The following is a 72,089-nucleotide window of genomic DNA, read 5'->3' on the forward strand; positions in this document are numbered from 1 at the left end:
ATCCGAAGAGCTTGGAGTGCAAGTCAAGAAGCTACCGAGGAAGCCACGAGATAGGAGGCCGTGCCCCTCCCCCTTGTAGGGGGCGCCCCCTTGTCTCGTGGGCCCCTCGGGCGGCCACCGACGTACTTCTTCCTTCTATATATACCTACAGACCCCGAAAACATCCAGGAGCACCACAAAACACAATTTCCACCGCCGTAACCTTCTGTATCCGCGAGATCCCATCTTGGAGCCTTCGCCGGCACTCTGCCAGAGGGGGAATCGACCATGGAGGGCTTCTACATCAACATCCTTGACCCTCTGATGAGTTGTGAGTAGTTTACCACAGACCTACGGGTGCATAGTTATTAGCTAGATGACTTCTTCTCTCTTTTTGGATCTCAATACAATGTTCTCCCCCTCTCTTGTGGAGATCTATTCGATGTAATCTCTTTTTGCGGTGTGTTTGTCGAGATCCGATGAATTGTGGGTTTATGATCAAGTTTATCTATGAATAATATTTGAATCTTGTCTGAATTCTTTTATGTATGATTGAGTTATCTTTGCAAGTCTCTTCGAATTATCAGTTTGGTTTGGCCTACTAGATTGGTCTTTCTTGCCATGGGAGAAGTGCTTAGCTTTGGGTTCAATCTTGCGGTGTTCTTACCCAGTGACAGAAAGGGTTGCAAGACACATATTGTATTGTTGCCATCGAGGATAACAAGATGGGGTTTATATCATATTGCATGAGTTTATCCCTCTACATCATGTCATCTTGCTTAATGCGTTACTCTGTTCTTATGAACTTAATACTCTAGATGCAGGCAGGAGTCGGTCGATGTGTGGAGTAATAGTAGTAGATGCAGGCAGGAGTCAGTCTACTTGTTATGGACGTGATGCCTATATACATGATCATGCCTAGATAATCTCATAACTATGCGCTTTCTATCAATTGCTCGACAGTAATTTGTTCACCCACCGTAATACTTATGCTATCTCGAGAGAAGCCTCTAGTGAAACATATGGCCCCCGGGTCTATCTCTTATCATATTTGCTTTCAATCTACTTTTATTTGCATATTTACTTTTTGCATCTATATTACAAAATACCAAAAATATATTACTATCTCTATTAGATCTCACTTTCGTAAGTGGTCGTGAAGGGATTGACAACCCCTTTATTGCGTTGGTTGCGAGTTCTCAGTTTGTTTGTGTAGGTGCGTGGGACTTTTGAGGAGCCTCCTACTGGATTGATACCTTGGTTCTCAAAACTGAGGGAAATACTTACGCTACATTTGCTGCATCACCCTCTCCTCTTCGGGGAAAACCAACGCTAGCTCAAGACGTAGCAAGAAGGATTTCTGGGTCCGTTGCCGGGGAGGTCTTCGCTCAAGTCAAGACATACCAAGTTTCCATGATCTTGAAGATTGCTCGTTGAATTTGCACCTTGCGGATTCCACCATTAAAAAGCCTATGGGAAGGATCAATGATGTTCGTATTGTTGCAAATAGAAATTTGGTGCCCGTAGATTTTATCGTTCTTGATATAGACTGCAATCTTTCTTGCCCTATTATTCTTGGTAGACCTTTCCTTAGAACGATTGGTGCGATTATTGATATGAAGGAAGGGAACATTAGATTCCAATTTCCCTTAAAGAAATGCATGGAGCACTTTTCAAGAAAGAAAGTCAAATTACCTTATGAATCTATCATGCGTGCTACTTATGAATTTAGTGACAAAGATGGCACTCGTTAGATCTATCTTTGCTTTTATGCCTAGCTAGGGGCGTTAAACGATACCGCTAGTTGGGAGGCAACCCAATTTTTATTTATGTTTTTTATTTTTGCTCCTGTTTAGGAATAAATCTTGCATATACTCTCTGTTTAGATGTTTTTTTATCTTTTAGTTAGTGTTTGTGCCAAGTAGAACCTATAGGATAACCTATGATGATAGTTGATTTGATTCTGCTGAAAAACAGAAACTTTGCGCTCACGAGAAAAAATTCAATAAATCACAGAAACGTGCTTTTGCATTGATTCTTTTTTCTTCTCATCAATAAACAAATTTTCCAGTGCTTCCTATTTTGGTAGGATTTTTAGAGTTCCAGAAGTTTGCGTTAGTTACAGATTGCTACAGACTGTTCTGTTTTTGACAGATTCTGTTTTTCGTGTGTTGTTTGCTTATTTCAATGCATCTATGGCTAGTAAATTAGTTTATAAACCATAAGGAAGTTGGAATACAGTAGGTTTAACACCAAAATAAATAAAGAATGAGTTCATGGCAGTACCTTATGTGGTGATTTTGTTTTCTTTCACTAATGGAGCTTATAAGATTTCCTGTTGAGTTTTGTGTTGTGAAGTTTTCAAGTTTTGGGTAAAGCTTTTATGGACTATGGAATAAGGAGTGGCAAGAGCCTAATCTTGGGGATGCCCATGGCACCCCAATATATTCAAGGATAGCCAAAAGCCTAAGCTTGGGGATGCCCCGGGAAGGCATCCCCTCTTTCGTCTTCGTTCATTGGTAACTTTACTTGGAGCTATATTTTTATTCGCTACATGTTATGTGTTTTGCTTGGAGCGTCGTGTATTATATTAGTCTTTGATTTTTAGTTTACCACAATCATCCTTGCTGTACACACCTTTTGGGAGAAGTCTATTTGATTAGAATTTGCTAGAATACTCTATGTGCTTCACTTATATCTTTTGAGCTTGATAGTTTTTGCTCTAGTACTTCACTTATATCTTTTAGAGCAAGGCGGTGGAATAATTTTGAAGAAATTTCTAGTCTCTCATGCTTCACTTATATTATTTTGAGAGTCTTTTAGAACAGCATGGTATTTTCTATGGTTACAAAGTTGGTCTTAGAATGATGAGCATCCAAGTTGGGTATAATAAAAACTATCATAGAAAAAGAATTGGATGCTATGATCAACTTGATTCTTGATAATTGCTTTTGAGATATAAAGGTGGTAATGTTAGGGTCATGCTAGTGGGTAATTATGAAATTGAGACTTTGTTGAAGTTGGCAAGTCCTGTAGCATGCACATATGGTAAAAGTTGTGTGACAAATTTGTTGCATGAGGTGCTCTTTTGATTGTCTTCCTTATGAGTGGCAGTCGGGGACGAGCGATGGTCTTTTCCTACCAATCTATCCCTCTTGGGGCATGCGTAGTAGTACTTTGCTTCGAGGGCGAAGTAGACTTTTGCAATAAGTATATGAGTTCTTTTTGACTAATGTGAGTCCATGGACATATGCACACTCATCCTTTTACTTTGCTAGCCTTTATTATTACCGCGCAACTTTCGCCGGTATCATAAACCCTTTATTTACCTTCCTCAAAACAGCCACCATACCTACCTATTATGGCATTTCCATAGCCATTCCGAGATATATTGCCATGCAACTTTCCACCGTTCCATTTATTATGACACATTCCATCATTGTCATATTGCTCTTTGCATGATCATGTAGTTGACATCGTATTTGTGGCAAGGCCACCTTCATAATTTTCATACATGTCGCTCTTGATTCATTGCATATCCCAGTACACCGCCGGAGGCATTCATATAGAGTCATATTTTGTTCTAGCTTTGAGTTGTATTTCTTGAGTTGTAAATCCATAAAAGTGTGATGATATTCATTATTAGAGCATTGTCCTAGTGAGGAAAGGATGATGAAGGCTATGATTCACCCACAAGTCGGGATGAGACTTCGGACTTTACAAAAAGAAAAAAATTGACAAAAGAAAAAAATGAGAAAGGCCAAAAAGAAAAAAAGGGAGGCCAAAGAAAAAAAGAAAAAAAAGAAAAAAATGAGAGAAAAAGAGAGAAGGGACTAAGGATGGCAATGGGTCGGGTTTGGATCGGGTTAAACAATATCAAATCCATATCCATATCCATGAAGACAGTCTTTGCCCGCCCACGAAAATATCCTTGGGTGAAAAGTTGTGTCCATGTCCAAACCCGGTGGATATCCATACCCACTAGATATCCATTGGGTCCTCTCGAGACATATAAATAAGACATAGCACAATATTAACATAAGCTCTTTCATTCTTCACCTTGTGGCAGGGTAGGCTTCACTTATAGTAAACATGAACTTATGGTAAATCAACATCCACTAACAACCTAAGATCATTTAGTATTTTTCTAACTAATGGGAATAACGATTCATTTAACAAGGAGATAAAAGTAAGGGAAGAGGCATTGGAGTATGTTATGGAGGGGATTGAATGTCAACTAATAAAAGTTACGGCAGGTATTGTGTAATTTTCTTTGCATGTTTTAGGTTACAATGTGTAAAATTGGAGCGGGACAAGTGACTGTGGGGGTAGGGATAGCAGACTTTTTCCCATGAAGTCATACTATCGGGTCGGGTTTGGGTATACCCATGGATACAGGATTATATCCATGCCCTACCCACAAGCAATCGGGTCGGGTTTGGGCGTTGCGCATGGACACAAAAGCATATCCAAACCCTATACATTCGGATCGGATATCCATGTATATCCATGTCCATGGGTAAAATTGCCATCCTTAGAAGGGACAATGCTACTATCTCTTTTTCCACACTTGTGCTTCAAAATAGCACCATGATCTTCATGATAGAGAGTCTCCTATGTTGTCATTTTCATATACTAAGTGGGAACTTTTTATTATAGAAATTGGCTTGTATATTCCAATGATGGGCTTCCTCAAAATGCCCTAGGTATTCGTGAGCAAGCAAGTTGGATGCACACCCACTTAGTTTCTTTTGTTGAGATTTCATATATTTATAGCTCTAGTGCATCCGTTGCATGGCAATCCCTACTCACTCACATTGATATCTATTAATGGGCATCTCCTTATAGCTTGTTAGTACGCCTAGTTGATGTGAGACTATCTTCTCCCTCTTTTTGTCCTCACAACCACCATATACCACCATAGTGTTATGTCCATGGCTTACGCTCATGTATTGCGTAAGAGTTGAAAAAGCTGAAGCGCGTTAAAAAGTATGAAACAATTGCTCGGCTCGTCATCGGGGTTGTGCATGATGGGAGTATTTTGTGTAATGAAAATGAAGCATGGCCTAACTATATGATTTTGTAGGGATAAGCTTTCTTTGGCTATGCTATTTTGATAGGACGTGATTATTTGTTAGTATGCTTTGAAGCATTATTATTTTTATGTTTTATAAGCTTTTATTTTGAATCATTTGGATTTGAACATTCATGCCACAATAAAGAAAATCACATTACGAATTATGCTAGGTAGCATTCCACATCAAAAATTTCTTTTTTATCATTTACCTACTCGAGGACGAGCAGGAATTAAGCTTGGGGATGCTTGATATGTCTCCAAGGTATCTATAATTTTTGATTGTTCCATGCTATTATATTACCCCTTTTGGATGTTTATAGGCGACGCTTTCAGGACCCCGGCTCAATGTCACATCGATCTAGCCTGTAACACCTCATATCACTTTGCGGCCTCACGCACGGTATTCCCACGGGTGTCGCCTTACCTTTGCCCGGGACCGTTTGCGCCTTTTGGCTCACGTATATGATGATGTCGCTAGCATCCATATGATAAGGAGCCCGGGCTGACATGACTAGTCGTAAACCCAAAGTGGCACAGACTTACAGGGACACGCATCCATGACCCAGCATCGAACGTGTCGGTCATCAGCAAGTGGGTCCGGGCTGTAGCACTGGGCTAGCAGGACTCCGGTAAACCGGGCTGTAGCGGGCTAACAGGGCTCCGGTACTCAATGCGTGACATTTCCCCGAAGGGACAGACACAGGAACGAAGAAGGACACATGCCAGCCAGCCTAAGTGTTCCGGAGCAGTAGCAAGCTACCATGGCTCAATGGAAACACTAGGAGTCATTTCCCGGTAAGAGAGGCTACTAAAGATAAACAACTAGATAGTCAGATCCCACACATACCAAGCATTTCAATCATACACACAATATGCTCGATATGTGCAAATACAACAAGGCATCACAACATGACTCTACGACACAAGTACTTTATTTAAAGGCTCAGAGAGCCATACATAACATACATACAAGTACGGGTCACACGACCCACATTCAAGTCATACAGTCATACAAACCAGCAGCGGAAGTAACTTGTCTGAGTACAGACAACTAGTAAAATAAAAGAGGCTTGGAAAGCCTAGCTATACTACGTGGACCTTCACAAGCTCAGGATTACCACCTGGGCCTTAGTCTACTCGTCGATGTCAACGTCTACGAAGAACCCATCAGAAGGGGTTGCAGCGCCTTCTGTAAAATGTAAATTATAGCAACATGAGTACAAAGGTACCCAGCAAGACTTACGTCAGATCCTACATACATGCACATTATCAAGAAGGGTTGGTGGAGTTATTGCAGCAAGCCAGCTTTGACTCTTGGCTAAGCTATCCTACGAGACTCCAACTTGAAATGGTTTTGCGCACACGAGTCCACTACTCACCACTTCAATACACCACCGAGGATCCACCTCCGTCATCCTACGGAAGAGCCATCCTCGGCACTCACGCTTATCTTGAGATTTTTAGTAGTATCCATTCACTTGTCTATGAACTGTATAAGCAACCAAGTAGTCCTTTACCGCGGACGCGGCTATTCGAATAGATCATGTTAACCCTGCAGGGGTGTACTTCTTCATACATGTTTCCACCACTTAGCGTCTGCACACGACATGTGCTCGGCAGACTTCAAGCGAAAGCCGACGTGGGTGTAGACCACGACCTACCTAAACACCTAAGTCTCTAGTCCAGGTTTATCGCCTATCCAGGTTCCATCCGCAGGGAGTCCGGCCGAGGTTTCCCATACGGCCCCGAACGATGTGTACAGGGTTCCCGAGATACCTAACGGGTATTCGGTACACCGTGCCACGTACCTACCGCATCACAGCCCACCCCGCGGGTCAGCGCTGTCCACGGCCTCCAGTAAGCTACAAACACCAGAAACTACTTGCAACTCCTGGACAGAGGACTAGGGTGAATAAGAAGTCGAGCGGGGTCATATTTCAGGGCCCAATGCATGGTAGTAGCTGAATCTTAAATCACGCATACAGATCTCAGTTCTTAAGGTCGGCTTCAATGAAACAACCCACCATGTACTCCTACATGGCCTCTCATCGATACCTTTACCAAATCGTGTTCACCACATCACTCTCATTACCGACATGATCATTTCACTCTAGCCCATCACCCAGATGAACCAGACCTGACACGACTCTAAGCATAGCAGGCATAGCAAGGTAGGAACAACACATACATATGGCTCAATCAATTCCTACACATGCTAGTGGGTTTCATCTAATTACTGTGGCAATGACAGGTCATGCAGAGGAAATGGGTTCAACTACCGTAGCACACAGCAGTTTGAAACGCGTTGTCTTAATGCAGTAAAAGAGAGCAAGAGCGAGAACATGGGATTGTATCGATATGATCAAATGGTTGGTTGCTTGCCTGATGGATCGATGCACGGATACGGTTCTTCGCTAGGGTAATCACGGTACTCCTCGGAGGCAGAACCTGCCGCAAAGAACACCGATACACAACCATCACCAAACAATGTGCGACAATATGATGCATGCATGAAACATGGCAATATGAGTGTGTTGGGCTAATGCAACTAAAACCAGATGGGTTTGAATCAATTTGAACCAAAGATTCAAATTTCAAACTCATAAATGGCCCTTTAAAGTGTTTTATCTTGTTCTGCACTAAACCTCAAGTTAGTTTGTTTAAACATGCATGAAACTAGTACAGATGGATAGATTGGATTTTTCTGATCATTTTTCATATATAATTTGTTTGATTTGGAGCTACGGTTGAATTTATATGAATTTTTGAAGTTTGCAACAATTTCTGGAATTTATAAATCATTTTAGATTTATTTTAATTTCAGAAAAGGTTTACTGCGTCAGCATGAGGTCATGCTGACCTCAGCAAGTCAACAGACCCGGTCCAGGTCAAACCTGACGCGTGGGTCCAGGGTGTCAGTGGCTAATTAACTAATTTAATTTAGTTTAAACTAATCAGGATAATTAGCAGAAGGGGGCCCCACCTGTCATTGACTCAACAGAGTCAACCAGGGCCCACCCGTGGTCAAAGTCAAAACGGCTGCACCGGCGTTTAGCCGCCGGCGAGCCCGACGCGGCGGCGGAAGTGGTTTTGGCCGTTCCGGCCACCAAATGGGTCGCGGAGGGCATCGGGTGGAGCTGAGGACGAGCCGCGGCTCTTGGTGGAGTCAGTTGGGGTCGGGGTGGCCGGAGTTGGCGCCGGCGACGACCTAGGCGGTCACCGGAGTTCGGGTGAAGGCGAACTCGGGGCTAGGGTGTGCGGTGAGGTGCGGGAAGTGCACGGTTGGACTCAACGCAACGTGGTGAGTGCGTTGGACACCGTGAGTTGGCCGGAGGATGGCCGGGAGCACGTCGGCGACGAGATCCGCGGCGGTGCGTGCGGGTGATCTTCGTGCGGTGGCTACACGGCTCGGGGGCGAGAGAGGAAGGGTAGGAGGGGTAGCTAGGCTCACAGAGCACCCGTAGAGGCCACCGGCGGGGTCGGGGACGAGCTGATGCGGCGACAGCGTTGAAGGGGATCTCTGGCGACGGCGGACTCAGGCGAGGTCGGTGCGGTGGACTCGGGCCTTGCGAGCACACGGGGCTCGGTTAGCTCGACGAAGTGGACGGCGGCGGAGCTCCTGGACACCACGAGACGACGCACGGGCGGCGGGGAGCGCGGCTACGGCGATGGAGCGGCGGCGGTGGCGTCGGCCATGGCTGGGGAGCGCGAGGGGGAGGAGCTGGAGAGGAGAGGGGCGTCTGGGGGTTCGGGGGAGAGAGAGGGGTCGATCCACGTCGTTAGCCGGGTGAGTGGAGCGGCGAGGCGGCGAGCAGGTGCGTGGCACCCATGCGGTGCTCGCCGTCGAGCACCTTGCCTGCCTGCCTGGCCGGCAAGCAGCTCGCTGGCGCGGCGCTGGGCTGGGCCGGCAGGTGGGCCGGGTTGCAGGCGCCAGGTAAGTCCTTCCTTTCTGTTTTTTTTTCTTTTTCTATTTTTCTGCAACTTTGTTGAATTATTAAAAATACCTAGGCAACTCCTAAAATCACCAAACTGCTCCTGGTCCATAGTTGGATTATTTCCAACATGAAACATTTTAGTTTGGAGATATTTGAGCATTTGAAATATTTTATATAATTTTAAATGCCCAAATTCAAATACTTATCATTTAATTCAAAGACCCTAAGATGACCTAGAAAATTGTGCAACACTTTTGGCAGAGGTTCTGAACCAAGACAAAAATGATGGACATTTTAGAAGGGCATTTCAGGTTCATTGAAAAAGTTTTTAGTAAACCCTAGTTGGTTTCAGAGGGGGCTGGGGGTTCTGACATCCCCATTTCAAGTTTCTGATGAAAGATAGACATGATGCAACACTCTAATGCATGAACTAGCTAGGGTGTGACAACTCACCCCCACTCAAAAGAATCTCGTCCCGAGATTTGGGTTCCTCCGAGAAGAAGGCGGGGTACTCGAGTCGAAGACAATCCTCCCTTTCCCAAGTTGCTTCATTCTCAGAATGGTGCGACCATTGAACCTTGAGAAACTTGATATTATGACGTCGAGTGGTACGCTCAGCTTGATCGAGGATACGAACGGGGTACTCTCGATACGTGAGATTATCTTGGAGATCAAGCGTTTCGTGGTCTACTCCACGGATAGGATCCGAGAAGCAACGCCTGAGTTGAGAAACGTGGAAGACGTCGTGGACTCTGGAGAGATGCGGAGGTAGTTCCAATTGGTAGGCAACTTCTCCTCGTTTTGCGAGAATGCGAAAGGGTCCAATGTAACGAGGAGCCAATTTGCCCTTGATACCGAAGCGATGGGTTCCCTTCAGAGGAGTAACCCGAAGGTAAGCCTTCTCGTCAACCTCAAAAGTCATAGCCTTATGTTTTCGGTCATATTGACTCTTTTGACGAGATTGGGCTGTTTTCAACTTTTCACGAACGATGCGAACTTGCTCTTCTGCTTCCTGAATCATATCCGGGCCAAAGAATTGTCTTTCCCCGGTTTCTGACCAGTTAAGAGGCGTTCGACACCTTCGTCCATAGAGAACTTCAAAAGGGGCTTTGCCCAAGCTGGATTGATAGCTGTTGTTATAAGCAAATTCGGCAAATGGAAGGCATTTCTCCCACTCCATTCCGAATGAGATAACAGAAGCTCGAAGCATGTCTTCTAGAATCTGGTTGACGCGTTCCACTTGACCACTTGATTGAGGGTGGAAAGCGGTACTAAAAGAAAGGCGGGTTCCCATAGCATTTTGGAAACTTTCCCAAAATCGAGAGGTGAAAAGACTTCCTCGATCCGAGTTAATTTCCAAAGGAACACCATGGAGAGACACTATTCGGGAGATGTACAAGTCTGCTAACTGACTAGCAGTTATACTCTCACGAACAGGTAAGAAATGGGCCACTTTGGAAAGACGATCGATAACGACGAAGATAGCATTATTCCCTCTCTTGGTCCTGGGAAAACCGGTGATGAAGTCCATACCAATTTTATCCCATTTCCATTCAGGAATAGCTAGGGGTTGAAGGGTGCCAGCAGGCCGTTGATGCTCTGCTTTTACACGACGGCAGACGTCGCAATTAGCAATATACTGAGCAATTTCTCTCTTCATCCTAGTCCACCAGAACCTCTGGCGTAGGTCCTGATACATCTTGGTACTACCGGGATGAATGGTGAGAGGAGATTCATGAGCCTCCTTAAGGATCAACTGCCGTAGATGCTGGTTCTTGGGAACCACTAAACGGTTCTCAAAGTACACAACACCATGATCATTTGTGGAGAAACATCTAGCACCTCCGCTAGCAATGTTCTCCTTGATCTTAGATATTCCCTTATCTCGCTTTTGGGCAGCGATGATTTGATCCGTAAGAGTAGGTTTCGCCACCAAGGTGGAAAGAAATCCTTGAGGAACAATGTGAAGGTTAAGCTTCCGAAATTCCTCATGGAGAAGCGGTTGACTTTGTTGTAACATCAGGTTGTTACAATAAGATTTACGACTTAGCGCATCAGCCATGACGTTGGCTTTCCCTGGGGTGTAAGTTATTCCTAAGTCGAAATCTGTGATCAACTCGACCCAACGTCTTTGCCTGAGATTTAAATCCGGTTGGGTGAATATATACTTCAGACTTTGGTGATCAGTGTAGATTTCGCAACGATTACCGAGAAGGTAATGTCGCCATGTTTTGAGTGCATGGACTACAGCTGCAAGCTCTAGATCATGAGTGGGGTAGTTTTCCTCATGTGGGTGTAATTGCCGTGAAGCATAAGCAATTACGTGTCGATCTTGCATGAGAATACAGCCTAGTCCTTGTCGCGAGGCGTCGCAGTAGATAACAAAATCCTTGGAAAAATCCGGTGGTACCAGTACGGGAGCAGAGGTTAAACGTCTTTTCAGTTCCTGGAAACTGTGCTCACATTGTGGAGTCCACTCGAACTTTTTATCTTTCTTGAGGAGTTCAGTTAGAGGTTTGGCAACTTTGGAGAAATTCTCGACAAAGCGACGGCAATAGCTCGCTAGGCCAAGGAAACTCCGAACTTGCTTGACCGATTCAGGTGGAGTCCAATTAAGGACGGCTTGAACTCGCTCAGGGTTAACAGCAATGCCTTTACCAGAAATTACATGTCCAAGATAGGTCACTTCTGACAACCAGAATTCACATTTAGAAAATTTGGCATAAAGGCGATGCTCTCGAAGTTTCTTCAACACTAGCCTTAGGTGTTCGGCATGTTCTTCCTCGTTCTTGGAGTAGATGAGTATATCATCGAGGTAAACCACGACGAATTTATCCAAATACTCCATGAAGATTGAGTTCATCAACCGAGAGAAGGTGGCTGGAGCGTTGGTTAAACCGAAGGACATGACGGTGTACTCGTATTGGCCATAACGAGTAACAAAGGCCGTTTTCGGAATGTCCCCGTTTCTGATTTTGATTTGATGGTAGCCCAACCTCAAATCCATTTTAGAGAAGACTGAGGATCCAGCGAGCTGATCATACAGGTCGTTGATCCTGGGGAGCGGATACTTGTTCTTAATTGTGACCAAGTTGACAGGTCGATAATCTACAACCATCCGGTCCGTACCATCCTTCTTCTTGACGAAGAGGACGGGGCAAGCCCAAGGAGATGAACTAGGTCGGATGAAACCCTTTTTCAAGGACTCATCGAGTTGTTTCTTAAGCTCGGCTAGTTCAAAAGGTGCCATCTTGTAGGGTCTTCTGGAATCGGGACAGTTCCTGGAATGAGATCTATCACGAATTCGACATCTCTGTCAGGTGGAACACCTGGCAATTCCTCTGGGAAGACATCCGGAAAGTCACGGACTACCGGAACGTCCTCAAGGTCTGGCAAAGGGCTGGCGTTAAGAGAATATAACTGTCGCTTGGCTATTTGGGTCAAGACATTGACTATCTTCCCCGAAGGATGGGTGAGTTGAACAGTCCTAGAGAAGCAATCAATTTTGGCATGATGGGCTGACATCCAGTCCATACCCAAGATGATATTAATATCCGAAGATTTGAGGGCTATCAAAGATGTGAGAAAAACAAGTTTGTTGACTTGAATTTCATTTCCATGGCTTACTCTAGAAGTTTGCCATTTGGATCCCGGAGTTTGAATTACCATAGAGGTGGGCATCTCACAGAATGTGGTGTTATGCAGACGAGCATAGCTCTCGGATATAAATGAATGAGATGCTCCTGTATCGAAAAGAACAGATGCCGGGTGGCAATTAACAAGGAGCGTACCGAGAACGACGTTGGGATCTTCTTGAGCCTCTTCCGCAGAAACACAATTAACATGGCCACGAGCAGTGGTGGCCGGCTTGGCGTAGAACACTTTCCCTGTCGGCTTGCCACGGCCAACAGTTTTTGCTGTCTGGTTGGGGTTGGTTTGGGGACACTCGCGCATATAGTGGCCTGATTCCCCACACTTGAAACAAGTCACGGAACTGGTACGTGGAGGAGCATTGTTGGTTGGACCACCATAGGGCTTGGCTGGTGCATATGGCTGAGCTGGGCGAGGCGCCTGGAAGGATGGCCTCGGTGTGAACCTGGGTGGCAGGGCAGTGTTAGGCACCCACACGCGGCGCTTCTGAGGACCAGCACCGGATGAGGAACCCAAGTCACGGCCATGCTTGCGTGTTGCTTCATAATCAGTCTGACCAGTCTCAGCACTGATGGCCTTGTTAACAAGCTTCTGAAAAGATGTGCACTCATGCAGACGGAGGTCGCGGCGAAGCTCAGGACTAAGCCCCTTACGGAACCTTGCCTGCTTCTTCGCATCAGTAGAAACTTCCTCCGTTGCATAACGGGCAAGGTTACCAAACTCCCTACTGTAAGCGTCAACAGAGAGTCGACCTTGAGTGAAACTACAGAACTCCTCACGTTTACGGTCCATGAGACCCTCCGGAATGTGATGTTCACGGAAAGCCTCGCTGAATTCAGCCCAAGTAGTGACATGGTCCGCTGGGCGCATAGCTCCATAATTCTCCCACCATAGACTGGCGGGGCCTTCAAGGTGATATGCAGCAAAGGTGACCTTGTCAACCTCAGCTACTAGCGCAGAACGCAGTTTGTGAGAAATACTGCGAAGCCAGTCATCAGCGTCGAGAGGCTCGACGGAGTGGTGAAAGGTAGGTGGATGTAACTTGATGAAATCACTGAGTGACACCAAGTTAGTCCTCTGATGGTGTGCTGTGTTCTGTTCAATACGCTCCAACAAACGGTTGGTCTCCCGCTTGTTTCTCTCAGCCTCTAGCATAACTTCTGCCAGAGAGGGAGGGTGAGGCAGATTTGTATCCCCAACTCTGCTGCCTTCGGCCTGCTCTGGGGGAGCAGGGTTGTTGCGGGTGTTGACCATCCTAGGAAAAACAAGACAATGGTTTAGTCCAACATGACAATATTCCGACATAGAATGTAGAATGTAATGGACAACTCAGAATGCAAGATGATCATCCGTATGACATGGTAGATACAGAAACTACTTCTTTTATTCCATCGTCATACACACCATACGAGGTTTAGTACAAGACCAACAAGTACTACTATGGTGAGAGGAGGATTACATATCATCGGAGGCATCCCAAGCTCCTATACATTATTTTTCCTACACCCCCGGAATTACTACACGCTAAGTCATATTCCACAAGTCACGCAGGACGGTGGAAATACAACTATTACAATACCTAGTGGAACTACTACTATCTCAGTCATCTCCGTAGTAGTTCTCATAGAAGTCTCCTCCATAGCCTGGAAGTTCAACGTGAGCATCCGGAAACAAACGGTCCTGAGGAGCCTGTGGACCAAAAGGGCTAGGGTGAGGTCTTGGACCAACAAACGGTGGCCTGCGAGGACCACGAGGTGGGGTGATGCCTCCCACATCACGCCAATCCATCATGTCCGGCAGAGCAGACCTAACAGGATACAGATCTCTCATATCCATGCATCCAGCTTGCACAGCCGGTGCAAACCGAGTCAAGGTGGCCCAATGATCGGCGCGGGTGTTGAAAAGCTCCATTCTCAAGGCCCGATTCTCTCGGTCCTTATCCTCGAGCAACTCAGCAGTGGTGCGAGTTAGTGAGTCCTCCTGACTGGGGTCAGCATAGATAGCCCGGAGATAACCGTGCGCTCCAGGAAGTGAAGCCGGCATATACCGGAAGTCGGTGTTGCGAAGCAGGCCAGTCCTGACTCGCATGATGGTCATCATAGAATAAGCCGCATCTTGCACAGCCATCTCAATAGTAACACCGAGCCCATAGGAACAGTGAAGAGCCTCGGTAGAACCAGGATAAGAGGGAAATATCCAGACGGTGCAAAGATACTGGCTTTGGTTAAAATCTCGAAACTGCTCTTCGACCGTGTATTCGGGATACCAACGGTAACCCGTCTCGATCATCACTTGGACTAACATGGCCGTATGACCGGTCACACCAATGCATCGGGTCAGGCGAACCACTTGATTTTCGTCGCGAGTGGCCATCTGAAAGCACAACCATAATGCAAAGGCATTAGAATTTCTAGCAAAATTTCGACAGCATAACGGCTGTAAATGCTCAAGAAGGGTTTGAGACATTTATCAAAAAATTGCATAGACACTCAACAATATCATATCAAGGTTCTGGGTTCAACTTATCAGCATAACAAGGTAGTAGAACTGAACTAGGCTTGTAGTCATCAAACCTATAAGGTACTACTGATTCGTAACACGTGAACCTGATAGAGAGAGAAGATCCTAATCCTTAATCCCCGGTAGAAGAATGGACTGACTCAGATCAGAATGCCATGAGGTAAAGAAGTAAAAAGAGCCTTACGTACCATCCCACAATCAATTCCCCTACATATAACTAAAGCATTTCTAGACTCAACATCGACCAGTTTGGCTTGGAGAACCTACAGGCAGTCCGGCTCTAATACCAACGCTGTCAGGACCCCGGCTCAATGTCACATCGATCTAGCCTGTAACACCTCATATCACTTTGTGGCCTCACACACGGTATTCCCACGGGTGTCGCCTTACCTTTGCCAGGGACCGTTTGCGCCTTTTGGCTCACGTATATGATGATGTCGCTAGCATCCATATGATAAGGAGCTCGGGCTGACATGACTAGTCGTAAACCCAAAGTGGCACAGACTTACAGGGACAAGCATCCATGACCCAACATCGAACGTGTCGGTCATCAGCAAGTGGGTCCGGGCTGTAGCACTGGGCTAGTAGGACTCCGGTAAACTGGGCTGTAGCGGGCTAACAGGGCTCCGGTACTCAATGCGTGACATTTCCCCAAAGGGACAGACACAAGAACGAAGAAGGACACATGCCGGCCAGCCTAAGTGCTCCGGAGCAGTAGCAAGCTACCATGGCTCAATGGAAACACTAGGAGTCATTTCCCGGTAAGAGAGGCTACTAAAGATAAACAACTAGATAGTCAGATCCCACACATACCAAGCATTTCAACCATACACACAATATGCTCGATATGTGCAAATACAACAAGGCATCACAACATGACTCTACGACACAAGTACTTTATTTAAAGGCTCAGAGAGCCATACATAACATACATACAAGTACGGGTCACACGACCCACATTCAAGTCATACAGTCATACAAACTAGCAGCGGAAGTAACTTGTCTGAGTACAGACAACTAGTAAAATAAAAGAGGCTTGGAAAGCCTAGCTATACTACGTGGACCTTCACAAGCTCAGGGTCACCACCTGGGCCTTAGTCTACTCGTCGATGTCAACGTCTACGAAGAACCCATTAGAAGGGGTTGCAGCGCCTTATGTAAAATGTAAATTATAGCAACATGAGTACAAAGGTACCCAGCAAGACTTACGTCAGATCCTACATACATGCACATTATCAAGAAGGGTTGGTGGAGTTATTGCAGCAAGCCAGCTTTGACTCTTGGCTAAGCTATCCTACGAGACTCCAACTTGAAATGGTTTTGCACACACGATTCCACTTCTCACCACTTCAATACACCACCGAGGATCCACCTCCGTCATCCTACGGAAGAGCCATCCTCGGCACTCATGCTTATCTTGAGATTTTTAGTACTATCCATTCACTTGTCTATGAACTGTATAAGAAACCAAGTAGTCCTTTACCGCGGACGTGGCTATTCGAATAGATCATGTTAACCCTACAGGGGTGTACTTCTTCATACATGTTTCCACCACTTAGCGTCTGCACATGACATGTGCTCGGCAGACTTCAAGCGAAAGTCGACGTGGGTGTAGACCACGACCTACCTAAACACCTAAGTCTCTAGTCCAGGTTTATCGCCTATCCAGGTTCCATCCGCAGGGAGTCCGACCGAGGTTTCCCATACGGCCCCGAACGATGTGTACAGGGTTCTCGAGATACCTAACGGGTATTCGGTACACCGTGCCACGTACCTACCGCATCACAGCCCACCCCGCAGGTCAGCGCTGTCCACGGCCTCCAGTAAGCTACAAACACCAGAAACTACTTGCAACTCCTGGACAGAGGACTAGGGTGAATAAGAAGTCGAGCGGGGTCATATTTCAGGGCCCAATGCATGGTAGTAGCTGAATCTTAAATCACGCATACAGATCTCAGTTCTTAAGGTCGGCTTCAATGAAACAACCCACCATGTACTCCTACATGGCCTCTCATCGATACCTTTACCAAATCGTGTTCACCACATCACTCTCATTACCGACATGATCATTTCACTCTAGCCCATCACCCAGATGAACCAGACCTGACACGACTCTAAGCATAGCAGGCATAGCAAGGTAGGAACAACACATACATATGGCTCAATCAATTCCTACACATGCTAGTGGGTTTCATCTAATTACTGTGGCAATGACAGGTCATGCAGAGGAAATGGGTTCAACTACCATAGCACACAGCAGTTTGAAACGCGTTGTCTTAATGCAGTAAAAGAGAGCAAGAGCGAGAACATGGGATTGTATCGATATGATCAAATGGTTGGTTGCTTGCCTGATGGATCGATGCACGGATACGGTTCTTCGCTAGGGTAATCACGGTACTCCTCGGAGGCAGAACCTGCCGCAAAGAACACCGATACACAACCATCACCAAACAATGTGCGACAATATGATGCATGCATGAAACATGGCAATATGAGTGTGTTGGGCTAATGCAACTAAAACTAGATGGGTTTGAATCAATTTGAACCAAAGATTCAAATTTCAAACTCATAAATGGCCCTTTAAAGTGTTTTATCTTGTTCTGCACTAAACCTCAAGTTAGTTTGTTTAAACATGCATGAAACTAGTACAGATGGATAGATTGGATTTTTCTGATCATTTTTCATATATAATTTGTTTGATTTGGAGCTACGGTTGAATTTATATGAATTTTTGAAGTTTGCAACAATTTCTGGAATTTATAAATCATTTTAGATTTATTTTAATTTCAGAAAAGGTTTACTGCATCAGCATGAGGTCATGCTGACCTCAGCAAGTCAACAGACCCGGTCCAGGTCAAACCTGACGCGTGGGTCCAGGGTGTCAGTGGCTAATTAACTAATTTAATTTAGTTTAAACTAATCTGGATAATTAGCAGAAGGGGGCCCCACCTGTTATTGACTCAACAGAGTCAACTAGGGCCCACCCGTGGTCAAAGTCAAAACGGCTGCACCGGCGTTTAGCCGCCGGCGAGCCCGACGCGGCGGTGGAAGTGGTTTTGGCCGTTCCGGACACCAAATGGGTCGCGGAGGGCATCGGGGTGGAGCTGAGGACGAGCCGCGGCTCTTGGTGGAGTCAGTTGGGGTCGGGGTGGCCGGAGTTGGCGCCGGCGACGACCTAGGCGGTCACCGGAGTTCGGGTGAAGGCGAACTCGGGGCTAGGGTGTGCGGTGAGGTGCGGGAAGTGCACGGTTGGACTCAACGCAACGTGGTGAGTGCGTTGGACACCGTGAGTTGGCCGGAGGATGGCCAGGAGCACGTCGGCGACGAGATCCGCGGCGGTGCGTGCGGGTGATCTTCGTGCGGTGGCTACACGGCTCGGGGGCGAGAGAGGAAGGGTAGGAGGGGTAGCTAGGCTCACAGAGCACCCGTAGAGGCCACCGGCGGGGTCGGGGACGAGCTGATGCGGCGACGGCGTTGAAGGGGATCTCCGGCGACGGCGGACTCGGGCGAGGTCGGTGCGGTGGACTCGGGCCTTGCAAGCACACGGGGCTCGGTTAGCTCGACGAAGTGGACGGCGGCGGAGCTCCTGGACACCACGAGACGACGCACGGGCGGCGGGGAGCGCGGCTACGGCGATGGAGCGGCGGCGGTGGCGTCGGCCATGGCTGGGGAGCGCGAGGGGGAGGAGCTGGAGAGGAGAGGGGGCGTCTGGGGGGTTCGGGGGAGAGAGAGGGGTCGATCCACGTCGTTAGCCGGGTGAGTGGAGCGGCGAGGCGGCGAGCAGGTGCGTGGCACCCATGCGGTGCTCGCCGTCGAGCACCTTGCCTGCCTGCCTGGCCGGCAAGCAGCTTGCTGGCGCGGCGTTGGGCGGGGCCGGCAGGTGGGCCGGGTTGCAGGCGCCAGGTAAGTCCTTCCTTTCTGTTTTTTTGTTTCTCTTTTTCTATTTTTCTGCAACTTTGTTGAATTAATAAAAATACTTAGGCAACTCCTAAAATCACCAAACTGCTCCTCGTCCATAGTTGGATTATTTCCAACATGAAACATTTTAGTTTGGAGATATTTGAGCATTTGAAATATTTTATATAATTTTAAATGCCCAAATTCAAATACTTATCATTTAATTCAAAGACCCTAAGATGAGCTAGAAAATTGTGCAACACTTTTGGCAGAGGTTCTGAACCAAGACAAAAATGATGGACATTTTAGAAGGGCATTTCAGGTTCATTGAAAAAGTTTTTAGTAAACCCTAGTTGGATTCAGAGGGGGCTGGGGGTTCTGACATCCCCATTTCAAGTTTCTGTTGAAAGAATAAACATGATGCAACACTCTAATGCATGAACTAGCTAGGGTGTGACAATAGGCTTTAATTTACACATTTATATCATTTTTGGGACTAACCTACTAACCGGAGGCCCAACCCGTATTTGCTGTTTTTTTGCCTATTTGAGTATTTCGAAGAAAAGGAATATCAAACGGAGTGCAAACGGAATGAAACCTTCGGGAGCGTGATTTTTGGAACGAACGTGATCCGGAGAGCTTGGAGTGCAAGTCAAGAAGCTGCCGAGGAAGCCATGAGATAGGAGGCCGCCCCCCTGATCAATTGTAGGTACAGTGGGGTTTTTATGCCCAAACTGCGAGTGTCGTGTTCTCCTCAGGGATTAGGCAACGGCAACTATGCTCAGCTAAAGCTAGGTGATAGAATTTAGATGATGATTGCAAGGAAATATAGACCTAAACTAACCAAAGTTGATGACAAACAAAATGAAAATAACCAATGGAAGGTTCAAATTATCTTCACTGTATTTTTGGTATTTTTGTTTTACTAGAGACAATAAAACACCAACACATGCATACATAGACTACAAAAGGAAATATACAATAAAAGAACACATATATTACTAGAAAGTATGTAAAAGGGGCAAAAGTAAGATTACGGAACAAGGAAAGAAATTTCACATCACAATCACACTCACATATGTATACATCATAGGTACTTGATATCACCACACAAACATATATAACTAACATACAATGTAACAGAGGGAAGAAACAATAATGTGTCAGGGACAGAAATATATCACCATACAAATATATATTTATATCTCAGGTACAAAGCTACCACAGGTACTACAAGATGAACTCCTTTATTCAAGAAGTACAAAACACAAGTGATGGGTTTAACTAATTACCACACATAAGAACAGAGGGTCATACGCCACAATTCAGTTTTCAGATCAACAATTTAAAACCACACAAGCTTGAGTCTGAAACTAAACATATCATAGCACTAGACAAATCTGAATATTACATTCGATCTCAAATCTATAGAAATTTAGAGAGAGGGAGATGGCAGTAGCAGGAGGTTGAGGGAGAAGAAGTAGCAGCAGGTTGGTGGGTGAGGAGCAGCAGAGAGGGAGAGAGCAACAGCAGGGGACGCAAGAAGCAGTAGCAAGAGGCGTTTGAGAGAAGAAGAAGAAGCAGTAGGTTGAGATAGCAGCAGCAGGAACAAGGGAAGGAGCGGAAGGAGTTGGAGAAGAAGATTAGGAGCAGCAGCAGTTTAGCAGGGGAGAGAATATGCAGCAATCGGCGGAGGCGCGCGGGAAATCAGACACCCGCGACCCCAATGTATGGCGGGTCACGCGAGTGGCAGCGCTGGTGGTGAGGAGCAGCGGTTGGTGGTGGTGATGGATGAAGCTGGTGGTGAATGGTGGATGTTTATGGTGAGTCTGCTGATAGTGCGGAGGCGCACCACCACACTGGCCTGGCCGTGGCGGCGGCCAGAGATGGAGAAGGAGGGGTGAGGGAGAGAGATGAGATGCCAGGCCTGAAGGGATCAAGTGTTGAAGCTAGGGATTTTGTTCCCCACTCTGATCTTCCACATTTGCACATTGGCCCTCCTCTTCTCTTCATTTCTGCCCAAGAAGATCCTCCTCTTCTTTTAGTTTGCTCCCCTAGATTACTTCTTTCCTTCACGCTCAGGTCCTTGACGTATTTCTTTCATGCCCTTCTCTCTTCTCGTTAGCCACATAGTAGAGATCTTGACGATTATAGTGCCTTAGCGCACTTTTCTGCAAAAGAAGCAAGCCACAAGTAAATGATCCCTTTATGATTTTCATTCAAATATGCAGTAATTTATAGCACGAAATGAATGAATATATCTCAATGAACCATATATTTGAGGGACAAAAGATGTATACGAAATGTGCTTATCAAGTTCCCCCACACTTAAATCTTTGCTTGTCCTCAAGCAAAGGCATATGACAAGAGCAAGAACATGAATAGTGAACTGAGTAAAGAATGTCCTGGTAAAATAGATCTCCAAACAAGGCATGCTTCAGACTTAGCTAGTGAAAATCAATCGTTAAGAGTGCTACAGAGCAATAGGACACTAGTAAGCATGACCATTTTAAACCTTTACAATGATAAAAGAGGATCAACAAGTTTAAATGATGACTGTGCCAAAAGGTTCCTAAAGAGAGCATGATCCCGAGAACAAAGCTTGTGATCAGATCACTTATTACGAGGAACACAACATTGTGGTTGAACCACAAATTGAATTTGAAGGAAGCAAAGATATTATTTTATCAGTCTCACCAAAGGAACATACCACCGATCCCGAGAACATGGTATACACCTGGCTCGACCAAATATTAGTTTTTTTAGTTTGTCTCCCCAAAGGAACATACCACCGATCCAGAGAACATGGTATACACCTGGTTCAACAATTACATTTTTTATGATATAATTAACTCCTATCTGATCCAACCAGATTTCACAAGCCACCGATCCAGGGAACATGGCATGCTACTGTGAGGTAAGATCAGATAATTATTCATTATAAGATATATTTTTAAATGAACAACGCATAAGCACAAAAAACAGGAATCCTCACTTCTCCATGTCTGGTTCACATGCTACCGATCCAGGGAACATATCATGCTAATCCATAGTGGTTAGGTGATTGCTCTGAATGGGAACACACTTGGCACAAATTCAACATCTAAACATGGTGATCTAGGTGTATCATAGTAAATGCAGAAAATGACGAAGTTTTCTAGTGTACTAGGGATTTGAGCACTCAAAACTAATAGCTTTCACTACTTTCAGCAAAGCAAGCCTTGTGTAGATCACTAGTTTACAAGGCATTCAACACTCAGTTCACATATTCACATCAATCACCCTATGTCGAAGGTAAAATTCAGTGGGACGATATTTAAGAAATTGCTCAAGCAACCCAAATGTCAAATGATTTCAGCATGTATCAATGGATGATATATTAAGATTCGGGTCATGAAACAGCTCACCGGGTTTATATAGGAAGTAGCACTCGCTCAACGCTCTCTAAACTACAGCTCTTCTCTTTTTGCTTCTCTATCCCCATGCCTACTCCAGCTTCACTCCTCTTCGCGTGTGCCCATTGCTTCTCCTCATCACCATGCTGTGAATCCACCAGGATCCCATGGGATGTCATCTCGAACTTGGTCAGCCCGTAATGAATCGTGCACAAGCATAAACCTGAAAGAACACTCAACAAACAAGCCAATACAAATGATAGGGACAATGCCCTCTAAGTCATCAATAGAGTATCCTATCACATAAGCATATCTATTGAGCATATGATAAATAGATATCATCAATAAATCGCATGGTGCATAGGCAGTATCCATGATATGGCATATCTTGTCGAGAAAGCTGAGATCATACCTGAGATAGTTAGGAAGAAGCTTCAGGACTACCTCCATTGAAGATACCAAGTGAGGTGTGGTAGTATTAATTTCCACCGGACTCATGTCAACAAGTGAAATAGAGCTTGACTCCTTGACATCTGAATCCACCTCACCATAATCAACCATGAAGCTCTCCATCTCAGGCTCAAGTGTTGAAGAATCAATGCGGCTAACATCATCAAAGGCGAACTTCTCCATATCTGGCTCTAGCAGCACATGATCAATATCAACTAAAGGTGACTCCTCAATATCAAAAGCAATCAACTACAGCTCTGGCTCATCCATGGGAGAATCATCACAATGCAAAACTGAATCTCCAACACTAGTATCCAGATGATCTATAGCGTGTGTGTCAACTAGAATGGTGTCATCATCGTCAAATATAATCCATGCAAGCTCAACCTTGTCACACTGAGATAGAGGCTCGGGCTTTTGTGTAAGAATTGGTGGTGGAGGTGTAGTGATTTGTTGCAAGCAAACCAATGAATCAGATGTGGGCTTCTTATTGTACCACTGAAGTTGGTGGAAAGCTATGCCCTCAATCAGCAGAAAAGCTTCATCAAGTGTCTTGTTTGTAATAGCTCCACCCGCTTCCATATCGACGTAAGCTCGAGTGTCCGAAGTCAATCCTCTATAGAATATCTGCAGCTCTAACCATCTCTCGAGCCCATGATTAGGACATCTCCTGAATAAGTCTTTGTATCTCTCCCAAGCATCATACAAGCTCTCGCCTTCACGCTGAACGAAATTGAAGATCTCATCTCGAATTGTGGACTGCTTGTGTGGTGGGAAATATTTATCCAAGAAAGCTCGCGATATCTCATTCCAACTGTATGACCTTGATGGCAAGGATCGATACCAAGCACGAGCATCATCGCGGAGGGAGAATGTAAACAACCTGCACATGATTGCATCTTGAGGAACTCCATGGTACTTGACTGTATCTGAATACTCCATGACTCAGTGTAAGTGCTCGTAAGGATCTTCATTAGGCAACCCTCCAAACTGATGTTGTTGAACCAAAGCAATAAGACCAGGCTTTAGCTCAAAAAATTTCGCCTCAAAAGACGGCCAAAGTGGCCCTGTGAAATAGCATTGGCTGCTTGGCATCCAAACATCACGAAGCATCGCCATATCTCCGCCAAGTGTAACTATCAATCAACCTGTAAATAGTTTAGATTTCCTATGCACACTCATAAACAATAAATACTAGTCAGAATGTTAGTATCCTAATAAGCCGAAGCAACAACGACGAAAAAATATAAAAGAAACGCAGAAAATGAAATACACGACGAATTAAACACGAAACTAAAATAAACCTAGTCTATAGCGTAACACGGTCACTCGACGCTAGTCCCCGGCAACGGCGCCAAAATGATCTATTGTAGGTACAGTGGGGTTTTTATGCCCAAACTGCGAGTGTCGTATTCTCCTCAGGGACTAGGCAACGGCAACTATGCTTAGCTAAAGCTAGGTGATAGAATTTAGATGATGATTGCAAGGAAATATAGACCTAAACTAACCAAAGTTTATGACAAACAAAATGAAAATAAGCAATGGAAGGTTCATATTATCTTCACTGTATTTTTGTTTTACTAGAGACAATAAAACATCAACACATGCATACATAGACTACAAAAGGAATTCTACAATAAAAGAACACATATATTACTAGGAAGTATGTAAAAGGGGCAAAAGTAAGATTACGGAATAAGGAAAGAAATTTCACATCACAATCACACTCAAATATGTATACATCACAGGTACTTGATATCACCACACAAACATATATAACTAACATACAATGTAACAGAGGGAAGAAACAATAATGTGTCAGGGACAAAAATATATCACCATACAAATATATATTTATATCACAGGTACAAAGCTACCACATGTACTACAAGATGAACTCCTTTATTCAAGAAGTACAAAACACAAGTGATGAGTTTTAACTAATTACCACACATAAGAACAGAGGGTCATATGCCACAATTCAGTTTTCAGATCAACAATTTAAAACCACACAAGCTTGAGTCTGAAACTAAACATATCATAGCACTAGACAAATCTGAATATTACATTCGATCTCAAATCTACAGAAATTTAGAGAGAGGGAGATGGCAGCAGCAGGAGGTTGAGGGAGAAGAAGTAGCAGCAGGTTGGTGGGTGAGGAGCAGCAGAGAGGGAGAGAGCAATAGCAGGGGACGCAAGAAGCAGTAGAAAGGGGCGTTTGAGACGAAGAAGCAGTAGTAGTAGGTTGAGATAGCAGCAGTAGGAACAAGGGAAGGAGCGGAAGGAGTTGGAGAAGAAGATTAGGAGCAGCAGCAGTTTAGCAGGGGAGAGAATATGTAGCAATCGATGAAGGTGCGCAGGAAATCAGACACCCGCGACCCCAAAGTCTGGCGGGTCACGCGAGTGGCGGCGCTGGTGGTGAGGAGCAGCGGTTGGTGGTGGTGATGGATGAAGTTGTTGGTGAATGGTGGATGTTTATGGTGAGTGTGATGATAGTGCGGAGGCACACCACCACGCTGGCCTGGCCGTGGCGGCGGCCGGAGATGGAGAAGGATGGGTGAGGGAGAGAGATGAGATGCCAGGCCCGAAGGGATCAAGTGTTGCAGCTAGGGATTTTGTTCCCCACTCTGATCTTCCACAATTGCACATTGGCCCTCCTCTTCTCTTCATTTCTGCCCAAGAAGATCCTCCTCTTCTTTTAGTTTGCTCCCCTAGATTACTTCTTTCCTTCACGCTCAGGTCCTTGACGTATTTATTTCATGCCCTTCTCTCTTCTCGTTAGCCACATAGTAGAGATCTTGACGATTATAGTGCCTTAGCGCACTTTTCTGCAAAAAAAAGCAAGCCACAAGTAAATGATCCCTTTATATGATTTTCATTCAAATATGCAGTAATTTATAGCACGAAATGAATGAATATATCTCAATGAACCGTATATTTGAGGGACAAAAGATGTATACGAAATGTGCTTATCACCCCCCCTATAGGGCGCGCCCCCTGTCTCGTGGGCCCCTCGGGCGGCCACCGACGTACTTCTTCCTCCTATATATACCTACGGACCCCGAAAACATCGAGGAGCACCACGAAACACAATTTCCACTGCCGTAACCTTCTGTATCCATGAGATCCCATCTTGGAGCCTTCGCCGGCACTCTGCCGGAGGGGGAACCGACCATGGAGGGCTTCTACATCAACATCCTTGCCCCTCCGATGAGTTGTGAGTATTTTACCACAGACCTACGGGTCCATAGTTATTAGCTAGATGGCTTCTTCTCTCTTTTTGGATCTCAATACAATGTTCTCCCCCTCTCTTGTGGAGATCTATTCGATATAATCTCTTTTTGCGGTGTGTTTGTCGAGATCCGATGAATTGTGGGTTTATGATCAAGTTTATCTATGAATAATATTTGAATCTTCTCTGAATTCTTTTATGTATGATTGAGTTATCTTTGCAAGTCTCTTCGAATTATCAGTTTGGTTTGGCCTACTAGATTGGTCTTTCTTGCCATGGGAGAAGTGCTTAGCTTTGGGTTCAATCTTGCAGTGTTCTTACCCAGTGACAGAAAGGGTTGCAAGACACGTATTGTATTGTTGCCATCGAGGATAACAAGATGGGGTTTATATCATATTGCATGAGTTTATCCCTCTACATCATGTCATCTTGCTTAATGTGTTACTCTGTTCTTATGAACTTAATACTCTAGATGCAGGCAGGAGTCGGTCGATGTGTGGAGTAATAGTAGTAGATGCAGGCAGGAGTCGTCTACTTGTTATGGACGTGATGCCTATATACATGATCATGCCTAGATAATCTCATAACTATGCGCTTTTCTATCAATTGCTCAACAGTAATTTGTTCACCCACCGTAATACTTACGCTATCTCGAGAGAAGCCTCTAGTGAAACCTATGGCCCCTGGGCCTATCTCTTATCATATTTTCTTTCAATCTACTTTTATTTGCATATTTACTTTTTGCATCTATATTACAAAATACCAAAAATATATTACTATCTCTATTAGATCTCACTTTCGTAAGTGGCCGTGAAGGGATTGACAACCCCTTTATTGCGTTGGTTGCGAGTTCTCAGTTTGTTTGTGTAGGTGCGTGGGACTTTTGAGGAGCCTCCTACTGGATTGATACCTTGGTTCTCAAAACTAAGGGAAATACTTACCCTACACTTGCTGCATCACCCTCTCCTCTTCGGGGAAAACCAACGCTAGCTCAATATGTAGCATCCAGCAAGACGGGTGAGGTAGTAGATGAGTTCCGCCAACACGAGAGAGTGGTGACGGTGGTGATGCAACTATCTCTGTAGGGCTTCGCCAAGCACTACGAAAATATGACCGAGGATGAACTAGAGGGAGAGGGGCGTCGTACACGGCTAGGGAATCATGGTGTATGTTGCCCCTCTCCTCCCTCTCATATATATATAGGTGGAGGGGGAGGCAGCCCCTAGGGCACCCCAAGTGGCCGGTGGCTGCCCTAGGGCACTTGCCCTGACCGAAACTCCCCCTTCCATATTTGTGCATGGGGGGAGGAAAGGGGGGTTGGCTGCCTTTGGGGCGCCTCCCCTTTCCTTCCCTCCATCTTTGGTGCGTGGGCAAGGGGTGGAGGGGTGCACCAGCCCACTTGTGGGCTGATACGTCTCTGTTGTGTCTATAATTTTTGATTGTTCCATGCCAATATTCTTCAACTTTCATATACTTTTGGCAACTTTTTATACTATTTTTGGGACTAACATATTGATCGAGTGCCCAGTGCTAGTTCCTGTTTGTTGCATGTTTTATGTTTCACAAAAACCCAATATCAAACGGAATCCAAACGGGATAAAAACGGATGGAGAATTATTTTGGAATATTTGGGATTTTCCGAAGGAAGAATCAACGTGAAACGGTGTCCGAGGTGGCCACGAGACAGGGGGCGCGCCCTCCCCCCTAGGCGCACCTGGCACCCTCGTGGGCCACCCGTAAGGCGGTTGACACTCTTCTTTTGCCGCAAGAAAGCTAATTTTACGAGAAAAATCTGGGCAAAAGATTCACCCCAATCAGAGTTACTGATCTCCGGATATAAAAGAACTCGGTGAAGGGGCAGAATCTGAGAACGCAAAAACAGAGAGAAACAAAGAGATAGATCCAATCTAGGAGGGGCTCTCGCCCCTCCCAATCCATGGGAGCCAAGGACCAGAGGGGAAACCCTTCTCCCATCTAGGGAGGAGGTCAAGGAAGAAGAAGAAGAAGGGGGGCTATCTCCCCCTTGCTTCCGGTGGCACCGGAGCGCTGCCGGGGGCCATCATCATCACTGCGATCTTCACCAACACCGCCGTCATCTTCACCAACATCTCCATCACCTTCCCCCATCTATATTCAGCTGTCCACTCTCCCGCAACCCGCTGTACCCTCTACTTGAACATGGTGCTTTATGCTTCATATTATTATCCTATGATGTGTTGCCATCCTATGATGTCTGAGTAGATTTTCGTTGTCCTATCGGTGATTGATGAATTGCTATGATTGGTTTGAGTTGCATGTTTTATTATTGCTGTTGTCCTATTGTGCCCTCCGTGTCACGCAAGCATGAGGGATTCCCACTGTAGGGTGTTGCAATAAGTTCATGATTCTTTTATGGCGGGTTGCTTGAGTGACAGAAGCATAAACCCGAGTAAGGGGATTGTTGCGTATGGGATAAAGGGGACTTGATACTTTAATGCTATGGTTGGGTTTTACCTTAATGAATCTTTAGTAGTTGCGGATGCTTGCTAGAGTTCCAATCATAAGTGCATATGATCCAAGTAGAGAAAGTATGTTAGCTTATGTCTCTCCCTCAAATAAAATTTCAATAGTGATTACCGGTCTAGTAACATAGTCAATTGCTTAGGGACAATTCCACAACTCCTACCACCACTTTTCCACACTCGTTATATTTACTTTATTGCATCTTTATCTAAACATCCCCTAGTTTATATCTACATGTTCTTTATTATCTTGCAAACCTATCCTGTCACACCTACAAAGTACTTCTAGTTTCATACTTGTTCTAGGTAAAGCGAACGTCAATCGTGCGTAGAGTTGTATCGGTGGTCGATAGAACTTGAGCGGATATTTATTCTACCTTTAGCTCCTCGTTGGGTTCGACACTCTTACTTATCGAAAACTGTTGCGATCCCCTACACTTGTGGGTTATCATGGGCTGGTGTGCTTCCCCCTTTTGGCCGATAAGGCCCACCGCTTGCCGATGGCCTCCGGGAACCCCTTCTGGCACTCCGATAAAATACCCGGTACTTCCAGAACCTTTCCGGTGACCAAATACTATCGTCCTATATATCAATCTTTACCTCCGGACCATTCTAGAGCTCCTTGCCATGTCCGTGATCACATCCGGGACTACGAACAACATTCGGTCATCAACTCACATAACTCATACAATACTATATCATCAGCGAACGTTAAGCGTGTGGACCATACGGGTTCGAGAATGATGTAGACATGACCGAGACACCTCTCCGGTCAATAACCAATAGTGGAACCTGGATGCCCTTATCGGTTACTACATATCCTACGAAGATCTTTATCGGTCGAACCTTATGACAACATACGTAATTCCCTTTGTCTGTCGGTATGTTACTTGCCCGAGATTCGATCATCGGTATCTTCATACCCAGTTAATCTCGTTACCGGCAAGTCTCCTTACTCGTTCCGTAATACATCATCTTGCAACTAACTCCTTAGTCACTTTGCTTGCAAGCTTATTATGATGTGTATTACCGAGAGGGCCCAAAGATACCTCTCTGATACACGGAGTGACACATCCTAATATCGATCCATGCCAACTCAACAGACACCTTTGAAGATACTCGTAGAGCATCTTTATGATCACCCAGTTACGTTGTGATGTTTGATAGCACACAAGGTATTCCTACGGTATCCGAGAGTTGCATAATCTCGTAGTCGAAGGAACATGTATTTGACATTCAAGAAAGCAGTAGCAATAAACTGAACGATCATATGGTAAGCTAACGGATGGGTCTTGTCCATCACATCATCCTCCTAATGATGTGATCCCGTTATCAAATGACAACTCATGTCTATGGTTAGGAAACCTTAACCATCTTTGATCAACGAGCTAGTCTAGTAGAGGCTCATTAGGGACACATATTTGTTTATGTATCCACACATGTATTTAAGTTTCCGGTCAATACAATTCTAGCATGAATAATAAACATTTATCATGACTAAGGAAATATAATAATGACCATTTTATTATTGCCTCTACGGCATATTTCCATCAGTCTCCCACTTGCACTAGGTCAATAATCTAGTTCACATCGCCATGTGATTAACACATATAGTTCATATCGCCATGTGACTAACACCCAAAGAGTTTACTAGAGTCAATAATCTAGTTCACATCGCCATGTGATTAACACCCAAAGAGTCTACTAGAGTCAATAATCTAGTTCACATCACCATGTGATTAACATCCAAAGAGTACTAAGGTGTGATAATGTTTTGCTTGTGAGAGAGGTTTAGTCAATGGGTCTACCACATTCAGATCCGTATGTATTTTGCAAATTTCTATGTCTACAATGCTCTGCATGGAGCTACTTGATACGTCCATTTTGCGTCATGCTTTTATATCAATATTTATTGCATTATGGGCTGTTATTACACATTATGTCTCAATACTTATGGCTATTCTCTCTTATTTTACAAGGTTTACCATGAAGAGGGGGAATGCCGGCAGCTGGAATTCTGGCTGGAAAAGGAGCAAATATTGCAAACCTATTATGCACAGCTCCAAAAATCCTAAAACTCCACAGAAGTCATTTTTGGAATTAATAAGAATTACTGAGCGAAGAAAACACCAGAGGGGGCCCACACCCTGGCCAGGAGGGTGGGGGGCGCGCCCACCCCTACTAGGCGCGCCCCCTGTCTCCTGGGCCCCCTGGTGGCCCTCTGGTGCCCATCTTTTGCTATATGAAGGCTTTTACCCTGAAAAAATCATAAGCAAGCTTACGGGATGAAACTCTGCTGCCACAAGGCAGAACCTTGGCGGAACCAATCTAGGGCTCCGGCGGAGCTGTTCTGCCGGGGAAATTTCCTCCGAGAGGGGGAAATCATCACCATCGTCATCACCAACGATCCTCTCATCGGGAGGGGGTCAATATCCATCAACATCTTCACCAGCACCATCTCCTCTCAAAACCCTAGTTCATCTCTTGTATCCAATCTTGTATCAAAACCACAAATTGGTACCTGTGGGTTGCTAGTAGTGTTGACTACTCCTTGTAGTTGATGCTAATTGGTTTACTCGGTGGAAGATCATATGTTCATATCCTTAATGCATATTAATACTCCTATGATCATGAACATGAATATGCTTTGTGAGTAGTTACGTTTGTTCTTGAGGACATGGGTGAAGTCTTGCTATTAGTAGTCATGTGAATTTGTTATTCGTTTGATATTTTGATGAGATGTATGTTGTCTCTCCTCTAGTGGTGTTATGTGAACGTCGACTACATGACACTTCACCATTATTTGGACCTAGAGGAAGGCATTGGGAAGTAATAAGTAGATGATGGGTTACTAGAGTGACAGAAGCTTAAACCCTAGTTTATGCGTTGCTTCGTAAGGGGCTGATTCGGATCCATATGTCTAATGGTGTGGTTAGGTTTACCTTAATACTTCTTTTGTAGTTGCGGATGCTTGCAATAGGGGTTAATCATAAGTGGGATGCTTGTCCAAGTAAGGGCAGTACCCAAGCACCGGTCCACCCACATATCAAATTATCAAAGTACCAAACGCGAATCATATGAGCGTGATGAAAACTAGCTTGGCGATAATTCCCATGTGTCCTCGGGAGCGCTTTTCTCATTATAAGAAATTGTCCAGGCTTGTCCTTTGCTACAAAAAGGATTGGGCCACCTTGCTGCACTTTATTTACTTTCATTGCTTGTTACCCGTTACAATTTATCTTATCACAAAACTATCTGTTACCTACAATTTCAGTTCTTGCAGAGAAAACCTTACTGAAAACCGCTTGTCATTTCCTTCTGCTCCTTGTTGGGTTCGACACTCTTACTTATCGAAAGGACTACGATAGATCCCCTATACTTGTGGGTCATCAAGTCTCTTTTCTAGCACCGTTGCCGGGGAGTGAAGCGCCTTTGGTGAGTGGAACTTTGTAAGGAAACATTTATATAGTGTGCTGAAATTTTTTGTCACTTGTTACTATGGAAACTAATCCTTTGAGGGGCTTCTTCGGGGTATCTTCACCCCGACCAGTAGAGCAAAGAGTTGCTCCTCAACCTACTGAACCTACTGAAAATATTTACTTTGAGATTCCTTCGGGTATGATAGAGAAACTACTAGCTAATCCCTTTGCAGGAGATGGAACATTGCATCCCGATTTACACCTTATCTTTGTGGATGAAGTTTGTGGATTATTTAAGCTTGCAGGTATTCCTGATGATGTTGTCAAAAGGAAGTTTTTCACTTTATCTTTGAAGGGAGATTCATTGAAATGGTATAGGCTATGTGATGATACGGGGTCTTGGAATTATAAACGATTGAAGTTGGAATTTCACGAGAAGTTCTATCCTATGCATCTTGTTCATCGTGATCGTAATTACATATATAATTTATGGACTCACGAAGGAGAAAGCATCGCTCAAGCTTGGGGGAGGCTTAAGTCAATGTTATATTCATGCCCCAATCATGAGCTCTCAAGAGAAATGATTATTCAAAACTTTTATGCTCGGCTTTCTCTCAATGATCGCACCATGCTTGATACATCCTGTGCTGGTTCTTATATGCTGAAGACTACTGATTTCAAGTGGGACTTATTGGAAAGAATTAAACACACCTCTGAAGATTGGGGTTCCGACGATGGTAAGGAGTCAGCTATAACACCTAAGTTTGATTGTATTAAATCATTTATGGATACCGATGCCTTTCGTGGATTTAGCGCTAAGTATGGACTTGACTCTGAGATAGTAGCTGCTTTTTGTGAATCTTTTGCTACTCACATTGATCTCCCTAAGGAGAAGTGGTTTAAATATAATCCTCCCATTTAAGTAAAAGTAGTTGCACCTATTATAGTTGAAGAAAATACTATCACTTATGATGATCCTATTGTTCCTACTACTTATGTTGAGAAACCTCCTTTTCCTATTAGGATAAAGGATCATGCTAAAACTTCAATTGTCGTTCGGAAGAGTAATACTAGAACTTATACACCCCCTGAGAAAATCAAAGTTGAACCTAGTATTGCTATGGTTAAAGATCGCTTGGATGATAATTTAGATGGGCATGTTACTTACTTTTGTGAACAGGCTGCTAATATTGCTAAACCCGATGCTAAGATACATAGACCTGTTGTAGGCATGCCTGTTATTTCTGTTAAAATAGGAGATCATTGTTATCATGGCTTATGTGATATGGGTTCTAGTGCTAGTGCAATACCTCATTCCTTATATGAAGAAATTATGCATGATATCACACCCGCTGAATTAGAAGGTATTGATGTTACAATTAAGCTTGCCAGTAGATATACTATTTCACAAGTTGGGATTGTTAGAGATGTTGAAGTGTTGTGTGGGAAGGTTAAATATCCTGCTGATTTTCTTGTTCTTGGTTCCCCACAAGATGACTTTTGTCCCATTATTTTTGGTAGACCCTTCTTGAATATTGTTAATGCTAGGATTGATTGCGAAAAGGATACTGTTACAATTGGCTTAGGGATATGTCTCATGAGTTTAATTTTGCTAAGTTTCATAGACAACCCCATGATAAAGAATCACCTAGGAAGGATGAGATTATTGGTCTTGCTTCTATTGCCGTGCCTCCTACTGATCCGTTAGAACAATATTTTCTAGACCACGAAAATGATATGTTTATGAATGAAAGAAGGGAAATAGATGAAGTGTTCCTTCAACGGGGTCCTATTCTGAAACACAACTTACCTGTTGAAATCCTAGGGGATCCCCCTCCACCAAAGGGTGATCCCGTGTTTGAGCTCAAACCATTACCTAATAATCTTAAGTATGCTTATCTTGATGAAAAGAAAATATATCATGTTATTATTAGTGCTAACCATTTAGAGCAAGAAGAAGAAAGACTATTGAAAACTCTGAAGAAGCACCGTGCTGCTATTGGATATACTCTAGATGATCTTAAGGGCATTAGTCCCACTCTATGCCAACACAAAATTAAAGTGGAGGAAGATGCCAAACCAGTTAGAGATCCTCAACGACGACTAAATCCTAAGATGAAAGAAGTGCTAAGGAAGGAGATACTAAAGCTCCTTGAGGCAGGTATAATTTATCCCGTTCCTGATAGTGAATGGGTAAGTCATGTCCATTGTGTTCCTAAAAAGGGAGGTATTACTGTCGTTCCTAATGATAAAGATGAATTGATCCTACAAAGAATTATTACAGGTTATAGGATGGTAATCAATTTCCGTAAATTAAATAAATCTACTAAGAAAGATCGTTACCCTTTACCTTTTATTGATCAAATGCTAGAAAGACTATCCAAACACACACATTTCTGCTTTCTAGATGGTTATTCTGGTTTCTCTCAAATATCTGTGTCAGCGAAGGATCAATCAAAAACTACTTTTACTTTCCCTTTTGGTACTTTTGCTTATAGACGTATGCCTTTTGGTTTATGTAATGCACCTGCTACCTTTCAAAGATGCATGATGGCTATATTTTGTGACTTTTGTGAAAAGATTTGTGAGGTATTCATGGATGATTTCTCAGTTTATGGATCATCTTTTGATGATTGCTTGAGCAACCTTGATCGGGTTTTGCAGAGATGCGAAGACACTAGTCTCGTCTTGAATTGGAAAAGTGCCACTTTATGGTTAATGAAGGCATTGTCTTGGGGCATAAGATTTCCGAGAGAGGTATTGAAGTTGATAAAGCTAAAGTTGATACTATTGAAAAGATGCCATGTCCCAAGGACATAAAAGGTATAAGAAGTTTCCTTGGTCATGCCGGTTTTTATAGGAGGTTCATTAGGGACTTTTCTAAAATCTCTAGGCCTCTGACTAATTTATTGCAAAAAGATATTCCTTTTGTCTTTGATGATGATTGTGCAGAAGCATTTGAAATACTTAAGAAAGCTTTGATCACTGCACCTATTGTTTAGCCACCTGATTGGAATTTACCCTTTGAGATTATGTGTGATGCTAGTGATTATGCTGTAGGTGTTGTTCTACGACAAAGAGTTGATAAGAAATTGAATGTTATCCAGTATGCTAGTAAAACTCTTGATACTGCCCAGAGAAATTATGCTACTATTGAAAAAGAGTTTTTAGCAGTCGTATTTGCATGTGATAAGTTTAGACCTTATATTGTTGATTCCAAAGTTACTATTCACATGGATCATGCTGCTATTAAATATCTTATGGAAAAGAAAGATGCTAAGCCTAGACTTATTAGATGGGTTCTCTTGCTCCAAGAATTTGATTTGCATATTATTGATAGAAAGGGAGCTGAGAACCCCGTTGTAGACAACTTGTCTAGGTTAGAGAATGTCCTTGATGACCCACTACCTATTGATGATAGCTTTCCTGATGAACAATCAGTGGTCATTAATGCTTCTTGTACTGCTCCTTGGTATGCTGATTATGCTAATTACATTGTTGCTAAATTTATACCACCTAGTTTCACATACCAACAAAAGAAAAGGTTATTTTATGATTTAAGACATTACTTCTGGGATGACCCACACCTTTATAAAGGAGTAGATGGTGTTATTAGACGTAGTGTACTTGAGCATGAACAGGAACAGATCCTATGCAAGTGTCATTCTGAATCATATGGAGGACACCATGCTGGAGATAGAACTGCACATAAGGTATTGCAATCCGGTTTTTATTGGCCTACTCTCTTCAAAGATGCTCGTAAGTTTGTCTTGTCTTGTGATGAATGCCAAACAATAGGTAATATTAGTAGACATCAAGAAATGCCTATGAATTATTCTCTTGTTATTGAACCATTTGATGTTTGGGGCTTTGATTATATGGGACCTTTTCCTGCCACTAATGGTTACACACATATTTTAGTTGTTGTTGATTACGTTACTAAGTGGGTAGAAGCTATTCCAACTAGTAGTGCTAATCATAACACCTCTATTAAGATGCTTAAAGAAGTTATTTTTCCGAGGTTTGGAGTCCCTAGATATCTTATGACTGATGGTGGTTCACATTTTATTCATGGTGCTTTCCGTAAGATGCTTGCTAAGTATGATGTTAATCATAGAATTGCATCTCCTTATCACCCGCAGTCTAGTGATCAAGTAGAGTTGAGCAATAGAGAGCTCAAATTAATTTTGCAAAAGACTGTGAATAGATCTAGAAAGAATTTGTCCAAGAAACTTGATGATACATTATGGGCCTACAGAACTGCGTATAAAAATCCTATGGGTATGTCTCCGTATAAGATGGTTTATGGAAAAGCATGTCACTTACCTCTTGAACTTGAACATAAAGCATATTGGGCTATTAAAGAGCTCAATTATGACTTCAAACTTGCCGGTGAGAAGTGGTTGTCTGATATTAGCTCACTTGATGAATGGAGAACCCAAGCCTATGAGAATGCCAAGCTGTTCAAAGAAAAAGTTAAAATATGGCATGACAAAAGGATACAAAAGTGTGAGTTTAACGTAGGTGATTATGTGTTATTATTCAACTCTCGTTTAAGGTTTTTTGCAGGAAAACTTCTCTCTAAATGGGAAGGTCCTTACGTTATCGAGGAGGTCTATCGTTCCGGTGCCATAAAAATCAACAACTTCGAAGGCACAAGTCCAAGGGTGGTGAATGGTCAAAGAATCAAACATTATATCTCAGGTAATCCTATCAATGTTGAAACTAATATTATTGAGACTGTAACCCCGGAGGAATACATAAGGGACACCTTCCAGAATGTTTCAGACTCCGAAAAGGAATATGTATATGGTACGGTAAGTAAACCGACTCCAAAACAGTTCTAATGGCAATTTTTCTTTGTTTTGGAATATTTAAGAATTTTGGAAAGCAAGAAGTAATCCGGGAAGGACACAAGGCCTCCACGAGGGTGGAGGGAGCGCCCACCCTTCCTGGGCGCGCCCCCCTGTCTCGTGGCCACCTCGTGTGCCTCCCGGACTCTGTTTTCTTCCACGTTACGTATTTTGGTCGGTAAAAATTCATTATACAATCTCTTGAAGGTTTTGACCACCATATCACACAATATCCTATGTTTTTGTTTCGAGTTGTTCCTGTTACAGATTAAGAACAAGATGTCTTCTCAAGAGTCAGTCGGGCAGAGTCGGATGTCTCACCCGACACCAGGTCCAGGAGCAAATAGCGATGCTTATCACTTTGGACCATCAACGGAGGATGAGATGGAGGCTGACTTGAAGAGGATAGATGCCATGAAGGAAGATCAGGAAGTTACCTCTCGCCACCAAGCAGGATTCATGATGGGGGAACCACATACCTCGGCTATTCCAAATTCGGTCATCCCTCCCAACGTTAAATTTCTTTCTTATGAAAACATGAAAAAGAGCGTCACTTATTCTCCAGAAGCTATGCAGCATCCTTGGGTAAAGGGAGCTTTAACCATCACGGGCAAGCTCCGCAAAGAAATTATGGACCTCAAACAATAAGTCAATAAACTCGAGGAGGAGAATCGTATCCTGAGGGGCATCATCGCCAAGAAGATCACAACACCAACTATGAAGAAGGAGACATAATCACACGGGTATGGGCACTCCCCTTGGCAACTGCCAAGCTTGGGGGAGGTGCCCCGGTATCGTATCACCATCACACTCCTATCTTTACCGTTTTAGTTAGTTCGATCCTTTCAGTAATATCTTGATGTAGTAGATAGAAGTTTTGGTATCAAGTAGTTTTGAGTTTTGCTTTGTGATCTCTTTATGTAATCGAGTCTGTGAGCTATCTATAATAAAGATTAGTGTTGAGTCAAGGGCTTTGCTATATTGCTATGATCTTGAGAAAGTAGAAAGAATAAAAAGAATAAAAGATTTCATATTGATCTTATGGATAGTAATGACTTCACACATAAAAAGTATGAGGCATAAAAGTTGTTGAGAGTTGACAAACATAGTTTTGGTCATCATTGCAATTAATAGGAAGTAATAAGGAAAGAGAGGTTTTCACATATAAATATGCTATCTTGGACATCTTTTATGATTGTGAGCACTCATTAAGTATGACATGCTAAAAGAGTTGATGTTGGACAAGGAAGACAACGTAATGGTTTATGTTTTCTCACATCTCAGTTAAAGTATATTGTCATTGATCTTCCCAACATGTTGAGCTTCCCTTGCCCCCTCATGCTAGCCAAAATTCCTTGCACCAAGTAGAGATACTACTTGTTGGGGATATAACTATTTGAGTAAGCCACCCAGGAGGGGCCGGGTTACAAAAAGAAGACTTACCAGAGAGAAGGCCAAGACCAACGCATGAAGATGGCGGTTCATGAAGGGCTTAAGGCCCACAGGAGGCGTAAGGCCCATTATAGTAAACCGCCATAATGGCATGACTTGTATCATAAGGTAGTTTTAACTAGTCACCGAGCCGGACACTGTTATAAGCCGGCCGGGACTCTGTAGGCCACAGGGCGTCAACCCGTGTATATAAGGGGACGACCTGCTGGCGGCTTAGGGCAAGAAACAACTCATCGAGAACCGGGCATAGCGTGTCTCGCTCCCTGGTTATCGAAACATCAATACCAACCCAACTAGACGTAGGCCTTACCTTCACCGAAAGGGGCCGAACTAGTATAAACCCTCTCATGTCCTTTGTCCCGATTAACCCCTTCAAGCTTCCTAGTTGCGATGGCTCCACAACTAAGTCCTTTCACGAGGACATCTGACGTGACAATTCCATGACAGTTGGCGCCCACCGTGGGGCCAGCGCATGGTGGATTTGAGTTCTTGAAGGGCAACTTCGAAGGGCTCAAGGGATACGTAGTGGGCCGGATGACCAAGAGTCATCGCGGCAAGATCTACATCGACGGCGAAGGCTGGGGCCCTGATGCCGGCTCAATTGAGTATGGGTATCGGGTCCCCTTCGGAGGGATCCACGTCTTCATCAGCCGGATTGGCGAGCCGGGGCCTGAGCCGAACAACTGCACCGACCTCGTCGAGACGGCTCAGCGTGCGAAACCCTCCCGAGCTCAACCCAGCATGAAGCGTGTCTTTGTGGGCTGCATCCATGGAGAAGAGCTTTCTGAAAGTCTTGAAGATGGTGGTGAGACGGTCGTCCACTCTGACGGTGATTCGTCTGCCGGTTCAACAGATTCTCTGTATCAAGTTCAAGATGGTGTGCTCGGGGGCTGTTTCGATGGCATAAGTATTCTGGACCCCTGTGAGTCGCTGAATTGGGCAGGAGTCTTCATGGTTGGGACTCAACCTGGTCAAAACTCTACGGCCGCTACTGCAGTCACGTCTGGGATAGGAGCGGCCGGGGCAGGAGGCCCTATGCGCCCGCCGGCTCAAGTGCTAATAGACCTCATGGACAAGCTTACGACCCTGTTAACCGCCACGGTTATCCCTGCGAACAAATATGAGCATGACGTGAGGAGATAGCTCAGGCCAAGGAGGCCTTGGCAGCTGAGGATACTAGACTAGCTACGGAGCGGGCGACTCTCGACGCCCGGGCACAGCGTTTGCAGTCAGAGGCTTACCAGCTCACGATGAGCTTAAACGCGTCCAATGAGGTAATGAGGAGGAGACACCAGAAGACCCAATCCCGGTTACCTTCGAATTACGACCCTCGGGTTCTTTTCGCTACACCCGGAGCCAGCCCAAGTAACCCGCCAGATGCCAATCAGCTTATGACAACCAGAGTAGGAGGACCGGCTCAGCATCGAGAGATGCCGCCTCCTCATGTGAGCATGGCGCCGCCACGTTATGTGCCGATACCGTCGGGTCACTTTTCCAACCCCATGGAGAACTTAATCGCAGCATCAGCGCGTCTGGCGGCTCTCCCAGTGGATGGTGATGATCCAACAGCAGTGGAGACCCGGAGAATCAGGGAACTTGTCCAGACGGCCCTGTCTCAGCAAGAGACCTATTCTTACAGCCGGGATAGGATTCATTCAACTCCTCCGCCTTGGTTAGCACCGCCTCGTCAGAACCGGAGTCCGAGTTACAGCAGGCACATGGAGTCTGATGCTTTGTCAAGCAACGCCCAGCGCCGCGACCAACATGGTGGCTATAACCCGGTGCAGGACTGAGTACGTCAGGAGAATGAGCGGGCGGCTCAACTGGCGGCTCAACAGGCGGCACGTTCGAATGTTACAGAATATCCAATGACTTCCACTGAGATGGGAGTAGCCACCAGAACCGGTGGTGTTCCTTGTTTGATACCGGCTTTGCGTAATGTGCGCCTGCCCAAGGACTTCAAGGGACCTCGAAAGGTACCGAATTACACGGCTGATTTACAACCTGGAGCCTGGATTGAGAGCTATGAGATGGCCATGGAGCTCTTGGAAGTCAGTGACGCGGCAATGGCTAAATACTTCACCATGATGTTAGATGGAACGGCCCGGTCTTGGTTAAAGAGTTTACCACCCAATTCCATTGGCTCGTGGGAGGAGTTGAAAGCCCATTTCATCCAGAACTTCAAGGACACCTGTAAGCAGTCTATGTCAATCGTGGACTTGACGAATTGTAAGCAGGGGGAGGGCGAATCCACCACCCATTGGGTACGCCGGGTCAAGGAGATAATTCATTCATCTGATAAGATGGATGCCGGCTCTGCAGTCCTCATGTTGGAGAAAAATTGCAGCTTTGAGCCGCTGAGGCAGAAACTGGGGCGCCTTAAGCGTGACTGCAGGGATATGGGCACGCTGATGGTGGCTTTAGTTAAATATGCCGATTCTGATAGTACCAAGGATCCCGCGTCTGATGATGAGAAGACAGGGAAGGGAAAAAGGAACGGCAATGGAAAGGGTCAACAACACAACCTGGGGAATCAAAGCGGCAATAAGCGTAAGGCGGATGGCAACCCGGAGCTTGTAGCCAACGCTAATACATAGGGTAACAATCAGAGACGTAAGGGTAAGTGGCCTCGATCCGGCGGGTCAGGACCATCTCTTGAGCAACTACTCAATGAGCCCTGCCCGAAACACGGCACCCGGGAGCACCCCGCTACACACCTGTGGAAGGATTGCGTGATCATGAAGGCATTTAAAAATTCCAATACCTTTGATGGTGGTCATGGATCGGGCGGCGGTTCAGGGGCTGGCGGCTTTCATGGCCCGGGTGGTGGTTCAAATTCCGGTTTCCAGGGACAGCTGGGTGGAAATAATCAGCAGCAATCTGGTCAGGGAGGACAACAGCAGCAGTAGTCAGGTTATCAGAGCCATCCGAAACAGTTGAGTGGTGGGCAGTACCATGTGTTTACCACTAGCTTATGCAAACGTGACCAGAAGGTTCTTAAGAGGGCCATAAATTCGGTTGAGCCGGCAATTCCTCGTTATTTGAGGTGGTCAGAGCAACCCATCATATGGAGCAGAGAGGATCACCCTCCACGAGTCGATAATCCGGGTTAGTTAGCCTTGGTAGTAGCACCCCAGGTTGGTGGATATAAATTCACTAAGGTACTCATGGATGGAGGTAGCAGCATCAATATCCTCTATTATGATACATTCCAACGCATGGGGTTGACTGAGAAGAATCTAAGAACATCCAACACTGTTTTTCACGAGGTGGTTCCAGGCAAGTCGGCTTACCCAGTTGGCAAGATTGAGTTGGAGGTGGCCTTTGGAGACGAGTATGATTCCAGGGCTGAGAAATTGACGTTTGAAGTGGTCAAAATCAGGAGTCCATATCACGCTTTGTTTCGGCGATCGGCTTACGCTAAGTTCATGGCACGGCCATGTTACGTTTACTTACAACTCAAGATGCTGGGTTACAAGGGCACCATCACTGTGCATGGGAGTCGAAAGATAGCTTTGGAACGTGAAGAAGGCGATGCGACATACACTGAGACTGCATGTGCCGCGGAAGAGCTTAAGTTTTACCAAGACAATGTTGACCCGGCGGATATGACCTCCCTCAAGAAACCAACTACTGAGCATGACCCGGCATTGAAGTTTCAATCAGCCGCTGAGACAAAGCTTGTTGACTTTACCCCAGGAGACACCTCTAAGCAGTTCAGTATCAGTGCCAACTTGGATCCTAAATAGGAAAGCGCGCTCATCGAGTTCATCCATGAGAATCGGGACATCTTTGCATGGAAACCTTCTGACATGCCGGGTGTACCGAGGGAACTCGCTGAGCACACTCTTAATATTGATCCAAAGTATAAGCCGGTTAGGCAGTTTCTCCGGCGGTTCAACAAAGAGAGACGAAAAGCTATTGGAGAAGAGGTTGCCCGGCTCTTAGCGGCCGGGTTTATTGTTGAAGTTTTTCATCCAGAGTGGTTGGCTAACCCGGTGTGGGTACTCAAGAAGAACGGCACTTGGCAGATGTGCGTGGATTACAAGGACTTAAACAAGGCTTGTCCGGCTGATCCCTTCGCTCTCCCCCATATTGATCAAATCATTGATGCTACGGCGGGTTGTGAATGTTTGAGCTTCTTGGATGCTTACTCTGGTTATCATTAGATCAAGATGGCAGTTAAGGACCAGGAGAAGACAACTTTCATCACTCCGTTTGGGGCCTTCTGTTATGTATCTATGTCGTTTGGACTCAAGAGTGCCCAGGCGACTTATCAGCGATGCATGCAGAACTGTTTGCACGATCAAATTGGGCGTAATGTTCATGCTTATGTGGATGACATCATGGTGAAATCCAGAGAAAAGGAAACCTTAATATCCGATTTGAGAGAGACCTTTGACAATATCCGGGTTTACAAGATGATGCTTAACCCGGCCAAGTGTGTGTTTGGTGTACCGGCAGGCACGCTCCTGGGTTTTCTGGTGTCAAACAGAGGCATTGAAGCTAATCCGGAGAAGATCACGGCGATTACCTCTCTGGCTAAGCTGGCGTGTATCAATGATGTTCAGCGCCTGGCGGGTCGTGTTGCTGCTTTAAGCCAGTTCATTAGCCGGTTAGGGGAGAAGGCCTTACCGCTATATCAGATGATGAAGAAAACGGACACTTTCTTCTGGAGCGATGCCGCCAACACTGCCTTTGAAGATTTAAAGAGACAGTTGTCTGAGCCACCGGTTCTTGTGGCTCCCATTGATAGAGAGCCGCTATTGTTATATGTGGCTGCTAACTCGCGGGCCGTCAGTGTTGCCATCGTGGTACAGCGTAAAGAGGCAGGCAAGGAGCACCCGGTTCAAAGGCCGGTTTACTACGTCAGTGAGGTGCTCATTGAGTCTAAACAAAGGTATCCGCATTGGCAAAAACTTGTTTATGGTGTGTTCATGGCAAACCGGAAGCTGAAGCAGTACTTCCAAAGTCACCCTATAACGGTGGTTAGTTCAGCTCCTTTGGGAGACATCATTCAGAACAGGGAGGCCACAGGACGAATCGCCAAGTGGGCTATTGAGCTTGGGCCTTATGGTTTGAAGTATATGCCCCGTACTGCCATCAAATCTCAGGCCTTGGTGGACTTTATCAATGATTGGACAGAGTTGCAGGCACCTGAGGAGAAGCCGGACAATACGTATTGGATTATTCACTTTGATGGGTCCAGGCAGTTAGAAGGATCAGGGGCTGGAGTTGTTTTAACTTCCCCTCGAGGTGACAAATTTCGTTATGTGCTACGGCTCATGTTTCCTTGTACTAACAATGCAGCTGAATACGAGGCCTTGCTCCATGGTCTCCGGATGGCCAAGGAGATGAATTTAAGCCGGGTAAGGTGCTTGGGCGACTTAGACCTCGTGGCTCAACAGGTCTCAGGCACGTGGGATTCTAAGGATCCCCTTATGGCAGCTTATCATCGTGAAGTAGATGCTGTAGCTGGGTACTTTAAAGGATATCAGGTGGAGCACATTGATAGAAGGAAGAATGAGGAGGCTGATGCGTTAAGCCGGTTAGGCTCTCAGCATAAGCCGGTACCGCCTAACACCTTTCTTGATGTTCTACATAATCCTTCTATCAAGGTACCTACAGAGGAAGAGCTTGCAGTGCCAGACCCGGAGGCACAGTTGGTGGCCGCACTTCACGTCATCCCAGATTGGACATTGCCATATTTGGCTTATATGACCCGGGGAGAGCTGCCTGAGGATGAGACCTTGGCAAGAAAAATTGTCAGGCGGTCCAAATCCATGACAATTGTTAATGGCGAGTTACATCACCTCAGTGTCACAGGGGCGTTCCAGCGTTGTGTGTCGCCTGCGGAGGGTCAAGAGATACTTCGAGAGATCCATGAAGGAGATTGTGGTCACCATGCCGGCTCAAAGTCTCTGGTGGCCAAGGCCTTCCGTCATGGTTTTTATTAGCTGACGGCTCATGCTGATGCGGAGGACCTTGTTAGCAAATGTGACGGATGTCAAAAATTCTCACGACGAGCTCATGTGTCGGCTCAAGAATTGAGGATGATTCCAATTACTTGGCCCTTCGCAGTCTGGGGGCTTGACATGGTGGGACCCTTCAAGAGGTCTAAGGACAAAAAGACACACCTCCTGGTGGCAGTGGATAAATTTACAAAGTGGATTGAGGTAGAGCCGGTCAGTCAGTGTGATGCGGCCACAGTGGTTCAGTTCATCAAAAAGGTGATCTTTCGTTTTGGTTTTCCACATAGCATCATAACTAATAATGGCACTAATCTCTCCAAGGGTGCAATGGAAGAGTTCTGTCAACGAGAGCATATCTGGCTTGACATTTCGGCTGTTACTCATCCTCAATCCAATGGTCAAGCAGAAAGAGCTAATCAGGAAATTTTAAGGGTATCAAACCACGGCTCTTGGTCCCCTTACAGCGGACTCCGGGTTGTTGGGTGGAAGAATTACCCTCTGTGCTGTGGAGCATCAACACTACGCCTAACAGATCCACTGATTATACACCTTTTTCATGGTTTATGGAGCAGAGGCAGTTCTGCCAAGTGATATCCGGCACGATTCGCCCCGGGTGGCGGCTTACATTGAGGCTGGTAATGAAAAAGCTCGACAGGAGGCACTTGACTTGTTGGATGAGGAGCGAGACTTGGCCATAGCCCGCTCAGCGATTTACCAGCAAGACCTTCATCGCTATCACAGCCGCCGGGTCAGAAGCAGAACATTTCAGGAAGGCGACTTAGTGCTCCGGCTCATCCAGGATCAGTCTAATATGCACAAGCTATCCCCTCCTTGGGAAGGACCCTTTCTGGTCAGCAAGAATCTAAACAATGGGTCATACTACCTCATTGATATTCGAGAATACAAAGACTCACGTAAGTCGGAGGAGGAGACCCGCCGGCCGTGGAATATCGCCCATCTTTGGCCTTACTATACTTGAGCCACCGGCTCTTAGGATGTATATATTTTTGACGATGTACATATTATATAAAGCAATAAAGCAGGACCTCTGTCCTTTTTCCCATAAAGAATGTTTTTATGTCTTCTTTATCAGGTGATGGACACTACCAACAGGGAGCAGATCATATCTGAATCCGTCTTTCCCTTTGGACCAGCTTATGATCATATCTGAATCTAGCCATGATCACTTGGGGGCTTCCTGTTCAAACATAGGTCATATCCGAACCAAAGAGAACATAGCTGTCGATACCCGCTTGATCGGCATACTGCCAAACCCACTTGGGGGCTTCTTGATCATATTTGAATCATAGCTTAACCCCTTTGGGTCTGACGTGGATCGTATACGAATCAGCATCATAAAACAAATCTCATGGTCACTTGGGGGCTTCCTGTTCAAACATAGGTCGTATTCGAACCAAAGAGAACATAGCTGTCGATACCCACTTGATCGGCATTGCCAAGCCACTGGGGGCTATATGATCGTATCTGAATCTTAGCTTAACCCCTTTGGAACGGTTTACTGATCATATCTGAATCAGAAACCTATAAAGTATTTTGACTATCCTGAGACCTTGTGAAAACATTATACGATGTTTTTGTCTTTCCAGTTTAGTATTGGCCACACCAGGTTGTTAAGTACCAGGTGAGCATCAAGTCAGCAGGAAAGATTATCCAAGGATTGCAGGTATGCTGTTATGCTTATGCTTAGCAAAGTATAGTCATAAACCGGTCTATTCATGATGTTTTTGTTCTGGGTTATCATTACTTTTTGTGACCCCGGACGCGATAAACTACCAAGGGAATTTTGCTTATGTGCAGAATAAGGCAAGCAGAGATAACAGGCCAAGGAAATCACAGTAAGAAATATATAGCAGTGGCGGCTTACGTAAGTGTTAAAGCGCCAGGAACATGCGTGAAGGCATGACAAAACATTGGAAAAGTTTATTCTACCCTATTACAAGACTCCCCGAGTCTGAATAAATGAAGCATTGTTTTGCAAAACACCTGGCGATTCACTCCTTCGGCGGACTTGAAGTCTCCGGTTTATCCCTCTCCGCTTCTCCGTCGGCTATTTTGTCCTGGAAAGTTGACGAGGCCCAGTCAATGCCGCTCAAGGCTTCAAACTTAGCTTTATCATCTATTAAACTGGTTGGATCCACTTTAGGGGCAAAAGTATGCTTACGAATCGGAGGGATCAGGCTGATTTGATCATATGGAGTGTTTGGAATTCTCTGGTTCTCACTGTCGTAAGCCGGCGCATACTTGCTAAGGTCAGTATCATTTCCAATAAGGGTTGCCACGGGACGTATGGCTTTGACACAGGAGGTGAAATCTTCGTCGTCAAATGCAGTGTCGTCCTCCTTGAGACTTGGGTATCCAAGGGCAAGGTCGGCCGGGTCTAGTTCTGGGAGCCATGCTTTAGCCCGGCTTAAGGCGGCTACGGCCCCGGCCCTTGAGGACGCCCGCCTTAAGTCTTGGATCCGCTGAGGGAGAAAAGCGAGGCTCTTCAACACGTCTTGCAGAAGGCGAGGATGTGGAGTTGATAAGGCTACAACAGCCAAGGCGCGTTGTGACCCGGAGTATAGCTGTTCCACTAAAGTGTAAACTGCTTTAAGCTTGATCAGCATGTTTTGTTTCAGGTTGGTACTCCTGGGGCCTGTATGTGCACAAGCATAACAGTCAGTTGGACGTAATTATTACAATAATCATTGTAAGGTTACAAGGTTTGAAGTTTTGCATGATAACTTACCAAAGATGGCTGAGACCATTTGAGATATCTGCTATTTTAAGTTGGATAGCTCGGTTGTTGCTTCTGCAAGAGATGCTTCTACTGTCTCGGCCCGAGTCACGAGGGAAGCCTTCTCATCAGCCCACGTTTTCTTCTCCGATTCAAAATTCTTCTTCAACTTCTCATTTTCAAAGACACTGAATTCAAATTTGGAATTGGCCTTCTGAGTTTCAAGTTCTTGAGTCTCCAAACGACTCTTCAGGACAGCAAGCTCCGATTCAAATTGACTTATAGTGGCCTGCATTGACACCAGGTTATGGTAAGGATTATAGAAAGGTAACATTCAAGTCCCAAGCATTTTACAAGTAAAGATACTTGGCACTTGGGGGCTAATGTATGCTGAAGAATTTTAAAACTTATTATACCGGGTCAAACATATTAAGTTTCAAGCACTTTACAAGTAAAGATACTTGACACTTGGGGACTAATGTATATTGCAAAATCTACAACTATCATGTTATAACCGGGTTAAATATATTCTCTTTGAACCAGCTCAATTAATAAGTAAAGCAGATTTCTAAGTCTACAGCATATTTATTCATAAGCGATAGACTTGGAGGCTGGTACAGTATGTAAGACTCAGGTAAAAAGTATAAGTTGTACCTCAGATTTGTGCTCTATTTGTTTTACCATATCAATTTCCAGGTCACGGCTATTATGCACTTGATTCAGATAGCCCGAGACTATATCACCAATGCTTAAGTGAGTATAATCAGTAATGTCCTGCTTGGCTTTCCGGCGTTCGGCAAGTTATTCTTTGGCGGAACACTTGGCAAGGACGGTAGGCTGCCCTGGTTCAACAAACTGAGACCTCACAATCTCAATTTCTGGTTCGTTTGTCTTGACCGGGCTATGAGTCTTCGGGTCATTTGTGTTGAAAGTATCTTCAGCACGCGGATCAGAAGTTGGCACTGGAATATCGGAAGACGGATCAGGCGGCGGCTGATGGGTAGAGCTGTCTGGAGCAGATGCATTAATCACTCGTTCAGTAATAATCGGGTCTTGAGACGGCTTATTCTTCTTTGCCCTCTTGCTGGGTTTTACTTGCATGCTGTTAACAAAGGTAGAAAGATGAATACGCAAGCATGGGTAAAGTAAAATTTAAGGTACATCAGGTTACATTACCCGGGAGCAGTTTTGAAAGCCGGCATGTTTGACTGCATGGATTCACCAGAAGAAGGAGAGGTATCCTGGTAATTAGGTTCAGACGAATTGAGAGGATGACGAATTAAGCCCATTAAAGGTAAAACAGAACGTAAATCGGGGATAACCTCACTCTGACGCTTCCTAGTTACGTCAGGTAAGCCGGAGGAAAGTTCCGCATCCTTGTTGTTCTGGGTCTGCCTCCGGTTCTCAAGCTGTTGTTGCTTCAAAAGAAATTGAGGATCTTGATAAGCAAGAGCATGTGAAAATCTTACTTTCCGGGTCACCCTTCGGATCTTTTGCTTTGGCAAAGGCTCTGAGTCGGAGGAGATTATAGTTACCTCTTCATTGGCTGCTTGACTGTTCCCCGTATCCTCCTGAAGGGATAGAATGTCAGACAGGTAATAACAAGGGAATTAAGAAAAATTAAGGATTACCTCTTCATCATTCGAAGAACTATCCTCCAATCTGAATAAGTCGGAGGCGTTGGGTCTCTTTTTCTTTGAGGTTCCCGTCTTGGCGGCTTTCCTTTCGGCTTTCTTGGTTGCCCTGGCTTGTTTTGCAGCTTCATGGTCATATTTGGCCTTCCAGAAGTTATCATCAGCCTATGAGAAAGAATAAGGAATTATGAGTACCAAAGAAAGTAAAACATAGCAAAGAGTAGTTGTTAAGATTGATAACTTACTGCAGGGGCCGGGTTCTTCTTACAAAAGGGAAGTAAGCCAAAGGTGTTACTCGTCACAGTGCCCTCCTTCAGCAGTGACTAGGTCGTAGCCTCCACTACATCCTCTGGTAAGTCGTCAGGACTATGGCGTAACGGGTCATCTTTTTCGCCTGTATATGTACACATTAAGCCGGAACGGCAGCTTAATGGAAGTACTCGCCAGGTGACCCAGACTCGGACCAGATCGACGCCGTTTAAGCCATTTTCCAAGAGAGCTTTGATTTTCTTGATGGTAGGGTTGATAGGTAGACGTTCAACGGCCATCAGTTTGTCTGGTAACGGATGGTTGGATTCAAGGCGCAGGGCGCGAAAGCCGGGCAGAGGCTTCTCATCAGCTGGAGAAGTGTCCTGACAGTAGAACCACGTCTGGTTCCAAGATTTGGGTGACTCGGCAGCTTAGCATAAGGAAAAAGGCAATCTCTCCGTCGGTGGATTGAGATGCCGCCAAGCTCAAGACTCGGCCCGTTGGCATGTTCATTTTGCCGGTTCATGTAGAAAAGTTCCCTGAACAATAGCAGACTTGGTTCTTCTCCCAAGTACACCTCGCAGAAGACTTGGAAATTGCAAATATTGGACACAGAGTTGGGTCCGATGTCTTGAGGTCTAAGATCAAAGAAATTCAAAACCTCCCTGAAGAATTTTGAACCGGGAGGAGCAAATCCCTGGCTCATGTGATCCGTAAAAACTATCACCTCCCCTTCTTTGGGATGAGGCTTCTCTTCAGACGGGTCAGGGACACGATAAGACATGACCTCCTTCTTTGGCAGGTGACCAGATTTCACGAACTCAGCCAGTTTACTCTTGGTAACTATGGATGGGACCCAATTGCAGGTTACAGGGGCCTTGGCCGCCTTAGGAGCCATGACAATAGTTGGCCTATGATAAAATAAGAAGATCTGGTTCAATTTTAACCCGGGAGGAAAATCCTAATCATTCAAAGTGGTGTCTTAAGGAGGGGCCTAATGATATAAGGATGACTGTGCAACAATATTTAAGCCGCTACCAGTATCAAGTGCAGTTCAAAATTCTTCAGGTCATAGGGAGCAACTAAGGTTCTGTGTCATTTATTTAAACCGGATACCTCGACAGTAGTGTTTAAGAGCATTTACCAGAAAGAAGTTTCCGGGTGATAAAAACAAGTTTCACAGATGACAGTTATTACTCTGGATCGAAATATTGCTCTGAAAGGAAATTTTTCTAGACCTAAAAACAGGGCAGAGAAGTTCTTACACTCGAAGAAGGTTTCCAAACAAGGGAAATGAGATCTATTTCTATGCAAGATCAACACAAACAAGTACCGCAGCAGTTCTACATAATTTTTAAAATCTAAACAGGGCATTGGAGGTAAGAACTAGCGAGGGTTTGTGTCGTCGCTGTAAGGCTCGATGGCTCCCTCAACCTTCAACAACGCAGTCCAGGGCGAGACTTTTCTCCCAAGATAGATCTTCGTGTTCAGCGGCTTCGCACTGCGGGCCAACTCGCTTGGCCATGTGGAGCAGATCGACAGCTACACCCCTGGCCATCAGGTCAGGTTCGGCAACTTGAATTACATAGACCATATCCACGGAGACTTGATCTTCGACGGATTCGGGCCCATATCAGGAGCGCCGAACAGTCACGGTGAGCACGACTTAAATCTATTGTCAGACAGTATTCGGGATATCGCCCCTGCATCTGCTCCGGACCTAAATCCGGGGCAGATCGCATCGTCCGAGGACGGGTGGATGGACCCCTCCACGGAGGCCACATACTCTTCGGTGGTAGAGCCGAACGCAGACTCCACCGTTAAGGGAATCTGCGTCACCAGACCCACGGACCTGTGTCCGGATGTGGGTTCCGAATCGCGCGCGCCCGGGCCCATCGAGTCTGATTGGGCTCCAGTAATGGAGTTCACCGCCACGGATATCTTTCAGCACTCCCCCTTTGGTGATGTGCTAAATTCATTAAGGTCCCTCTCTCTCTCTGACAGGAGGTTCCTGGCCGAACTATGTCCGGCTCGAGTGGGAAGCAGGCGATGAAGAAATTCGTTACCCACCCACCACCCACTTAATAGCCATTGTCGATGATTTGACCGACGTTCTTGACTTCGACTCCGAAGACATCGACGGTATAGACGATGATGCGGGAGAAGAATAGGAACCACCGCCCACAGGGCGCTAGATAGCCACCTCTTCGTATGATATATACATGGTGGACACCACCAAAGAAAACAATGGCGATGAGGCAACAGAAGATAACCCCTTAGGGAAGAAACCAAAGCATGGGCGTCATTGGCGCCGCTCTAAGCCCCGCCATAGCAATACCGGCTAAGGAGAAGAAAACAACCCAGATGGTGCCGAAGAGGAATACATCCTGATCAACCTACCTTTGAACAGGCCGAGCAGGAACACGGGCAGGTCAGCCCAGAGGAACAGGCGACAGATGGATACGTGGAGGATGACAACTATATGCCTCCCTCCTAAGATGAGGTGAGCCTCGGCGATGATGAATTCGGCGTACCCGAAGATCCAATAGAGCAGGAGCACTTTAAGCGCCGGCTTATAGCGACTGCAAGAAGCCTGAAAAAGAAGCAGCAGCAGCTCCAAGTTGATCAAGATCTGCTCGCAGAAAGATGGACTGAGGTCCTGGCAGCCGAGGAATATAGACTCGAGCCCCCCACCAAGGGTTACCCAAAGCACAAGTTGCTACCTCAACTAGAGGAGGAGGCTGTAGAGCCTACACTACCAGCACAAGACGAGGCTGACCGACCACCTCGTGGCCGAGATAAAACAACGAATCAGACCGAATACCAGCCCGCACCCCCACGCTAGTTCACCACGGCCCGGGGCAATACACAGGACCTGCGAGACATATTGGAAAACAATGCAGGACAACCAAGATCGATCTACGGATCACAGGGGCGCGCCACAGCACATGACGATGACCGTCATGCCGGATACACCAATAATAAGCAGGCCAGGCCGAACATAACCGACCAGACTACATAGTGACATAGCCCGTCACAGAGGCGCCGCACACCCCCTCTGCTTCACCGATGAAGTAATGGATCATGAATTCCCAGAAGGGTTTAAACCCGTCAACATCGAATAATACGATGGCTCAACAGACCCCGCGGTATTGATCAAAGATTTCCTTCTCCACATTCACATGGCTCGCGGTGATGATCTACATGCCATCAAGTATCTCCCTGTTAAGCTTAAAGGACCAGCCAGACATTGGCTGAATAGCCTGCCGGCGAACTCCATTGGTAGTTGGGAAAATCTTGAGGACGCATTCCTCGACAACTTCCAAGGCACTTACGTGCGACCAGCAGATGCTGATGACTTAAGTCACATTACCCAACAGCCCAGAGAGTCAGCCAGGAAATTCTGGACTCGGTTCCTAACTAAAAAGAACCAAATTGTTGACTATCCGGACGCCGAGGCCCTGGCAGCCTTCAAGCATAATATCCACGACGAGTGGCTCGCCCGACACCTCGGGCAAGAAAAACCGAAGTCCATGGCGGCCCTCACGACACTCATGACCCGCTTTTGCACGGGCGAGGATAGTTGGCTGGCTCACAGTAGCACAACGCCAAGAAACTCCGGCACTTCAGATGTCCGCGACAGTAACAGAAAGCCACGGTGTCGGTGTCAAAACCGGCGGATCTCGGGTAGGGGGTCCCGATCTGTGCGTCTCAGGCTGATGGTAACAGGAAGCGAGGGACACAATGTTTACCCAGGTTCGGGCCCTCTCGATGGAGGTAAAACCCTACTTCCTGCTTGATTAATATTGAAGATATGAGTAGTACAAGAGTAGATCTACCACGAGATCGTAGAGGCTAAACCCTAAGAGCTAGTGTATGATGGTATGATTGTAATTGTGATCGGCCTTCTAAGGACCAACCTCTCCGGTTTATATAGACAATGGAGAGGGCTTGGGTTTACATGGAGTCGGTTACAAGGAAGGAAATATAATATCCGGATCGCCAAGCTTGCCTTCCATGCAAAGGAGAGTCCCATCCAGACACGGGCCGGAGTCTTGAGTCTTGTATCTTCATGCTTCAATAGTCCGGATGTTGTATACAGTCTGGCTGTCCGGATACCCCCTAATCCAGGACTCCCTTAGTAGCCCCTGAACCAGGCTTCAATGACGATGAGGCCGGCGCGCAGTCTTGTCTTCGGCATTGCAAGGCGGGTTCCTTCTCCGAATACTCCAAGGTAATTATCGAACACGTAGACCGTGTCCGGGTATGCAAAATGATCTTCATATATCACCGTAGAGAGAACGATATTTCATAAATGTACTCTGCTGACAACTTTTTAGACGTAACATGTCATTACGGTCGGGTCATTGTTCGAACTGTTTTCCTTCAACCAGCCATAGCGCATATTGCGAGGCGGTTTCCTTGACACGTCTTGTCAAAGAAGAGATCGTGTCCCCTTATCACGGGATTCTTTGTCAATATGCGTATGGGTAATCCAACCGCACCGCTAATCGCAGCGAGTGGGAGGTGAGCGGGTTCCACCAGGCAAGTGAGGAGGCGCAAAAAGCCTTTACCGTCTCTATAAAGAGATAAGGTCTCTTCCTCTTTACCCACGCCTTCTCCTTCCGCTAGCTCATTCCCCTCTGTTTGAGCCCTAAGGCCCAAGCTCTCCTCTTTTCCATCGAAGAGAGGTTTTCCAAAGATGTCTGGATCCAGAGCAGGAGGTAGATGGATGGCCTCTACCGTCTGGGAGAAGGATATTAAGAAGCTCCGGGAAGCCGGGTATCTGGCCAAGAAGACTGGCCACCGTCTCCCACTGGCGGGACAGGTTGTCCCTACTCCGGAGCCTTACGAGAGAGTCGTGTTCCTTCCCCATTTTGTCTGCGGGCTCGGGTTTCCCCTTCACCCATTCGTTCGCGGAGTCATGTATTACTATGGGATTGATTTTCATGATATTTCCCCCAACTCTTTCCTCAATATCTCGACGTTCATCATCGTGTGCGAGGCCTTCTCCGGATTTCGCCTCACTTCGGCCTGTGGCTGAAGATTTCAATGTGAAGCCCAAGGTGGTGAGCGGCGAACACGCCGAGTGCGGCGGCGCCATGGTGAGCAAGATGCCCAAGGTCGTTTGGCTGAAGGGCGCCTTCAACGACTCCGTCAAGGACTGGCAGCAGCAGTGGTTCTATATCACCGAACCACGCAGCAAAAAGTGGGCTGTAGGTCCTGAATTCAGATCCGGAGCCCCACTGCGGCTCACGTCCTGGCCCAAGAAGGGCCCGAACTGGTCCTCATCCGATGAGCTGTCATTGCTCCAGACGCGCGTTCAGAGCATGGTCGACAAGGACGTCAAACTCGTCGACGTAGTCCAGGTGATGCTAGTCCGCCTGGTTCTCCCTTGCCAGCGTCGAGCCTGCACTTTGTGGGAGTTCGACCCAACCGAGCACCAAACCCTTCGGGAGTTCTATGATTCCTCCCACAAGGATATCTGGAAGGTGCTCTTTAAGTCCGGCAAATCATGGCCGGGCTCCGCCGAGGACCGTGGGTATTAATTATCCCATTCTGCAAGCCCGGTAAGTTACAGCCACGCTCTGTCCCTCCATGCTTCAGTTGGCATGTCACGAGGGAGACATTTTAATCGTTTTTCGTGACCTCAGGGATGGATAAAGAAAGTGGAGCAGACATATTGTCCGGCCCCGCTGCCAGAGGAACCGGCCGGACCTCTTCTAACGAAGATGCTGGTCCCCGCGCCTTATGAGGCGCCAAAAAAGGAGGCCTCCAAGAAGGTCAAGAAGACCCGGAGTGGCCTCCGTCGCCGCGAGGCTTCGGACCAAAACCGAAGATTGCAGCGACGCTCCTTCTTACAAAGGCGAAGAGGAGGTAGCAGAGGAGGACGAGCCTCACTCTGAAGGTGGGAAGAAGCGGGCGGCTTCCCCATCCCTGGAGGCCGAGTCGTCCAAGAGGGGGAGAGGTTCCCATCTAGAGGCATCCACCACGGCTGCCGATAACAGCCCAGAGTGGAATCCCAGGGCCTAGCCCCTGGAAAAATCGTAATTAACCGAAATCCGAATGCGCCTATGCATCTAGGGTCGTCTTGGTACAGTAGTTTTAATTGTCGCAATATCTCATACAGCCCAGCGAGGTCTCCTTCCGGATAGTCCTCATCGGAGCATTCGCTGAGCTCGGACGCTGTGGCGAGCGAGACGCCTCTGGAGGCTCCTTCTCCGAAGTCCAGGCGTGACACCAAGGTGTCGTCTCAAAGAGACCCGGAATAGGGGGGGCATGTCTCTGGGGCCGGACACATGGCGGCGGCGGCCCCACGACATGTTGACGATGGGGGTGATCTCGGGTTCGACCCTCAGCCGGATAAGGTCTGGAGACCTCTAAGGCTCCAGGATCGGGCGAGCGGCCACCTTCGACGGAGGGAGACTTGCCTACTCCGCCGGTAACCTCTGTCCATGCAGAGCTGCCGGGCGGTCTATCGACAGTGTTGAAGAACGCGTCTATCGTCGATGAACATCGGACCCTCATGGATATGGTGGTTGGAAATATTCAGTCTGCTGAAAGCGGGCTGAATGAGTCCTGCCTTGGCCTTATAAAGGCTTTTGAGGTATGGTTTCTAAGGAACCTTTGAAGAATCATCATAATATGAGTAGTAGCCCCTGATACACTGTCCGGCAAAAGAGAGAGCCGGGCAAGGGATCAAACCCTCTTTTGTCGTGGGAACCTTTGTTAATGATGTATACCCCTTTGTTTGAAAACAGGCGTCTGCGAAGAAGGCGGCCGCTCATAATGCGGAAGTGTCTGAACTGAATCAGAGCCTGGAACGGGCCGAGGAAGAACTAGGCCGTGTGAAGAAGCAATTAGAGGATAAGCAAGGTATGTTGAAACATTGTCTTGCATTAGGCACGAGTGAGTAATTGTGCCTATTGAAAAGTATTTGTGTTGTACGCCCTAGGAGCGAGTGCCGAATATGAGGCACTAAAGAAGGTTGTGGCTGATGCCAACGACAAGGATGCCGCCGAACAGGCGCTTCGTGAAAAACACGAGGCCAGGGTCCTCACAGCTGAGCAGGAGATCTAGGAGGCTGTGAAGAAAAGCGAGGGCTTGGAGCAGAGTCTAGTAGGGAAAGAATCCGAACTCGCCCAAGCTCTCCAAGCCGCGGAAGATGCCCGAGAAGAAGCCCAAGGTGCTGTAAGGGACATTCAGGAGGCCCGGAAAGTTGCAGCTGGTAAGGCCTATTGTATTCATGGCCATTTTTATATGATAGTGGGGAGAACTCTAAGTGACAAGCTGAATTCATTATTTTACAGGGGCGTTTGCGGATCTGCCTCGCAGCATATCGGATGCCACCCATTTCTACCGGACCGAGGAGAAGAAGTCTGCAGAGAGGAACTTCTGGTCGCAGTATTTGGCGCCGAACTATCCGGTGCCTTTTATCGATCAGCTGAAGCAGCTGGTCGAACTGCACCAGGCGGCCGAACTAGCCATGAAGGACTTGGTTGTCCGGTTGTGGCGTGCGGAGCCAATTCCAAGCAGTTACTTCGGACTCGTGAAGCGGATTGTTGGCGCCTGTCCTCGGCTTGATGCTATCAAGCATCAGTCTGTATAGAAGGTGCGCGCATGGCGTTCGCCCATGCAAAAGTGCATTGGGGGAAGCTTGATGCGGAGAAGCTGATGACTGAGGGGCCACCGGAGGGTAAGGAGCACCGCAAGCCCGAACTGTACTATGAAGGTGTACTGAAGGGGGCCCGCTTGCGGCGGATAAGTGCACCAAAGACATTATATTTCCCTGAGGGCATTCATGCCACTCTTTATAATATGGGATAATGGCACTTTTATTATATATTGCCTGATTTGTTTGAACATATGTTCTTCCTGTGTGGCTGTTTATTGTATGTAAATCCTGAGGGTTGGCCAGTCGTCGGCTTCTGCCCCCATGTAAAAAATACGGGGGTGTTCGGAATATATCTGAACACTCTTTATCCCATGGTTGGGTCCTTTTAAGGAGGTGTTTCTCACCACAAACCAGGCAATCGGACTATAGGGCTTTACTACTCTCACTTAGCCATGGGAATTCGAGTATGGTCGACGCAGCCCCGAGTGTTCGGAAGGCCAAACTAGGGGCTCTATTGGCACCTGATCGGAAGACCGATCCATCGCAATCTGCATTTATAATGGCGTTATGCAGAATAAATCTTTAAGGATTTTACAACCTCTCGAACAGCTGACCAACTCTCGCTGCATCATGACAGTCAGTTTTCGGATTTCTCTACTGAGGTGTTTGTCCGGCAGAACTGGGACACAATTGCAGTAGTTCTCCCATCGCTACCTTAGCCGATGGAACGGAACGTAAGGTACCAAAACATGGGAGCCGGGCAAACCCAACCAATGACCCAAGACATGATTCGGAGCTGATGCATATGGTGCTATAAGTTCGGGGTGCCGAGCGACCGAAAAGGTGGTCGGACTTTATTGCCGTACTGTGAAGCCCCTGGCATAACCGGGCGTAACATGAAGTGTGGCTGCATTTTTTGGCAAAGAGGCGTCGACGATAAACGATGGCCGGTATGTGTTATTTAAGTCTACGCATTGTAGTTGGATGATATGTCTATGCATATGTGTGTGATTTATGATTATGAAAAGAGATGTTTTTTTAGCGGAACCTGTGATGGCCGGACTGGAGGGGGCTGTGAGTGGATCGAGAGTGAATCTGAACTGCCTTCTACCTGCATGTTCCTATCCTTGTGTGTCCGGGCCGATTCCACGCCGCCAATCCTGTTCCGCATCAAAGTTAGTTTGTGAAGGCAAATGCTTGGAGGCAGCTGAACGTCCTCTTGTGGTTGGTCTAAGGGTTCCTGATCGGACCCTGGTGACCCCAGCCGCTATACCGTGAAGCAACGCAGACTCCTCAGTTGGTGTCCGGATAGTTGGCTGTCATATCAAAATTTTGATAGGCATGCACGACTTGCTACTCCAGCAGCTGTATGATTTCCGCTCTAAGGGCGGGGTTCGGCCTTGCACGTAGGCGTGAGTATATCACCGGTGTTGGCCTAATGGTTTACCATGTGGAATCTAGTCAACATGGTTCATCCCGTTAGCATACGGTGGGTTACCGTATGAGTGGAATGCGCCGAAGAATTATTCTTTGGCGTGGCATTTTTTGGTTATCTGAAAACAACCGTTAGGGAGGTGGGCCAATGAACTTGGCCTTTGCACCTGACATCTTGTAGAAGGTGTTATTTGTGGTTTCATACCCGCGGGGGCTTTATGTGTTGTGGAGCCCCCGGACTACTAGGTCTAGGGGTACGGCAATTGAATTGTTGTGGTTCGTGTGATAGGGGCGATCGGCCGTACTGTTGTGCTCTGGGGGGGGTCTCTTGACTAGACGCCTCCCTTCATTGTTTCCGGCACACGACCGGTCGCTTTGTTTTAAGGATCCAGCATTCTCCATTGGTATGCTTTGCTGTCCTTCTAGGAGTACCGTGAATTTCACATGGTTGATCAAGTATGTGGCTCGGGCCGGATAGGCTTGAGCTGCTCTTTGTCCGTTGACCGGACTGGGAGTTGCTGGGCTTGGCACCAGCTTCCTTGACTTGAAGTTTATGGCCGCTGCGCCGAGGCTTTAGGATGCCTCTTCGTGTATCCTTCTTACTTTCTTGGACCGTAGTGATGTGTGGACATCGGGGTGTGCGCCTTGGGTTATTCTGCATAGGTTGAGGCGGCCAGTTGTGCCGCGCGTGCCCTTTGTCGGGGCGGTCGAGTCTGTATTTTTCGGTGGCCAGGATCTTGGTCCACCTATCCACGAGCAAATCTTGGTCACCTTTAAGTTGTTCTTGCTTCCTTTGCAGGCTCTTTGCCGTGGCCATGAGCCGTCGCTTGAAGCGAACTTGTTCCACGGGATCTTCAGGCACACCGAATTCGTCATTGCTGAGGCTTACCTCGTCTTCGGAGGGGGGTGTATAGTTGTCCCTCTCCAAGTACCCCATCATGGCCAGTCCTGCCTGCTTGAAGGTAGGCTGATCAGGGTTGTATTCATCTTTAGCGCCATTCGTATTGTGTTCGTCTCCTGGGCCGGTATCGCTGTGGCGGGGCTTGGAGCGGCGCCGACAACACCCCTGCTTTGTTTTTCTCCCTGAGGGGTTATCCTCCGTTGCCTCATCGCCATTGGTTCCTTTCGGAGTGTCCACCATATATATCATATGAGGAGGTGGCTGTCCACCGCCCTGTGGGTGGCGGTTCCTGTACTCCTTCTGCATCGTCGTCCATACCGTTGATGTCTTCGGAGTCGAAGTCAAGCATGTTGGTTAAATCATCGACCGTGGTAATGAAGTGGGTGGTGGGTGGGTAGCGAATTCTTTCGTCGCCTGCTTCCCACTCGAGCCAGACATAGTTCGGCCCAGAGTCTCTTGACAAAGAGAGAGACTTTAATGAGTTCAGCATATCGCCCCAGGGCGAGTGCTGGAAGGTATCCGCAGCGGTAAACTCCATCACCGGAGCCCAATCTGGTTCGGTTGGCACGAGAGTGCGCGGGCTGGAATGAACAACCGGATACGAGTCCGGGGGTCCGGAGTCACAAGCTTCAACAGAGGTGAGGCCTGTTTTCGGCTCCACCGTCGATGAATGTGCGGCCCACGAGGTGGGGTCCATCCCTCCATCCTTGGGTGACGCAGCCTGCTCCGGGTTTAGGTCCGGGGCTATTGCAGGGGTGATATTCTGAACATTGTCCGACAGAAGGTCTAGGCCGTGTTCATCGCGACTGTTCGGTGTTCCTGGCATAGGCCCTACTCCGTCGAAGATCAAGTCTCCGCGAATATCCGCCGTGTAGTCCAAGTTTCCGAACCTGACCTGGTGGCCAGGGGTGTAGCTGTCGATCTGCTCCAGATGGCCAATCGAATTGGCCCGCAGTGCGAAGCCGCCAAACACGAAGATCTGTCCGGGGAGAAAGGTCTCCCCCTAGACCGTGTTGTTGGCGATTGAAGGCGCCATCAAGCCTTGCAGTGACAAAACAGAGGAACTCTCAATGAAAGCACCAATGTCGGTGTCAAAATCGGCGGATCTCGGGTAGGGGGTCCTGATCTGTGCGTCTCAGGCTGATGGTAACAGGAAGCGAGGGACACAATGTTTACCCAGGTTCGGGCCCACTCGATGGAGGTAAAACCCTACTTCTTGCTTGATTAATATTGAAGATATGAGTAGTACAAGAGTAGATCTACCACGAGATCGTAGAGGCTAAACCCTAAGAGCTAGCCTATGATGGTATGATTGTAATTGTGATCGGCCTTCTAAGGGCCGACCTCTCCGGTTTATATAGACATCGGAGAGGGCTAGGGTTTACATGGAGTCGGTTACAAGGAAGGAAATATAATATCCGGATCGCCAAGATTGCCTTCCACGCAAAGGAGAGTCCCATCCGGACACGGGCCGGAGTCTTGAGTCTTGTATCTTCACGCTTCAATAGTCCGGACGTTGTATATAGTCCGGCTGTCCGGATACCCCCTAATCCAGGACTCCCTCACACGGTGCAATAGACATAAGCGTCGGAATAACGGTGACAACACCGAAGATACGACAGTCAATGCTGGATTCAGCAACTCAAAATCCGGTCAGCGGAAAAAGCCGTTCAAAAGAAACAATTCGGGGTCATCCAGTCTGGACCGCATACTCGACCGCTCGTGCCAGATTCACGGCACCCCCGACAAACCAGCCAATCACACTAACAGAGATTTCTGGGTGTTCAAACAGTCCGGCAAGTTGAATGCCAAAAACAAGGACAAGGGGCTGCACAACGATGATGACGAGGAGCCCCGGCGTCCGAACACTGGGGGACAGAAGAAATTCCCCACCCCCCAAGTGAAAACAGTAAACATGATCTATGCCACCCACATTCCCAAACGGGAACGAAAGCATGCAGTTAGGGACTTCTATGCGATGGAGCCAGTCGCCCCCAAAGTTCAACCCATGGTCATCCTGTCCGATCACCTTCGATCGTAGGGAACATCCTACCAGCATCCGTCACGGCGGCTCAGCTGCATTGGTCCTTGACCCAATCATCGACGGATTCCATCTCACACGAGTCCTTATGGACGGTGGCAGTAGCCTGAACCTGCTTTATCAGGACACAGTGCGCAAAATGGGCATCGATCCCTCATGGATCAAACCTACCAAAACCACCTTTAAAGGTGTAATTCCAGGGGTAGAGACCCGCTGTACGGGCTCAATAACACTGGAAGCGGTCTTCGGATCTCTAGATAACTTCCGAAGCGAGGAATTAATCTTCGATATCGTCCCTTTCCGTAGTGGCTATCATGCACTACTTGGACGAACCGCGTTCGCTCGATTCAATGTGGTACCTCACTATGCATACCTTAAGCTCAAGATGCCCGGACCTCGCGGGGTTATAATAGTCAATGGAAACATAGACCGCTCCCTCTGTACGGAAGAGCACACTGCGGCCCTCGCGGCAGAAGTACAAAGAAGCCTTCTTCGACAGACAGCCCATTCGGCAATGACAACCCCGAACACCATCAAGCGAGTCCGGAGCACCCTCCAACAGGATCGTAAGGCACGCCAAGATCTCGATTAGCAATCCGGCCTCAGCCCCAGCCCCATTCAGGCGGCATTTGTGCCACGCGTACACAACTACGCACTCAAAATACCATGGGCATAGGTGGAGGCGAGTCGACGATGCAGCCCACAGTGCGGTTCAGCCGCCACGAGGTCCGCACACCCTTCTTCTTTATTTCTTTCAGGATCCTACTTTTGGGCAGCCCCTTCAGAGAACCGGACCATCGGACTCATCACAGGAGGGACAACCAAGGAGGCAAGCGGCGTTGCACACAAGGGAATACCCAGGTGGTCTCTGTCAATGATCGTTATACCTGTTTTACATACCCGCATGCAGCCTGCCCTTGGACAAGACATGTCAAATAGTCCTATTTGTTTCTGCTTAACGCATTAATTGTACACGTACGCCTTGCCGTATTATACAAATAACAACGGGAAATAGTATACAACGTCAGCTTCTTATTACTATCTTCATATTTTCCCTTGAATATTTATTTAATATTGCATCCATACACCTTGGTACGATGAGTTTGCCAGGGGCTTTTTTATTGAGCCCCATAACATGGCAAGACAAGTCCGAACACTTCCGACAGTGCGGCACCCCGAACATATAGCATTATATGCATCAGCTCCGAATCAAGTCTTGGGTCAATAGTTGGGTTAGCCCGGCTCCCTTGTTTTGGTCCCTTATGTTTCGTTATATCGGCTAAGGTAGCGCAGGGAGAACTACTGTGATTGTGTCCCGGTTCTTCTGGACGAGCACCTCGGTAGAGAAAGCCGAAAACTGACTATCATGATGCGGCGAGAGCTGGTCACTGTTCGAGAGGTACTAAATCCTTAGAGATTTTTTCCACTTAAGGCGAGGAATCGTCCTTGTTCGATTTAGCCGTGTATGGCGCCCCAGTTCGGCCTTCCGAATACTAGGGGCTTCGCCGGAATTTAAAATTATAGACTTCTATGGCCAAGTGAGAGTTATAAAGCCGCATAGTCCGATTGCCTTGTTCGTTGCGCCAAACACCTCCTTAAAGGACCAAAAACTTGGATAAAGAGTGTTTGGGTTTTCCAGGAACACCCCAGTACTAGCTACACGGGGGCGGAAGCCGACAACTGGCCTACTTTCAGAATTTTATAAACGGCCGCATAGAAGGTAATATTTAAATCAACAAAGCGTTATATAGCGCAAACAAACTCGTTCTCATATTACAAAGATGACATGAGTACATTCACTCAAAGATCATGTTCTTGGTGCATTCATCGGCCACAAGGCGAGCGCCTTTCATAACGCCATCATAATATTTTTCGGGGGTAGCGATGCTCCTTACCCTCCGGGGGTCCATCCTTCACCAGCTTCTCAGCATCCAGTTTGGCCCAATGCATCTTCGCACGGGCAAAGGCCTGGCGGGCACCCTCAATGCAGACGGATTGCTTGATAACCTCAAACCGCGGACAGGCATTTACCATCCACTTTATAAGGCCAAAGTAGCTGTTGGGAAGAGGCTCACCAGGCCACATCCAGACTATCAAGCCCTTGATGGCTAGTTCGGCCGCCTTGTGGAGTTCGACCAATTGCTTCAGTTGGTCACTCAATGGCATCGGGTGTTCGGCCCCGACATACTGGGACCAAAACAACTTCTCCGTTGAGCTCCCTTCTTCTGCATGGTAGAACTCCGTGGCATCCGATATGCTGCGTGGCAGATCTGCGAATGCCCCTGGAGAGCTTCGAATTCGGTTAAGTAAAAGAAAGGTCTCCTCCACATGCTTGCTCTGCATAATGAATGCCTTACCCGCCGCTATCTTCTTGGCCGCCTGGATTTCCTAGAGAGCCTTTTGGGCTTCGACCTTGGCATCTTTCGCGCTCTCGAGGGCTTTGGCAAGCTCGGACGCTTGCGTCTTGAAGTCATGCTCCAAGGTCTCGAACTTCTTGCTGAACTCCTAGAGCTCTTGTTGTACCTCCCCCACCCGAGCATCTTGCTTTTCACGCTCGGTGCGCTCTGTGGCCGCCTTGGCTTCGGCCTCGGACAAAGCTTTTTTGAGGGCCGCCACTTCGGTCGTAGCCCCTATTAAAAATCATGATGCTTTTTGTTAGTGTCATCAATTTTTCTCCTCTACATGACACACAGACGAGGTATCACTTACCTTTGTTCTCCTCGAGCTGCCTCTTCATGAGGCCGAGCTCTTCTTCGGTCCGCCCCAGGTCCTGCCTGAGTTTGGTGACCTCAGCTATGCGCAGCGGCGGTCAGCAGTAACGCCTGCTTATTAACATAGACAAATAATGTCAGACTCCTGCGGATGAATAATTGACCCTCCGTTTGGCTTTTCTTTCCGAACACCAAACAGAGTATCAGGGGCTACTGTCTATCGGGTGATATTTTCTCACACTTTTCATTACTTACCTCAAAGCTTGTTAGGAGGCTGGTGCAGGCTTCGGTCAATCTGCTTTTGGCGAATCGGACCTTATCAATCACCGTACTCATAAGAGTACGGTGCTCTTCGTCAATGGAAACGCCGCGAAGCGCTACCAGCAAATTATCCAATGCCTCCGGCTGGGTGGAGGTCATTGGCACGGCTGGCTCGCCCTCCTTAGCGAGGGGCTGCCCACTTGAATCCGGAACCTGTGGAGGCTCCGGTACTGTAACCGGCGGGGAGCCAGACTTGTTGTGGCTCCCGTCCGCATAATCCATGGGGATATTACCCCCCATGTGCCCGGCGTCTGGGATTTTGCCTTGGGGCGTCTCCAGAACCATCGCCCCCTGCTCTGGTATCCTTTGGGACAACATCTCAGTGTCGTCCGCAGGTCGTGGGGAGGTTGCTGTCGGGAGTGAATCCATCTCCGACTCACTCAAGGACCCATCCGAAGAGGATGCCCCAAGATTAGACCCGGCCGGGCTGCATACACATGTTCGGCGTTATTACAAACTATGAAGTTAAGGTCGCACGAAAGGTATTACAGAGTGCGGATACTTACGACCTCGCCCGGGGCTTGCCCCTGGGCAGCCACTCCTCCTCCCTGTAGGCGGCCGTGGTAGAGTGATCCGGAAGGGATGCCTTTCCCTTCTTCGGCGTCCTAGCCTCCCCCTGTGGGGCGGCTTTCCTTTTCTTCTCCTTCCCAGTGCGGGGAGGGGGCATTTCTTCATGTTTCCCCCATCTCCATGGGAGGAAACTGCCTCGGCGTCCTCAGACGACGAGTCTATCATGGCCCTGCGCCGGAGACCTTTCCTGGTCCCCGCGGCCGCTTTCTTGGACCTTTCGGCCTCCCTGGTTGGGGCGGCCTTCATCTTGTTCTCCTCCCCTTCATGGGAGGAGTGCGCCTCATCGTCTTCGGGCGAGGCGTCCGGTGCAACCTCGTGTCGGAGACCCTTCCTGGTCCCCGTGGCCTTCTTTTTGGTCTTCTTCTCCGGCACCTTGTAAGGCGCCGGAGCCAGCATCTCCGTCAGGAGTGCGGTTGCTGGATCTTCAGGTAGCGGAGCCGGACAGTCAATCCGCTCCGCCATCTCCACGTAATCCTGTTTTGTCAGTATGATGACTTAAAGTCCTCCCACGAACACGTTGGGAAAGATTCATCTTGTGATACTCAGAGGACTTACCGGATTGGCAAAGCGCTTTGCGCTGAGTCCACGGTCCTTGGAAGTAGGGGGAGGAACTTCGCCGGTCTTCAACAGCACCTTCCAGACGTCCTTATGCATCATGTCGAAGAGCTCATGCAGCATCTGGTGTTCGGCCGGATCGTACTCCCACATATTGAATGCCCGTCTTTGACACGGGAGGATCCGACGGACGAGCATGACCTGGACCATGTTGACAAGCTTGATCTTCTTGTCCCTCATACTTTTGATGCAGGTCTTGAGTCCGGCCAGCTCCACAGGTTCGCCCCAGGCCAGGCCCTCCTTTTCCCAAGAGGTGAGCCGCGCGAGGATTCCGGATCGGAATTTAGGGGCCGCCACCCAATTCGCGTCGCGTGGCTCGGTGATGTTGAACCACCCTGATTGCCACCCTTTCACGGTCTCCACGAAGGAGCTGTCGAGCCGTGTAACGTTGGGCATTCTGCCCACCATGGCGCCTCCGCACTCCGCCTGCTGGCCACTCACGATTTTTGGCTTCACACAAAAGATTTGCAGCCACAGGCCGAAGTGGGGCCTGATGCGGAGGAAGGCCTCGCACACGACGATAAACACCAAGATGTTGAGGACGAAATCTGGGGCTAGATCATGGAAATCTAGCCCATAGTAAAACATTAGCCCGTGGACAAACGGGTGAAGTGGAAATCCTAGTCCGCGGACGAAATGAGAGAGGAATACTACTCTCTCCCTAGACTTTGGAGTGGGGGTGATTTGTCCCTCCGCTGGCAGCCTGTGCGCAATGTTTGTGGCCAGGTATCCGGCCACCCGAAGCTTGGTAATGTCCTCCTCCGTCTACTTGCCTCCCGCTCCGGACATGCTGCGAATGGTCCTACGGAGAAGGTGAGAACTTGGGCGTTGGGGCTCGAGAGTGCGAGAATGGATGAGCAAAGGAGGAAGAAGGCATGGGTAAGAATGGGGGATCCTTGTCCCTTTATAGAGGCAGTGAAAACTGTGCGCCTCCCCACTTTCCTGTTAAAAATCGCTTATTTTCCAAGCGCCACGTTAAATAACACTGTTGGGTTACCCGTACCCTTATTAATGAGAATCCCGTGACAAGGGGACACGATCTCTGCTTCGACAAGACGTGTCGAGGAAACCACCTCGCAATATGTGCGGTGGCCGGCTATGAGAAAACGGCTCGAATGATGACTCGGCCATGGTGTGATGTCACGATGTCAGCAGATTTGATTTGTGAAATATTTATCTCTCTACGGTGGTATGCGAAATTTGTCTTGCAGAGCCGGACACGATCCTTGTGTTCGGAATTTATCTTGAAGTATTCGGAGATGGAACCCGCCTTGCAATGCCGAAGACAATCTGCGCGCCGGACTCATCGTCATTGAAGCCTAGTTCAGGGGCTACTGAGGGAGTCCTGGATTAGGGGGTGTCCGGACAACAGACTATGTACTTCGGTCGGACTGTTGGACTATGAAGGTACAAGATTGAAGACTTCGTCCTGTGTCCGGATGGGACTCTCCTTTGCGTGGAAGGCAAGCTTGGCGATTCGGATGTTAGATCTCCTTCTCTGTAACCAACTCTGTGTAACCCTAGCCCCCTCCGATGTCTATATAAACCGTAGGGTTTAGTCCGTAGGACAACAACAATCATACCATAGGCTAGCTTCTAGGGTTTAGCCTCTACGATCTCGTGGTAGATCAACTCTTGTAATACTCATATCATCAAGATCAATCAAGCAGGAAGTAGGGTATTACCTCCATCGAGAGGGTTCGAACCTGGGTAAAACATCGTGTCCCCTGCCTCCTTTTACCATCCGTCTTAGACACACAGTTCGGGACACCCTACCCGAGATCCGCCGGTTTTGACACCGACAGGGGGAATGCCGACAGCTGGAATTCTGGCTGGAAAAGGAGCAAATATTGGAAACCTATTCTGCACAGCTCCAAAAATCCTGAAACTCCACGGAAGTCATTTTTGGAATTAATAAAAATTATTGAGCGAAGAAAACACCAAAGGGGGCCCACACCCTGGCCAGGAGGGTGGGGGACGCGCCCACCCCTACTGGGTGCCCCCTGTCTCCTGGGCCCCCTGGTGGCCCTCTGGTGCCCATCTTCTGCTATATGAGGTCTTTTACCCTGGAAAAAATCATAACCACGCTCACGAGACGAAACTCCGCTGCCATGAGGCGGAACCTTGGCGGAACCAATCTAGGGCTCCGGCGGAGCTGTTCTGCCGGGGAAACTTCCCTCCTGGAGGGGGAAATCATCACCATTGTCATCACCAACGATCCTCTCACCGGGAGGGGGTCAATCTCCATCAACATCTTCACCAGCACCATCTCCTCTCAAAACCCTAGTTCATCTCTTGTATCCAATCTTGTATCAAAACCACAAATTGGTACCTGTGGGTTGCTAATAGTGTTGATTACTCCTTGTAGCTGATGCTAATTGGTTTACTCGATGGAAGATCATATGTTCAGATCCTTAATGCATATTAATACTCCTCTGATCATGAACATGAATATGCTTTGTGAGTAGTTACGTTTGTTCCTGAGGACATGGGTGAAGTCTTGCTATTAGTAGTCATGTGAATTTGGTATTCGTTCGATATTTTGATGAGATGTATGTTGTCTCTCCTCTAGTGTTGTTATGTGAACATCGACTACATGACACTTCACCATTATTTGGGCCTAGAGGAAGGCATTGGGAAGTAATAAATAGATGATGGGTTGCTAGAGTGATAGAAGTTTAAACCGTAGTTTATCTGTTGCTTCGTAAGGGGCTGATTTGGATCCATTTGTCTAATGTTGTGGTTAGGTTTACCTTAATACTTCTTTTGTAGTTGCGGATGCTTGCAATAGGGGTTAATCATAAGTGGGATGCTTGTCCAAGTAAGGGCAGTACCCAAGCACCGGTCCACCCACATATCAAATTATCAAAGTACCGAACGCGAATCATATGAGCGTGATGAAAACTAGATTGACGATAATTCCCATGTGTCCTCGAGAGCACTTTTCTCATTATAAGAAATTGTCCAGGCTTGTCCTTTGCTACAAAAAGGATTGAGCCACCTTGCTGCACTTATTTTACTTTCATTGCTTGTTACCCGTTACAATTTATCTTATCACAAAACTATTCGTTACCAACAATTTCAGTTCTTGCAGAGAAAACCTTACTGAAAACCGCTAGTCATTTCCCTTTGTTCCTCGTTGGGTTCAACACTCTTACTTATCGAAAGGACTACGATAGATCCCCTATACTTGTGGGTCATCAAGACTCTAGCTAATTGCTCTCACTTTTAATACGTATCCATATTGAGACTCAGAGTCATCCGAATCAGTGTCAAAGATTGCATCGACGTAACTCTTTATAACGACTTTTCTTATAGAAAAGAACAACCATTAAAGTATTTGAGCTTGATTTAGTCTCCACTCGACAGCGTATCTAGCTTGATTTAGTCTCCACTCGCCGAATTGAGACAAGTCGCTAATGGTTTTGACAATAAGGTCCGTTCATTTGACAAATACAACATCAACGGGTATCGCTTTCGTACCTATGGCAAAGAGCTATCTATGGATGACCGAAAGTCTACAAATTGTTGTGTCTCTGCTATCGGCGAAGGAGATACCGAGTATTATGGAAGAGTTGAAGCAATTTATGAACTTCTATTGTATGGTGCAAACCCACCGAACGTCGTAGTCTTCAAATGTTATTGGTTCCAGCCGAAGGAGACTAGAAGGACTCATGAACATCTAGGGCTAGTCGAAATCAAACAAAGCACCCATTTGGATGTTCCCGATATCTATATTACGGCTCAACAGGCAACCCAAGTTTTTTATCTACCGTGGGCCTGCCGAAGTGATCCAAATCTCAATGGTTGGGATGTCGTTTATGAAGTGCCGCCACATGTTAAACCACCTCCCCCAATGAAGAGGATTATGAACCTCACATTAACCCAGACACATATGAAGGAGAATTCTTCCAAGAAACACGTCTTTCCAAAAAACGTTTCAAGAACCGCTCTACTTCACCCCAGAACATTGAAGTACACAGCGACAGTGAATCTGAGCCTGAGCCGGAACAAGAAGAGGTTACTGCTGCGGATGACCTGTCAATGCTTGACCGATTACGTAAAGAAGGCCTTCCACATGTTGATGCGTTTATTGATGATGATGATGAGCACGTCATTACTGATAGTGATTGAGGGAGTTCCGGACTAGGGGGTGTCCGGATAGCCGAACTATCATGATCGGCCGGACTCCAAGACTATGAAGATACAAGATTGAAGACTTCGTCCCGTGTCCGGATGGGACTTTCCTTGGCGTGGAAGGCAAGCTTGGCGATATGGATATGTAAATCTCCTACCATTGTAACCGACTCTGTGTAACTCTAGCCCTCTTCGATGTCTATATAAACGGGATGGCTTTAGTCTATAGGACGAACAACAATCATACCATAGGCTAGCTTCTAGGGTTTAGTCTCCTTGATTTCGTGGTAGATCTACTCTTGTAACACACATCATCAATATTAATCAAGCAGGACGTAGGGTTTTACCTCCATCAAGAGGGCCCAAACCTAGGTAAAACATCGTGTCCCTTGTCTCCTGTTACCATCCGCCTAGACACACAGTTCGGGACCCCCTACCCGAGATCCGCCGGTTTTGACACCGACATTGGTGCTTTCATTGAGAGTTCCTCTGTGTCGTCACCGATAGGCTCGATGGCTTCTTCGACCATCATCAACGACACAGTCCAGGGTGAGACCTTTCTCCCCGGACAGATCTTCGTATTCGGCGGCTTTGCACTGCGGGCCAATTCGCTTGGCCGTCTGGAGCAGATCGAAAGCTACGCCCCTAGCCGTCAGGTCAGATTTGGAAGTTTGAACTTCACGGCTGACATCTGCGGAGACTTGATCCTCGATGGATTCGAGCCACAGCCGAGCATGCCGCACTGTCATGGCGAGCATGATTTAGCTCTGCAGCCGGACAGTACCCTGGAGGCCACACTTGAACCCGCTCCGATCTTCAATTCGGAGCGGGCTACGCAGATCGAGGACGGATGGCTAGACACCGCCTCAGGGGCTGCAACCTCTACGGCGATAGAGCCAAACACTGACCTTGTCCCTCATAAAGCTCGTGACTCCGAGGTGCCGGACCCCTCGCCGGACTCCGAACCTCCCGCGCCCCCTCCAATCGAATCCGATTGGGCACCGATCATGGAGTTCACCGCAGTGGACATCTTTCAACACTCACCTTTCGGCGACATCTTGAGTTCGCCAAAGTATCTCTCATTATCAGGAGAGCCCTGGCCGGACTGCGGTCAGGACAGTTGGGATGCGGACAACGAAGAAATTCAAAGCCCACCCACCACCCACTTGGTAGCCGCTGTCGACGATCTAACCGACATGCTAGACTACGACTCCGAAGACATCGACGGTATGGACGATGATGCCGGAGACGACCAAGAACCAGCGCCCACCGGGCACTGGAAAGCCACCTCATCATAGGACATATACATGGAGGATATCCCAAAGGATGGGAATGGCGAAGGAACAACGGAGGATGACCCCTCCAAGAAACAGCCCAAGCGCCGGCGTCAGCGGCGCCACTCTAAATCCCGCCACAACAAGAATGAAGATTCCGACACCGGAGATAATAATACACCGGACAGTGCCGAAGACAACCCACTCCAGCAAGATCCAGCGCAGGAGGACGGAGACGCCAGCCCTCATGAGAGAGCGGCAGAAGAAGAGGTAGAGGATTATATGCCTCCCTCCGGAGACGAGGCAAGCCTCAACGATGATGAATTCGTCGTGCCTGAGAATCCCGTCGAATAAGAGCATTTTAAATGCAGGCTTATGGCCACGGCGATCAACCTCAAGAAAAAGCAGCAACAGCTTAGAGCTGATCAAGATCTGCTAGCCGACAGATGGACTGAAGTCCTCGCGGCCGAAGAGCATGAGCTCAAACGCCCCTCCAAAAGCTACCCTAAACGCAAGCTGCTCCCCCGATTAGAGGAGGAAGCGTATGAACCGGCATCACCAGGAGACAATACGGCTGACCGACCACCCCGTGGTCGCGACAGAGAGGCCTCTAGGCCCTTCACTAGACCCGTACCCCGGCATCGCTCGAAAAGCACAAGGCCACAGGGGAACGCTCCGGACTTGCGAGATATATTGGAGGATAAGGCAAGACAATCAAGATCGATCTATGGATCGCATGGGAGCCCCACGGTACATGACGACAACCGTTGCGCCAGACACAGTAAGTCCGGTCGGGCCGAACAAAACAGACAAAGCTCTTTTGAGCTCCGTCGTGATATCGCCCAGTACAGAGGCGCCGCACACCCACTATGCTTCACAGATGAAGTAATGGATCATCAAATCCCCGAAGGGTTTAAACCCGTGAATATCGAATCTTACGATGGCACAATAGACCCCCGCGGTTTGGATCAAAGACTATCTTCTTCACATCCACATGGCCCGCGGTGACGATCTTCACGCCATCAAATATCTCCCCCTCAAGCTTAAAGGACCAGCCTGGCATTGGCTTAATAGCTTGCCAGCAGAGTCAATTGGGAGTTGGGAAGATCTGGAAGCCGCATTCCTCGATAACTTCCAAGGGACGTATGTGCGACCACCAGACGCTGATGACCTAAGCCACATAATTCAGCAGCCATACGAATCGGCCAGACAATTCTGGACACGGTTCTTAACCAAGAAAAACCAAATTGTCGACTGTCCGGATGCGGAGGCCCTTGCGGCCTTCAAGCATAACATCCACGACGAGTGGCTTGCCCGGCACCTGGGACAGGAAAAGCCAAAATCCATGGCAGCCCTCACATCACTCATGACCCGCTTCTGCGCGGGTGAGGACAGCTGGCTAGCACGCAGCAACAACCTCAGCAAAAATTCTGGCAGTCCAGATTTCAAGAACCGAACTGGCAGGTCGCGTCGTAACAAAAACAAACGCCGCATCAACGGCGACAATAGTGAGGATA

The 72,089-nt window shown here is 47.0% G+C and overlaps 1 non-coding gene across 1 annotated transcript; it reads left to right on the forward strand.

Annotated features, from left to right (window-relative positions):
- The first annotated feature begins 23,553 nt into the window (after nt 1-23,553).
- On the forward strand, nt 23,554-23,660 carry LOC123047766 (small nucleolar RNA R71). Its single transcript, XR_006423130.1, has one exon. It is a non-coding gene; the product is annotated as a small nucleolar RNA R71 (small nucleolar RNA).
- The last annotated feature ends 48,429 nt before the right edge of the window (nt 23,661-72,089 follow it).

The sequence above is a fragment of the Triticum aestivum genome, chromosome 2B, assembly GCF_018294505.1.
Source record: "Triticum aestivum cultivar Chinese Spring chromosome 2B, IWGSC CS RefSeq v2.1, whole genome shotgun sequence".
NCBI lineage: Eukaryota > Viridiplantae > Streptophyta > Magnoliopsida > Poales > Poaceae > Triticum > Triticum aestivum.